Genomic DNA, 72,089 nt, shown 5'->3' with positions numbered 1-72,089 from the left:
TGAACAAGGAACATGACAACCCCAGACGATCGTTTCAGCCTCCTATGGGCCTCGTCAGTGAGGTGCAGCCACATTCCTCTAAGCACACTGGGCAAGGAGTCCACGTCTGGTTTCCCCCATCACCCATAGGGAGACTTCCCCAGGGTCATAATAATTTGCATACAAAGAGAGAAGCGCTCTACCAGGAACGAACAACAGCTCAGTGGCTTGTTCTATGGCGATTTACCACCTGGAGGCAGCCTCTTTTAGACCAGTGTGCTTTTCACAGAAGAAAACTTTCCTGAAGTATATCAGTCTGATCCCGCCAAGTTAGGTCAGTCCAGCACCGAAATACCAGGCAATTCTCCTCTGAACAAGGAACATGACAACCCCAGACGATCGTTTCAGCCTCCTATGGGCCTCGTCAGTGAGGTGCAGCCACATTCCTCTAAGCACACTGGGCAAGGAGTCCACGTCTGGTTTCCCCCATCACCCATAGGGAGACTTCCCCAGGGTCATAATAATTTGCATACAAAGAGAGAAGCGCTCTACCAGGAACGAACAACAGCTCAGTGGCTTGTTCTATGGCGATTTACCACCTGGAGGCAGCCTCTTTTAGACCAGTGTGCTTTTCACAGAAGAAAACTTTCCTGAAGTATATCAGTCTGATCCCGCCAAGTTAGGTCAGTCCAGCACCGAAATACCAGGCAATTCTCCTCTGAACAAGGAACATGACAACCCCAGACGATCGTTTCAGCCTCCTATGGGCCTCGTCAGTGAGGTGCAGCCACATTCCTCTAAGCACACTGGTCAAGTAGTCCACGTCTGGTTTCCCCCATCACCCATAGGGAGACTTCCCCAGGGTCATAATAATTTGCATACAAAGAGAGAAGCGCTCTACCAGGAACGAACAACAGCTCAGTGGCTTGTTCTATGGCGATTTACCACCTGGAGGCAGCCTCTTTTAGACCAGTGTGCTTTTCACAGAAGAAAACTTTCCTGAAGTATATCAGTCTGATCCCGCCAAGTTAGGTCAGTCCAGCACCGAAATACCAGGCAATTCTCCTCTGAACAAGGAACATGACAACCCCAGACGATCGTTTCAGCCTCCTATGGGCCTCGTCAGTGAGGTGCAGCCACATTCCTCTAAGCACACTGGGCAAGGAGTCCACGTCTGGTTTCCCCCATCACCCATAGGGAGACTTCCCCAGGGTCATAATAATTTGCATACAAAGAGAGAAGCGCTCTACCAGGAACGAACAACAGCTCAGTGGCTTGTTCTATGGCGATTTACCACCTGGAGGCAGCCTCTTTTAGACCAGTGTGCTTTTCACAGAAGAAAACTTTCCTGAAGTATATCAGTCTGATCCCGCCAAGTTAGGTCAGTCCAGCACCGAAATACCAGGCAATTCTCCTCTGAACAAGGAACATGACAACCCCAGACGATCGTTTCAGCCTCCTATGGGCCTCGTCAGTGAGGTGCAGCCACATTCCTCTAAGCACACTGGGCAAGGAGTCCACGTCTGGTTTCCCCCATCACCCATAGGGAGACTTCCCCAGGGTCATAATAATTTGCATACAAAGAGAGAAGCGCTCTACCAGGAACGAACAACAGCTCAGTGGCTTGTTCTATGGCGATTTACCACCTGGAGGCAGCCTCTTTTAGACCAGTGTGCTTTTCACAGAAGAAAACTTTCCTGAAGTATATCAGTCTGATCCCGCCAAGTTAGGTCAGTCCAGCACCGAAATACCAGGCAATTCTCCTCTGAACAAGGAACATGACAACCCCAGACGATCGTTTCAGCCTCCTATGGGCCTCGTCAGTGAGGTGCAGCCACATTCCTCTAAGCACACTGGGCAAGGAGTCCACGTCTGGTTTCCCCCATCAACCATAGGGAGACTTCCCCAGGGTCATAATAATTTGCATACAAAGAGAGAAGCGCTCTACCAGGAACGAACAACAGCTCAGTGGCTTGTTCTATGGCGATTTACCACCTGGAGGCAGCCTCTTTTAGACCAGTGTGCTTTTCACAGAAGAAAACTTTCCTGAAGTATATCAGTCTGATCCCGCCAAGTTAGGTCAGTCCAGCACCGAAATACCAGGCAATTCTCCTCTGAACAAGGAACATGACAACCCCAGACGATCGTTTCAGCCTCCTATGGGCCTCGTCAGTGAGGTGCAGCCACATTCCTCTAAGCACACTGGGCAAGGAGTCCACGTCTGGTTTCCCCCATCACCCATAGGGAGACTTCCCCAGGGTCATAATAATTTGCATACAAAGAGAGAAGCGCTCTACCAGGAACGAACAACAGCTCAGTGGCTTGTTCTATGGCGATTTACCACCTGGAGGCAGCCTCTTTTAGACCAGTGTGCTTTTCACAGAAGAAAACTTTCCTGAAGTATATCAGTCTGATCCCGCCAAGTTAGGTCAGTCCAGCACCGAAATACCAGGCAATTCTCCTCTGAACAAGGAACATGACAACCCCAGACGATCGTTTCAGCCTCCTATGGGCCTCGTCAGTGAGGTGCAGCCACATTCCTCTAAGCACACTGGGCAAGGAGTCCACGTCTGGTTTCCCCCATCACCCATAGGGAGACTTCCCCAGGGTCATAATAATTTGCATACAAAGAGAGAAGCGCTCTACCAGGAACGAACAACAGCTCAGTGGCTTGTTCTATGGCGATTTACCACCTGGAGGCAGCCTCTTTTAGACCAGTGTGTTTTTCACAGAAGAAAACTTTCCTGAAGTATATCAGTCTGATCCCGCCAAGTTAGGTCAGTCCAGCACCGAAATACCAGGCAATTCTCCTCTGAACAAGGAACATGACAACCCCAGACGATCGTTTCAGCCTCCTATGGGCCTCGTCAGTGAGGTGCAGCCACATTCCTCTAAGCACACTGGGCAAGGAGTCCACGTCTGGTTTCCCCCATCACCCATAGGGAGACTTCCCCAGGGTCATAATAATTTGCATACAAAGAGAGAAGCGCTCTACCAGGAACGAACAACAGCTCAGTGGCTTGTTCTATGGCGATTTACCACCTGGAGGCAGCCTCTTTTAGACCAGTGTGCTTTTCACAGAAGAAAACTTTCCTGAAGTATATCAGTCTGATCCCGCCAAGTTAGGTCAAGTTATATATATCAAACGAAAAAACTGATATCCAGGCTGCAGTTAAAAACCAAAGTCTTTATTAGATTCCACTTAGGATAAAAATGCAATAAGAAGAAATGGGGGATCCAGCATAACAGTGTTACCAAAGTTGTTCCGCTAACATGTTTCGGTAAAAACCGTAATCATAGCTAATTGGAAACAAGTGTGCTGGCTATTTAAAAGACAAAATCAACACTCATTGGACAAGATTAAGACCAATAAAAAAGGTACACTGTTGGTCATAAAACGTAAAAGAGTGAAAGAACTAATACACCCTGACATGTTAGTACATATGTATGTACACTCACATTGCACATTACAAGATATAAACACCAGAGTGTGTGCTGCAAACAATGAAGAGGAAATAAAAAGGAAATAAAAAGGAAATAAACAAATGAACAAATGAATGAATGATTGAAGGCAAACATTTTGGGCATGAAATACTTTCATAAATCAAATATACATGAATGTAGAAAGATATATGCAAACGTAGAAATAATAAGTAAAATATCTACCAAAAATGCACAGGCCATCTAGCATATAGCAACGTAGTTAAACTAGTATATAACCTTACATACAAAAGCATGCATGTATATATGGAGAAGAAGGTATATCTCTAAACATGCCTATAATATATGTGTATACATAGATAAAGACGTGTTATATCACTAGAACAATATGCAGCTAGCCAAATGTGGCCTGCTAAAGTGACTACAACTCTAACACAAGAAAAAAAGATGGGTAGCTGTGCTATACTATAGTCCTGTAGTATTTCACTGTTGTATAAAGCATAAAAACCCTATCTAATATGAGTTTAAGACCTCAAATGCGTATCAGTGTACACGGGTAACAGTGACCCATATAAGCAATGAAGTAATTGAAAATACAACTGCACTAATCTAATATACTCAGTAGATACCACTAGATGAGTGTAGTGTGGTGTAAGATGTAAAAAACAGTACAAATACACTGCACTAAGATATGTATAAAAGAAATGGAATAAAAAATGCCCCATCTTAAAGGGATGTAATTAAATAGAGAGGAAGCGTAAAGGGTATAAAACATAAGAAAAAATACTAGGAAAATGCTTGGCAAGCGTGTGAGGTAATATGGATTATTTCCAATAATTAATCAAATCATATTCAGAGTTTAAACCCTCTGGTACTCTAGTACGTCATTTAAAAATCCAAAACATCTCACGCTTGCCAAGCAGTTGATTCCTGTCACCTCCTCTAGGTGGTGCCTTGACATGTTCAATAGCCTGCCATCTAAATGTGGCATTACTTTTGTTATGAAAATTCCGAAAATGCTTAACCAAGGGGGTACTGGCTTCGCCCAATTTGATAGTGGAGAGGTGGTTCCTGATTCTAGTATTTACATCCGTGGTGGTGAGTCCTACATACTGTAGGTGGCACTCTATACAGTAAAGTAAATAGATAACATAGGAAGATGTACAGTTTAGGCAAGATGATATCTTAAAAATCTCTCCAGTGACCTCTGACCTAAACTCATCAGAAATAATGATAAACTCACAAGGTCTACATCTCGATTTGCCGCACCTGTACATCCCCCTATGTTGCAGCCAAGAGCTTTGTCTGTCTGGTTTCTTAGTTAAAACTTCTGGGGGGGCCAATATATTGCCCAAAGTTCTGTTCTTCCTATAGGAGCAACGCAAGCCTTCCTCTACACAACTAACAAGGCTGTCATCTGCAGAAAGTAGACTGAAGTGTCTTTTGACAATCTTACATATTTCTCTGTAGTCAGTACTGAAATCCGTCACAAATGTTACTTTGTGTGGGGTATTAATGTCCACACCAGTCTTGGTACAATTGGATCTATTTAAAAGGGACTGCCGATCCAAAAGGTCGACCTGTCTCTGAGCTCTATCTACCAGATGCCTAGGGTATCCTCTTTCTCTGTGTCTTTTCTGCATGTCTCTACTTTGGACTTTATAATGATCGCTATTGCTGCAGTTCCGTTTGACCCTTATGAGCTGTCCCTTGGCTACTGCCATAGGGACATGTGCGGGGTGGCAGCTCTTTGCATGTAGCAATGTGTTTTTCGATATAGGTTTCCTATACATATTGCTTATAATCTTTCCATCTTCCCCTGCAGTCAAAGTAAGGTCTAAGTAGTTAATGGTTCTAGAATTCGTCTCAAATGTAAAACTCAGGCCAACATCGTTGCAATTTAGAAGACCTACAAATTCAGACAAAGAATCCTCAGATCCCTGCCATATGAAGAGCAGATCGTCAATGTACCGCCTATAAAAGGCGATACTGTGTCTGTGTGTATTACTATCTCCATAGATGTGGGACAGCTCCCACCAACCCATAAAGATGTTGGCATATGAGGGCGCAAATTTGGCCCCCATAGCTGTCCCACATCTCTGGAGATAGTACTGCTCCCCAAAACGGAAATAGTTGTGTGTCAAGGCAAAACTAGTTGCCCTCACCACATACTTCACCAAATCACTGTCCAAGTCTGACAGGTTTTCCAACATATAAGACAGAGCTTTGAGGCCTTCCTCATGTGGAATTGTGGAGTAAAGTGATACCACATCTATTGTTAACCACTTGTGCCTGTCAAAATCCCAACAAAAAGTATCCACAAGATTCAATAGATCTTTAGTGTCCTTAAGATAGCTCTGAAGTGAGGCCACTATAGGAAACAATATGCTATCTAGCCACTGGGACAGGTGTTCCAAAAGGGAACCTATCCCACTGACTATAGGCCTGCCCTGTACCTCTATTAAGGATTTGTGCACCTTTGGAAGATGGTGGAAGATGGGCACCACCGGATGATCTACCAATAGATACTCATATGTATCACGGTCAAAAAACCCATCCTCCAAACCATCATCCAAAAGGCACCTAAGTTCTTTCTGGAAGCGCCCAGTGGGATCCCTATCCAGTCTCTGATAATTTACATCATTGTGTAGTTGTCTATGGGCCTCCTTAACATATTCAGATTTATCCAAGACCACAACAGATCCGCCTTTGTCGGCGGACCGAATGACCAGATTTTCATTTTGTTGTAGCTCTAATAGTGCCTGTCTTTCTCTAAAGGATAAATTAGGCCTCCAATTCTTGGTCTCAATTTTACTAGAGGCCAAGGAAGTGAGGTCTCTCTCAATTCTCTTGAAAAAAGTTTCCAAGGCCGGACCACGACATTGCAGGGGATAAAAGTCAGAGTTTTTCTTAAAACCACTATGGCATCTTACAGTCCCTGTAGCAGTCCCACTCATCCCCTGTCTATTAAGTTCATACAGTGACATCAAATCACAAGACTCAGAAAACGAAAGTTGTGTGGTATCAAAGGTAGGTTCTTGGGATTGTGCCAATAGTTCACCAGTACCTGAAACATTGTCAGAATTATGAAAAAAAAATTTCAAAGTTAAGTTCCTAATCAATCTATTAACATCCAGTAAAGTATTGAAGAGGTTAAATGAAGTAGTTGGAGAGAAATTCAGACCGTAACTAAGTACCTTTAATTGCATATTAGATAATGTGGCACTAGAGAGATTGATTACATTGGAGGTGTTGTCATTGTTAGGTGTCATTGGTATTTGGTACTCTTGTTTATCCTCTGTGGGTACCTCTTCTCTTGCCCTATCCCAGTTTTGGTCTGTACCTGTTGAAAAACCTGGTCAAAGGCCCTACGATCCTCTCCTAGAGTATTCATCTCATTAGCTGTACTCTGATTCATGTTACTTACATATTTCGTGCCCTTGGCATTATGTGCCTTATTTTGTGTGTTATTAGCAATATTTGTACCCTGTTTGTGTGAAGTCTTAGGTATTACAGCTATAATATTCGTGGCATCATTTATGCTCACTTGTTTGTGTGTACCTGGTGCGTTTTTCAAAATTCCCCTGGGTGGTTCTATAAATTCTTCACCCCCTGAGGCACCATAGTCATCACCTGAGTCCCCCTCACTACCTGAAGATTTATTAGTAGCTGAGTGGTTAAGGGAGGTATGCTGTTGTTGTGGTAGTTGTCCCCTACCTCTACCTCTACCTCTACTCCTGCTCCTGGATCTACCTCTCCTATTATTGGAGTTATTTCTGGGAATATTTCTGGAATGATGCCACACATACACTAACTTGTTATCGTAGTCTGACTGATCCCTAAGATATTTAGAGTGTTTAGTGTCTAAAATCTCTTTCTTGGATTCAGATAGGGTCAATCTCAAAATACCATCAAACTTAGGATAGTCAGGTTCTAATTTCCTATTAATCAATTCAATCTGCAATTTTTCAATTTCACCTCTAACAGTGGTAAGTAATTTAGTTTTATACATAATCAATAAATGCATTAATCTGATTGAACATTCAGTGAGTACTGTGTTCCAGGTCTCAACGAACTCCTGATCGGAGACCTCAAAAGTAGGATATTTATTGAGTCTGAGACCCCTAGGGACAATATTCAATTTAATATATTTTTCAAAGGTCCAGATTTCAAACTGTAATTTATGTTCCTTTATGAGAAGCTTTTCAGTATCATCAAAAAGGGTACTCAGAGTGTATGTAGAGATATCCGTAGAAAAAACTGTGTCCAGTTCATCATTATTATAACCTCTTTCTGTTAAAGGCAGCAGGGAGTAATAGTTCATAATGCTGGATCCCTCCATTTAGGAGCTGTAAGAAAGTCCCTTATTACTGAATATGCTACCAGCAAGCATAAAAATAAAGCAGTCAAAAAAGGATTTAGTAAAGGGACTCCTGTGTATAAATATATATTTGTAAAGCCCCCATGTGGATATCTATTCCACTCAACCCCTTATGCAGGTTTAAAGGACAAGTCACTGTAGAGGTAGAGGTAGGGGACAACTACCACAACAACAGCATACCTCCCTTAACCACTCAGCTACTAATAAATCTTCAGGTAATGAGGGGGACTCAGGTGATGACTATGGTGCCTCAGGGGGTGAAGAATTTATAGAACCACCCAGGGGAATTTTGAAAAACGCACCAGGTACACACAAACAAGTGAGCATAAATGATGCCACGAATATTATAGCTGTAATACCTAAGACTTCACACAAACAGGGTACAAATATTGCTAATAACACACAAAATAAGGCACATAATGCCAAGGGCACGAAATATGTAAGTAACATGAATCAGAGTACAGCTAATGAGATGAATACTCTAGGAGAGGATCGTAGGGCCTTTGACCAGGTTTTTCAACAGGTACAGACCAAAACTGGGATAGGGCAAGAGAAGAGGTACCCACAGAGGATAAACAAGAGTACCAAATACCAATGACACCTAACAATGACAACACCTCCAATGTAATCAATCTCTCTAGTGCCACATTATCTAATATGCAATTAAAGGTACTTAGTTACGGTCTGAATTTCTCTCCAACTACTTCATTTAACCTCTTCAATACTTTACTGGATGTTAATAGATTGATTAGGAACTTAACTTTGAATTTTTTTTTTCATAATTCTGACAATGTTTCAGGTACTGGTGAACTATTGGCACAATCCCAAGAACCTACCTTTGATACCACACAACTTTCGTTTTCTGAGTCTTGTGATTTGATGTCACTGTATGAACTTAATAGACAGGGGATGAGTGGGACTGCTACAGGGACTGTAAGATGCCATAGTGGTTTTAAGAAAAACTCTGACTTTTATCCCCTGCAATGTCGTGGTCCGGCCTTGGAAACTTTTTTCAAGAGAATTGAGAGAGACCTCACTTCCTTGGCCTCTAGTAAAATTGAGACCAAGAATTGGAGGCCTAATTTATCCTTTAGAGAAAGACAGGCACTATTAGAGCTACAACAAAATGAAAATCTGGTCATTCGGTCCGCCGACAAAGGCGGATCTGTTGTGGTCTTGGATAAATCTGAATATGTTAAGGAGGCCCATAGACAACTACACAATGATGTAAATTATCAGAGACTGGATAGGGATCCCACTGGGCGCTTCCAGAAAGAACTTAGGTGCCTTTTGGATGATGGTTTGGAGGATGGGTTTTTTGACCGTGATACATATGAGTATCTATTGGTAGATCATCCGGTGGTGCCCATCTTCCACCATCTTCCAAAGGTGCACAAATCCTTAATAGAGGTACAGGGCAGGCCTATAGTCAGTGGGATAGGTTCCCTTTTGGAACACCTGTCCCAGTGGCTAGATAGCATATTGTTTCCTATAGTGGCCTCACTTCAGAGCTATCTTAAGGACACTAAAGATCTATTGAATCTTGTGGATACTTTTTGTTGGGATTTTGACAGGCACAAGTGGTTAACAATAGATGTGGTATCACTTTACTCCACAATTCCACATGAGGAAGGCCTCAAAGCTCTGTCTTATATGTTGGAAAACCTGTCAGACTTGGACAGTGATTTGGTGAAGTATGTGGTGAGGGCAACTAGTTTTGCCTTGACACACAACTATTTCCGTTTTGGGGAGCAGTACTATCTCCAGAGATGTGGGACAGCTATGGGGGCCAAATTTGCGCCCTCATATGCCAACATCTTTATGGGTTGGTGGGAGCTGTCCCACATCTATGGAGATAGTAATACACACAGACACAGTATCGCCTTTTATAGGCGGTACATTGACGATCTGCTCTTCATATGGCAGGGATCTGAGGATTCTTTGTCTGAATTTGTAGGTCTTCTAAATTGCAACGATGTTGGCCTGAGTTTTACATTTGAGACGAATTCTAGAACCATTAACTACTTAGACCTTACTTTGACTGCAGGGGAAGATGGAAAGATTATAAGCAATATGTATAGGAAACCTATATCGAAAAACACATTGCTACATGCAAAGAGCTGCCACCCCGCACATGTCCCTATGGCAGTAGCCAAGGGACAGCTCATAAGGGTCAAACGGAACTGCAGCAATAGCGATCATTATAAAGTCCAAAGTAGAGACATGCAGAAAAGACTCAGAGAAAGAGGATACCCTGGGCATCTGGTAGATAGAGCTCAGAGACAGGTCGACCTTTTGGATCGGCAGTCCCTTTTAAATAGATCCAATTGTACCAAGACTGGTGTGGACATTAATACCCCACACAAAGTAACATTTGTGACGGATTTCAGTACTGACTACAGAGAAATATGTAAGATTGTCAAAAGACACTTCAGTCTACTTTCTGCAGATGACAGCCTTGTTAGTTGTGTAGAGGAAGGCTTGCGTTGCTCCTATAGGAAGAACAGAACTTTGGGCAATATATTGGCCCCCTCAGAAGTTTTAACTAAGAAACCAGACAGACAAAGCTCTTGGCTGCAACATAGGGGGATGTACAGGTGCGGCAAATCGAGATGTAGACCTTGTGAGTTTATCATTATTTCTGATGAGTTTAGGTCAGAGGTCACTGGAGAGATTTTTAAGATATCATCTTGCCTAAACTGTACATCTTCCTATGTTATCTATTTACTTTACTGTATAGAGTGCCACCTACAGTATGTAGGACTCACCACCACGGATGTAAATACTAGAATCAGGAACCACCTCTCCACTATCAAATTGGGCGAAGCCAGTACCCCCTTGGTTAAGCATTTTCGGAATTTTCATAACAAAAGTAATGCCACATTTAGATGGCAGGCTATTGAACATGTCAAGGCACCACCTAGAGGAGGTGACAGGAATCAACTGCTTGGCAAGCGTGAGATGTTTTGGATTTTTAAATGACGTACTAGAGTACCAGAGGGTTTAAACTCTGAATATGATTTGATTAATTATTGGAAATAATCCATATTACCTCACACGCTTGCCAAGCATTTTCCTAGTATTTTTTCTTATGTTTTATACCCTTTACGCTTCCTCTCTATTTAATTACATCCCTTTAAGATGGGGCATTTTTTATTCCATTTCTTTTATACATATCTTAGTGCAGTGTATTTGTACTGTTTTTTACATCTTACACCACACTACACTCATCTAGTGGTATCTACTGAGTATATTAGATTAGTGCAGTTGTATTTTCAATTACTTCATTGCTTATATGGGTCACTGTTACCCGTGTACACTGATACGCATTTGAGGTCTTAAACTCATATTAGATAGGGTTTTTATGCTTTATACAACAGCGAAATACTACAGGACTATAGTATAGCACAGCTACCCATCTTTTTTTCTTGTGTTAGAGTTGTAGTCACTTTAGCAGGCCACATTTGGCTAGCTGCATATTGTTCTAGTGATATAACACGTCTTTATCTATGTATACACATATATTATAGGCATGTTTAGAGATATACCTTCTTCTCCATATATACATGCATGCTTTTGTATGTAAGGTTATATACTAGTTTAACTACGTTGCTATATGCTAGATGGCCTGTGCATTTTTGGTAGATATTTTACTTATTATTTCTACGTTTGCATATATCTTTCTACATTCATGTATATTTGATTTATGAAAGTATTTCATGCCCAAAATGTTTGCCTTCAATCATTCATTCATTTGTTCATTTGTTTATTTCCTTTTTATTTCCTTTTTATTTCCTCTTCATTGTTTGCAGCACACACTCTGGTGTTTATATCTTGTAATGTGCAATGTGAGTGTACATACATATGTACTAACATGTCAGGGTGTATTAGTTCTTTCACTCTTTTACGTTTTATGACCAACAGTGTACCTTTTTTATTGGTCTTAATCTTGTCCAATGAGTGTTGATTTTGTCTTTTAAATAGCCAGCACACTTGTTTCCAATTAGCTATGATTACGGTTTTTACCGAAACATGTTAGCGGAACAACTTTGGTAACACTGTTATGCTGGATCCCCCATTTCTTCTTATTGCATTTTTATCCTAAGTGGAATCTAATAAAGACTTTGGTTTTTAACTGCAGCCTGGATATCAGTTTTTTCGTTTGATGTCTATTTTGCCAGCGCTCTGGGCTGCATCAGGAGCGTGCCTCTATTCCACTCCCCCTACTATTCTCAATATTGGGCATCCCTTCCTGACGCTGAACCCTGCAAGCCTCCTGGTAGTCTAAGCATCCCATTGGCTGTGACGACCGACGCCCATCACATGACCGGAACCAGCTGGATAGAGGCATCGAGGTTGTCTTAGACGCCGTGGGTCACGAAGCATTCAGCAGGACTTTCAAGGTGCGATTTTGAAACTACAAGCAAGAAGGGTGAGTCACACAGCTACTAGCTGTTTGGGTATTGCTATCGATATCCTGTGGCAACACTGTACTGCCTACTGGAGGGCGACGCATTCATTATCTACTGTTTGCCTTACATGAAACTCACCTGTTTACTACAATGATGCACTTTGTTCCTGCCTTCTTTGCTTGAGGGGATGTTTGTGCTTTTGAATCTTTGATATTGCGGTTGTCTACAGTGACTTGTCCTTTAAACCTGCATAAGGGGTTGAGTGGAATAGATATCCACATGGTGGCTTTACAAATATATATTTATACACAGGAGTCCCTTTACTAAATCCTTTTTTGACTGCTATATATATATATATATATATATATATATATATATATATATATACATATATGTATACATGTGTTTACATATGTATTTTTTTGTTTATATGTGTATAAATGTCTGTAAATACATGTATACACATATTAATACATAAATACATATGCACACACACACACATATATTTATGTATATACAGTACATACATATTAAGACATGGGTATGTACTGTTTGTATCTCTATGGGAAAACCCTTTGCAGTACTTTTTTTTCTAACACCCCATATACTCATATCTTTTAGGCCTTATAACCGTTTCATGCAATTTTTAAAATAATTTTTATTAGACAGTGTTATTATGAGTGTACCTGTACTTTTAAATGTATTTTTAATGTGTTTTGGGATACTTTTTTGACTCACGTAACAGTTAACCAGAACTCTGATGTCAAGGTAATCATTGTAGAGTAAATTGAGATTCACTTGCATTTACTTTCAGCTTGTAATACAAGTGGAATTTAACTTGCGCACAAATGGCCACAAAAACCCGATATCACTTGTGCGCAAACAATAGCACGCCACTTGTAATCTAGCTCTACATGTTCCTGAATACAAAAAGAAGAGACTACAAAAAGAATAGAATACTATATTTTGTTCACAGCACAGATATTCCACATTTGCGCCACCTGTCAGTTTTATAAAAACATAAAATTGTGTCAAGACAATCAGAAAAACTATTAAATGCATTTTAGTAATGGTGTGTATAACCCAGAGCCCTTTATAATCAAATAGTTGGAAAGATTCGGTTGTGTGGCACAATAAATTATGATTTTTTTTATTAATTGTGATAACTATTGTCTAGTCCTATCATTTTAACATTTAAAATTCTAAAATATTGCAATCATAAATTGAAAAAGATAAAAAAAAATTTTTTTTTGCTGTATAAAAATGTAATGCAACCAAAATATAAATGTGCCCATACTAAGCATTATAATCTCTAGTTTAACTTTATCTGTTAATTTATTTCAAGGCTGGCAGCAAAGATTTTACACCAGTTTTTAAATATTCACTGCTTACAGCAAGGTCTCAATTGCTGTAACACTGTTAAATTCTTAGATAGTAGAAATTCTGTCCATTGCAGTAAATTGCATCTTGACATTATAGGGGCGATTTATCAAGCTGAGGCGGACAGGGGTGCACATACGCTCCCCTGTCCGCTGCAGCTCGCCTCTGTGAAGCTGAATTCCATTAGCGGAATTCAGCATTGCACATGAGCGTTATTTTGCACTTGCTTGCAATCCCGCCCCTGCCCGCGCCAATCATGCATGGGCAGGAGCTGTCAATCTCCCCGGTCAGACTAGACTGCGGAGATTGCATGGGTAGGAAAGCAGCGGTCTGATGACTGTTGCTTGTTAAATACGGCGTGCAGGTTCTCTTGTGAGAACCTGCAGAACCCCTATGTGTCTGTGGGCTTTTTAGCATCAGGATTTTGACTGTTCATAATCCACAATTGATACAGGCATGGGTACCAATATTTAGTTAATCAGTTGCAAATAATTGTTACAGGACTTAAGCTCAGAGTTCCATGAGTTATTAATTATGTGTTACCATTATGGTTATATTTTCGAGAGGGGAAGACCACTGTAATGAGTTAATTAATACCACAAGCATAAAATCTTCATTCTCAAGGAAGGACAAATTACCAGCTTAGTAGCTAATAAGGGCAATTAGCGCAATAAAATAATATAATTAATTGAATACGCTAAAGAACATACTGAAGGACACATTTATGATTAAGAATGTAACACTAAGGCTCTCAAGTCTGAGCAGTCTTTCTACTTGAATTTACCCCCTTAATTATGGTAATTGAGTGAACACATTAATAAAACATAGATCCATTAGAAGCCAAAAAAGCGAATTTCTCACTGAAAGCTTTTCTGTTGCAATGAAAATAAGATCTTAAAACATTTCTTCCTTTGTGCTCAAAAAGAAACTTGAAATTGCTTTTCCACCTGTATGCCCTCAGACTGATACCCTAGTAAGTGGCAGACTCAATTAAGTATTCTTATTTTCTCTCTCCTGTTATGTTAGCCAAGCAAAAAGAATGGTTTCTGAATGAAAGATGGAGACCGAACAACTCAATATTAAGATCAGATCTAGATGGTAAGTCTGTGCTGTGCTTGCATGAAAGGACATAGCACAGTACTGCATAAAATGTGTGCATTACCATATTTACCATATTTATGGCGGTGCTGTGATGTTTTGTGTAGAGTATCAGGTTAGCCTGTTGGGGATGGTAAATTCACATACATTCATCACAAACCTCTTCACTTTTTAATTTCTTTACTTTAATTCACAGAAAAATAGCACAAGAATCAGAGCAATTTAGGAGTCAGATGACGAGGCTTTGGTCAATTTATGTTTCTGTGATATCAGGTCAGATGGAATAGAATAGACAGACTAAATGAGCCTTAGGTCCCTTTAGGCTTTGTGTATGTTTGTCATCCTAAATAATAAGGACAAACTTGATAAACCATGTACAAATAATGTTTGTGTATCTTGACTACTGTCAGTTGAAAAGGACAGTGTTTATAAAAGATGTTAATAGCTTTCAAACTACTCTTGTGCATATCAAAGTCTTATAAAATGAAACTAAGTTACAATGTTGATTGACTTCTTGTTATACAATTCTTACAATTGACCATTGCATCTCTTCTAATTTAAATTCTAAAGAAAAGTAATCTGACATTTTTGTATGATTCTTATTAGTATTTTGTCTTAAGGTCATTTTATTTTTAAATATTTCGAATATAACTTTTAAAATCTAATTAAATAAATATGGATAAGGAATGGATAAGGAATGATTACATGGATGACAAACTCAAATAGATTAAAATGAAGCTGAAATGGCAGACTATATTTTCAAAAGATAAAAAGTGTTGAATCAGAAAATTGCAACAACAAAAATGTATATAGAACTTGGGGGATTGCAATATTCAGTTTTTGTCTTTTGTTTGTGAAAAAATGACTGAAACAAATTAGGCTGTTCATTACAACAGTTAAAATTAAAAATCTAACCACTAGATTTAGAGTCTTGTCGGTTAAAACCCGCGTAGCTAATGCTGCTTTTTTTCCCAACGCACCCTTCCAACAACGCTGGTATTTAGAGTTGTCTGAGGGGCTGCGTTAGGCTCAAGAAAGGGTGCGTTGAGCCTAACTTAGCTCCACTTCAACCCTCAATACCAGCGTTGCTTACGGTAGCGGTAAGCTGGGAAAACGTGCTCGTGCACGATATCCCCATAGGAAACAATGGGGCAGTTTGGGCTGAAAAAAAGCAGTGTTCAGCTCCTAACGCAGCCCCATTGTTTCCTATGGGGAAACACTCTCTAAGTCTGCACCTAACACCCTAACATGTACCCCGAGTCTAAACACCCCTAATCTTACACTTATTAACCCCTACTCTGCCGCACCCGCTATCGCTGACACCTGCATTACACTATTAACCCCTAATCTGCCGCTCCGTACACCGCCGCAACCTACATTATCCCTATGAACCCCTAATTTGCTGCCCCTAACACTGCCGACCCCTATATTATATTTATTAACCCCTAATCTGCCCCCCAACGTTGCCGCTACGTTACCCACACTTATTAACCCCTAATCTCCCATCCGTAACGTCGCCGCTACTATAATAAAGTTATTAACTCCTAAACCTAACTCTAACCCTAACCCTAACACCCCCTAACATAAATATAATTTAAATTAAACGAAATCATATTCCTAAAATTAACTAAATTAATCCTATTTAAAACTAAATACTTACCTATAAAATAAACCCTAATATAGCTACAATATAAATAATAATTACATTGTAGCTATTTTAGGATTTATATTTATTTTACAGGCAACTTTGTATTTATTTTAACTAGGTACAATAGATAGTAAATAGTTAATAACTATTTAATAGCTACCTAGTTAAAATAAATACAAAATTACCTGTAAAATAAATCCTAACCTAAGTTACAAATACACCTAACACTACACTATCATTAAATTAATTAAATAAATTACCTACAATTACCTAAAATAAAATACAATAAAATAAACTATTCTATTATACAAAAAAAACAAACACTAAATTACAAAAAATAAAAAAGAATTACAAGCAGTTTAAACTAATTACACCTAATCTAAGCCCCCTAATAAAATAAAAAAGCCCCCCAAAATAAAAAATTCCCTACCCTATTCTAAAATACAAAAGTAATCAGCTCTTTTACCAGCCCTTAAAAGGGCTTTTTGCGGGGCATTGCCCCAAAGTAATCAGCTCTTTTACCTGAAATTAAAAATACAATACTCCCCCCAACATTACAACCCACCACCCACATACCCCTACTCTAACCCACCCAAACCCCCCTTAAATAAACCTATCGCTAACCCCCTGAAGATCTCCCTACCTTGAGTCGTCTTCACTCAGCCAAATTCTTCATCCAAGGTGCGCAGAGGAGGTCCTTCATCCGGTAGAAGTCTTCATCCAAGCGGGGCAAGAAGAGGTCCTCCATCCGGTAGAAGTGTTCATCCATGTGGCGTCTTCAATCTTCATCCATCCGGAGCGGAGCGGAGCCATCTTCAACAACGGAGCCGACGCGGAGCCAGGAGCCATCCTCTTCAACCGACGGACTAACGACGAATGAAGGTTCCTTTAAGTGACATCATCCAAGATGGCGTCCCTTCAATTCCAATTGGCTGATAGAATTCTATCAGCCAATCGGAATTAAGGTAGAAAAAATCTGATTGGCTGATGCAATCAGCTAATCAGATTGAAGTTCAATCCGACTGGCTGATCAAATCAGCCAATCGTATTGAACTAGCATTCTATTGGCTGATCGGAACAGCCAATGGAATGCGAGTTCAATCCGATTGGCTGAATGGATCAACTAATCGGATTGAACTTCAATCTGATTGGCTGATTGAATCAGCCAATCAGATTTTTCCTACCTTAATTCCGATTGGCTGATAGAATCACATTGAAAAGAATCCCATTTAAAATATAGGATACGCAATTGGCGTAAGGGGATCTGCGGTAGCCTGGCATCGCGGTAGGGAAGTGAGCGTTAGACCCTTTCCTGGCTGACTCTAAATACCAGCGGGCAGTAAAAAGCAGCGTTAGGACCCCTTAACGCTGCTTTTGACGGCTAACGCAGAACTCTAAATCTAGGTGTATATATTTTAATATAATAATAATTATAATTATGTTGTGTTTCTTGCAACTTTTATTTTTTCCCTAACCCTTTACTCAAGGTCTTCAGTTGCGCTCACCCAACATGCAATAAATTTGATTGCGCTCTTGCTTTCACATTCAGTGGCCGAATTATTAAGTACTGTATTGTGCCTAATACATCTGTTTCCATGCGAGCCTTCGGACTCGCTGGAAACAGCAGTTATGAAGCAACGGTCTTTAGCAATCATCTTCCGATCAGATACGATAGGGTTGATTGACACCCCCTGCCAGCAGCCGATTAGCCACAAATCTGCAGGGGGCTTTTGCAATGCTAAATGCCAACAGCATATACCAGAACTGCTTGTGCAATGTGTATGCTGTCGGCATTCAGCGATGACATGTCGGACTGACATATAATAAATCGGCCCCTTAATTTCAACTTGCAATATGAGCGCTCTTTCCAGCATGCCCAAAAAAACAAAAAACAAACAAAACAAATATTGCTTATAAGTTTGTATGCCACTTGTAATCTATTCCACAATGTATATATAATGGAAAATGTTTGCTATTTTTTGTCAGTTGGTTATTTAGTTCTTCCAGTAAAACAATTATCTTAATTTTTGGATTTTTTTTCTTTTAAACCAACATTAAATACATATGTTAAATGCAAATGCACTTCCTATAAATTCTAGGAATCGCATGTGCCACAACAATTTAGTTTGGGACTTCCTAAAACCAGTTAAAAGATATCCCTATAAGCCTTTTCTATGGTATTAAAAATAATTATTGATGATATGTCCTCTATAGTAATATCTTGCTATTTTTTTATATTTTATGTGTAGCTTTAAATTGTTTGAACAATCAGTGAATAAATAGTGGTAACATGGAAAAAGCCCTGACTCAGACAAATATATATCTATTCAATAGCATCTTTTTTCTCATATATCATCTGTTGTTTGAGTTTTACTAAACATATAATATTGCACCTGCAGGTAAGTATACAGATCATTATGAGATATTTGAAATCTTTTTTGTACTGTTTGCCTAAGGTGAATTGTTTTGGATTGTGTATCTAATGTATGCTTAATTGACTGTGAAAGGAAGAAAAGTAATTCCCACTATGAATTTTGGATTGCCCTCCAGGGGTAAATATTTAGAAATTGTATGACCTATTTGTAGATGTTTACACAGTTTCTATTGAGCAAGCAAAGATTCCCTAAATATTTCATTTTCTAATATTGCTTGAAGCAGTATATACACTTTTGCATAAGAAACATTTGCAAAGGATATTGGTTCTAAAATTGTACTTTCAGTGATAACCAACACAAAATGATAAGACATCTCATGGATTTTCATAGGGTTTTCACATTCAAATCCATTACAGAATATTTGAAATCACACTTATTGACCTATTTATTCAATGCTTGCATACTGCATTTAGGTTATACAAAAGTATATTTTGTATGGGAATAGCCATATTTTATGGAATGATAAAACAGTTTGAAGTTTGCAGATTCTACACCTTACAACACTTATTTTGAGTGCACAATTTGCTCTTTGCAACAAGTGCATATTTTAGTTTTTGGGAATGCTCAGTAGGAATGACTTAAAACAAGACCAAGGAGAATTGCATTTTTTTTTCTGGAAAATAATGGGAGTTAATAGTAGTATATGCATACACGTTTTAACTTGCTAGTGAAAAAATAAGAAACTTAGTTTATGCTTTGGGGCATATTTATCAAGGCCGCTGCTCCATAACCTTTCCGCCTGCTCTGAGGCGGCGGACAGAAATCGCCAGAAATCAACCCGATCGAATACGATTGGGTTGATTGACACCCCCTGCTAGCGGCCACAAATCTGCATGGGGCGGTATTGCACTAGCAGTTCACAAGAACTGCTGGTGCAATGATAAATGCAGAGAGCGTATACTGTCGGCATTTATCAATGTGCAGTGGACATCATCCAAGATGGCGTCCCTTCAATTCCGATTGGCTGATAGAATTCTATCAGCCAATCGGAATTAAGGTAGAAAAAATCTGATTGGCTGATGCAATCAGCTAATCAGATTGAAGTTCAATCCGACTGGCTGATCAAATCAGCCAATCGTATTGAACTAGCATTCTATTGGCTGATCGGAACAGCCAATGGAATGCGAGTTCAATCCGATTGGCTGAATGGATCAACTAATCGGATTGAACTTCAATCTGATTGGCTGATTGAATCAGCCAATCAGATTTTTCCTACCTTAATTCCGATTGGCTGATAGAATCACATTGAAAAGAATCCCATTTAAAATATAGGATACGCAATTGGCGTAAGGGGATCTGCGGTAGCCTGGCATCGCGGTAGGGAAGTGAGCGTTAGACCCTTTCCTGGCTGACTCTAAATACCAGCGGGCAGTAAAAAGCAGCGTTAGGACCCCTTAACGCTGCTTTTGACGGCTAACGCAGAACTCTAAATCTAGGTGTATATATTTTAATATAATAATAATTATAATTATGTTGTGTTTCTTGCAACTTTTATTTTTTCCCTAACCCTTTACTCAAGGTCTTCAGTTGCGCTCACCCAACATGCAATAAATTTGATTGCGCTCTTGCTTTCACATTCAGTGGCCGAATTATTAAGTACTGTATTGTGCCTAATACATCTGTTTCCATGCGAGCCTTCGGACTCGCTGGAAACAGCAGTTATGAAGCAACGGTCTTTAGCAATCATCTTCCGCTATATTGGATCATGTCCGCTCGCACAATCATAAATATGCCCCTTTGTATGCAGCGAAGATGGTGTTTTCACAGATGCTCATTACCAGTCTACAATAGCATTCCTAAGCCCATTTAATTGAATTACTCTAAACTTGGTGCTTAGTAGATTTTATGCTTTTTTCTAACTGTCATGTAATATCTTGAGGGCCATTTAACACTCATCTGAAAGAGAAGCCACTTCTTTTTCAAATGAGGTGTACAAATTTAGTTTTGACTGTTAAAAGATCAAGTGTAAGTCCAGAGGCATAACTAGAAACCACAGGGCCCAGGTGCAAGAATCTAAGAAGGGCCCTCCCCCAAAATAAGGTGAATTTGATACATATCTTTTTTTTTTTTACATTTAACACAGAAAAAAAATGTGAATCAGATTACATGTCTGCAAAATGAGGTACCCTGTGTTCACAGTCTGTGAGATGGCCTGACCCCCTATTACTGTATATAGTGACACTGTTTAACCCACCAGTACTGTATATAGTGAGTTAGTGACACAGTCTGTAATCTGCCGGTGAGATGGCTGGCCTGACCCTACCCACCCCAGTACTTTATAAAGTGACCACAGTAGTCTGTGACATGGTCCAGCCCCCCCGTATTCTTTATAGTGGTACTGTATAGTGACACTGTTTACCCCCCCACCCTGCCCCCTCATGCTGTAGTAACAAGGTCTGTAATTTGCTGGTACCACAAACATACACACACATACATGCATAAATACACACACAGTCACATACAAACATACACACATACACACACACACATAAACACCATTGGCAAAAACAGAAACACTAATCACTGTAGTCAGAGACACTAGTGAAGTGTCATGTCACACTCACATGATATCAGTGCAGGCAGTGGCAGGTCAACGTTTTTTGTTTTTGTTTAATCTGGGCCCCCACCCTCAGTTGCGACCTCTGCACCCCCTGTTGTTCCGCCCCTGCGTAAGTCTGGACCTGAAAGTGCCTTTAAATAGATTTTGGTGGACTAAAATACTAGTGGAACAGCAACAAAAGCACACATGAGACCAAAAGATGGCATGTATAGACATATATTGTATGTACAGATGCATGATGTATGTACAGATGCATGATGTATGTACATATGTTGTATGTACAGATGCATGATGCATGTACAACTGTATGATGTATGTACAGATCTTTCTATCTATTGGGTTCTTGTAAAGCGCGGCTATTCATCCGTAATGGTCTCAACGCGCTGAGGGTTGCAGTTCAGTCGAAGAGCCAGGTCTTGAGGTCCTTTCTGAACTTAGTTAGGGCGGTAGCTTGTCTGAGGTGCAGCAGGAGGGTGTTCCAAGTCTTGGCTGCCAGGTGAGAGAAGGATCTGCCTCCCGCTGTGGTTTTCCTGATGCGGGGGATGACAGCAAGGGCTTGGTCGGTTGATCAAAGTCTTCTGGCAGGGGTGTAGAAGGTAACGCGGTGGTTCAAGTATTCGGGACCGATGTTGTGGAGGGCCTTGAATGCGTGGGTGAGAAGCTTGAAGGTTATTCTTTTGTTGATGGGGAGCCAGTGCAGGTCCCGCAGGTGTTTGGTGATGTGGCATTGATGAGGGATTTCAAGGATTAGTCTGACCGAGGAGTTCTGGATGTGCTGTAGTCTCTTTTGGAGCTTGATGGTGGTGCCGGCGTAGAGTGTGGTGCAGTCCAGTCGGCTGCTGACGAGGGCGTGAGTGACAGTCTTCCTGGTCTTGGTTGGGATCCATTTGAAGATCTTTTGCAGCAGGTGAAGTGTGTGGAAGCATGCAGAAGAGACGGCGTTGATTTGCCGGTCCATGGAGAGCAATGAGTCCAGGATGACGCCTAGATTTTGTGCATGGTCAGTGGGGGTTGTAGGGTGTCCGAGGGCTGTGGGCCACCAGGAGTTATTCCAAGCGGATGTGGTGGGACCAAGGAGGAGGACTTCGGTCTGGTCTGCGTTCAGCTTTAGGCAGTTGTAGCTCATCCAGGTGGCGACTGCTGTCAGCCCTTCGTGGATGTTTCTCTTGGCAGTGGTGGGGTCACTGGTGAGTGAGATGATTAGCTGGGTGTCATCAGCGTAGGAGACGATGTTGAGGTTGTGTCGTCGGGCGATGGCAGAGAGAGGGGCCATGTAGATGTTGAATAGGGTGGGGCTCAGCGAAGAGCCTTGGGGTACACCGCAGCTGATTTCTGTGGGCTTGGAGGTGAAGGGTGGGAGTCTAACTTTCTGGGTTCTGCCAGTGAGGAAGGAGGTGATCCATTCCATGGCTTTGTTGCGTATGCCGGCATCGTGTAGTCGGTTGAGGAGGGTGAGGTGGAAGACAGTGTCGAATGCTGATGATTTATGTACATATGCATGATGTATGTACAGATGCATGATGCATGTACAGATGCTGTATGTACAGATGATGTATGTACAGATGCATGACGTATGCACAGATGCATGATGTATGTACAGATGATGTATGTACAGATTATGTATGTACAGCTGCATGATGTATGCACAGATGCATGATGTATGTACAGATGATGTATGTACAGATGCATGATGTATGTACAGATGCATGATGTATGTACAGATGATGTGTGTACAGATGTGTGATGTATGTACAGATGCATGATCTATGTACAGAGGCATGATGCATGTACAGATGCATAATGTATGTACAGATGCATGATGTATGTGCATATGTTGTATGTACAGACGCATGATGTATGTACATATGCATGATGCATGTACATATGTTGTATGTACAGGTGCATGATGTATGTACAGATGCATGATGTATGTACATTTGTTGTATGTACAGATGCATGATGTATGTACAGATGCATGATGCATGTACAGATGCATGATGTATGTACAGATGCATGATGCATGTACAACTGTATGATGTATGTACAGATGATTTATGTACAACTGTATGATGTATGTACAGATGATTTATGTACATATGCATGATGTATGTACAGATGCATGATGCATGTACAGATGCATGATGTATGTACAGATGCATGATGCATGTACAGATGTAGGATGTATGTACAGATGATTTATGTACAGATGCATGATGTATGTACAGATGCATTATGTATGTATAGATGATGTATGTACAGATGCATGATGTATGTACAGATGATGTATGTAGAGATGCATGATGTATGTACAGATGCATGATGTATGTATAGATGATGTATGTACAGATGATGTATGTACAGATGCATGATGTATGTACAGATGATGTATGTACAGATGCATGATGTATGTACAGATGCATGATGTATGTACAGATTAGACATGTGCGATTCGGTTCGATTCGGAAATTCGGCAAATTCGGCAAATTCGGCGATTCGGATCGAACCGAATTTCCGAATTAAAATGTTGCTGAATTTTCCGAATCGAACCGAATCATATCGATTCGTAAATTCGGATAGCCATTGGGATTACACTAGTATTACACAGTATGTTAGGTTAACACCTAATATACAGTATAATACTAGTCTAATCCCACCTAACACTTACCGAATTGCCGAATTTCTGAACCGAATCAAACCGAATCGAACCGAATCCAGACGAATTTATTCGAATCCGAATGAATCTGAAACGAATCCGAAACGAATCGATTCGAAATTTTCTGAATTCAAATCGATCCGAACTTCGAAAAATCCTGAATCGATCCGAACCGAACCGAATTTTTTCGCCATGCACATGTCTAGTACAGATTTATAATGTATGTACAGATGCATGATGTATGATGTATGTACAGATATATGATGTATGTACAGATGTATGATGTATGTACAGATGATGTATGTACAAATGCATAATGTATGTACAGATTTATAATGTATGTACAGATGTATGTACAGATGATGTATGTACAGATGATGTATGTACAGATGCATGATGTATGTACAGATGATGTATGTACAGATGTATGATGTATGATAATTGTACAGATACATGTTGTATGTACAGATGTATGCTGTATGTACAGATGCATGATGTATGTACAGGTGCATTATGTATGTACATATGTATGATGTATGTACAGATGCATGTTGTATGTACAGATTCATGATGCATGATGTATGTACAGATTTATAATGTATGTACAGATGCATGATGTATGTACAGATGATGTATGTACAGATATATGATGTATGATGTATGTACAGATACATGATGTATGTACAGATGTATGATGTATAATGTATGTACAGATATATCATGTATGTACATATGTATGATGTATGTACAGATTATGTATGTACAGATTATGTATGTACAGATGATGTATGCACAGATGCATGATGTATGTACAGATGATGTATGTACAGGTGATGTATGTACAGATGCATGATGTATGTACAGATGTATGATAATTGTACAGATACATGCTGTATGTACAGATGTATGCTGTATGTATAGATGCATGATGTATGTACAGATGCATTATGGATGTACAGATGTATGATGTATGTACAGATGCATGTTGTATGTACAGGTGCCTGATGGATGTACATATGTATTATGTATGTACAGATGCATTATGTATGTGCAGATGCATGATGTATGTACAGATATATGATGTATGTACAGATACATGATGTCTGTACAGATGCATGTTGTATATAAAGATGCATGTTGTATGTACAGATGCATGATATACGTACAGATTAATGATGTATGTACAGATGCATGATGTATGTACAGATATATGATGTATGTACAGATGTATGATGTATGTATAGTTGTATGATGTGTGTACAGATGTATGATGTATGTACGGATATATGATGTATGTACAGATGTATGATGTATGTACAGATGTATGATGTATGTACAGATGCATGATGCATGTACAGATGTGGCTTTTCCCAAAGGAAAATTCAAAAGAGGTTTCACTTGTTGCTTTTATTGGCAGTCTATTTTGCAAGAATGACACTCTCTTAACTGTATCACCCTAGTATTCATGTAGTAGTGAGGCTTATCTCACCATGTATCCATTTCCATGAGGGAAGGGTTCTTTAATTATTATTATTATTATTAATAAATATGTTGTATTGTGGATCGGTAGTCAATACAAAACAAACAGTATCATTTATCATTTTCTTTTTGGTAAAATTACAATTTTTGTTTTAGTACATTTACGTTCATGGTCGTATTAATTTTAAATGAATTTTGTTTGAAATTATTGTTTGCAAATTCTTGAAGTTGTAATCAGCTATAGTAGCTTTAATTGTGTCATTCTATGTAATTATTTAAGGGACAGGAAACCCAAAAATGTAATCCATGATTCGGATAGAACAATACCATTTTAAACAACTTTAAATTTTACTTTTATTATCAAATATGCCTCATTCTTTTGTTATCCTTTGCTGAAGGAACAGCATTGCACTACCGGCAGCAAGCTGAACACATCTAGTTAGCCAATAACAAGAGACAAATTTATGCAGGCACCAATCACCAGCTAGCTCTCACTTGTGTAAGATATGTGCATATTAATTTTCAACAATGGATACCAATAGAACAAAGCACATTTGTAAATAGAAGTGATTTTAAAAGTGTCTTAAAATTGCATGCTCTATCTGATTCCTCTAAGTTTAAATTTGACTTTCTTATCCCTTTAAGCTTATTCTTTTACTCATACATCTAATTTTTGTGCACTGCATTTTTGGTAAAACTAAAAGGTTTACTTAAAGGTACAGTAACTATACTACTAGTATACTTGCTATACTGAAAGTGTCTATAATTCAAGAGACATGAAACACAATTTGTTTTCATTCAAGATTCAGATAGAGCGTGCAAGTTTAAACAACTTTACAATTTACTTATTTGATCTAATTTGCTTCTTTTTCTTGGTGTCCTTTATTGAAAAGCATACCTACAAGTAGGCTGGGGCTCAGAAGCAAGAAGGGAGCTAGTGGATGATTGATGGCTGCACATATATGCCTCTTGTCATTGGCTCTTAACAATGTGCATTTGCTAGCTCATTACAAGTAGTGCATTGCTGCCCCTTAAAAATAGATACCAATAAAATGAAGTAAAAATGATAATAGAAATAAAATGAAAAATTGCTTACAAATGTATGGTCTGGTTGCATTTCTCATGGCCTTCTCTGCCAGGATGGTCACTAATTTTCCATACCACACATACTTGTTGGTTGAATTAGCACAATGTGCTGATACTCATGCAGTGCCAGTAACACCATTTTATTGCCTCAACCATTTTACTGTACCCACACAATCCCATATTACCACACATACTTGTCATCGGTTGAATTATCGCAAAGTGGTTTTACTCTTGCAGTGTCAGTTTCATTAACCAGCAACCATTTTTACTCACCGCACATACACTCTCACATGCCCACTTTAAAAATGAATGAACTGTTTTGTTGCATAGCTAAGTGGCTGCTGGCTCTACACTTACTATATAAGTTTTATTGTACTTTCCATTTTTTTACTGAGTCTGTTAGTTCGGAAGCTGCACTCAGTTTGTTTAATAGTTATACTATTTTTAAAAAAAGTTTCTGCCGGCAGCAACCATTTCTTTTTAATAATAAAATACTAATTCTGAGAAATAATCCCATCAAGAAGGGCCCTACCCTCTCAAAGCACAGCTCTTGCCTTCCCCAGCTACCACAGGAGCCACAAGAACATCCGTGGCACGATAGCACATGCAATGGTGCGACCCTCTGCCACTGCTACCACCAGAGAGAGGAGGATAACATGTTGCCTCACTGGCTGGGACCAGTAGTGGTTGCAGTGGCACCCCAACGCTCAAAAAGCGGCTTCCTTTGTTGAATCATTCTCAGCCACAGCCACCAGCTGAGAAATCTAGTTTTACAACTGGCAGTCTGTTTTAATTGTTTGGGTCACAACCTTAAGCCAGTGTTACATGAAAATTATTTGTGACTGACCCACTTAAAAAAAGTAGCAGCCCAAGTGCCACCAGCATTCTACTGTGACAAAACCACCGGATGTATTTTGGTTTCTCCAGTTCCTTTACAGATCTGAGCCCCTGAGCACTCTGCAATAAGTTAAAAATCCCCCTTTCTCTTCCCTACCTCCCCCTGAGAATACTGGTTGGCTAGAAAATGTCACAGGCTTCTACTGACAGACAGAGAGAAACTGTGAATCTATTCTGCTGCTCCTTCCTGGTTTGCAATCAGTGGATAATGCCTGCATTACTTTTTTTTTCCCCTGATCATTTTAGTTTTCTTTGATTTTTCTGAAAACGAATGCACATGGCTAATACATATATGCTCGAACTACTAAATATTCCAAAAAACAACCTTGTATAAACATAACCAGAGTACTGCTATATTGTAACAATAGCATAGTATCTATAGCACTCACTAGCTTATTCACACCAATATCTCATAGAGCTAGCATGATCTTATAACTCTGGTGATAAAACTGTAACTATATTTGGCTTATTTGGGCCTCTTCAAGCTCAGTATAAAACTTCAACCACCTCCAGCGGAGGCAAAGTAAAGACTGAGGTATGTGTGAGGGGTTTTATAAAGAATCTTTGCCTCCTCCTAATGGTAAAGAAGAGTAATTCCCATGAGTAATGGATCATGGACTCTCACCACCTGTATGGAATTAATATATCTAGTCTGCAACTTTATATAAATGTATCTGTTTACTATATAATCGAATATTAAGGGTAAACTGAGGTCGGTCGCCTATCTTAATCAGGAGAGAGACAACAAAATTAATATTGAGCTTATGGGGCCTATCTATCAAGCTCTGAATGGAGCTTGACGGCCCGTGTTTCTGGCGAGTCTTCAGACCCTGTCCGTCTGCTCTGATGAGGCGGACAGGAATCGCCGGAAATCAACCCGATCGAGTTCGATCGGGTTGATTGACACCCCCTGCTGGCGGCTGATTGGCCGCGAGTCTGCAGGGGGCAGCGTTGCACCAGCAGCTCACAAGAGCTGCTGGTGCAATGCTGAATATGGAGAGCGTATTGCTCTCCGCATTTAGCGATGTCTGTCGGACCTGATCCGCACTGTCGAAATTTTTTAGACCCTTTCCTGACTGACTCAGATTAGGGGTTAATACTTGACAAAAATAAATATTTTTTTATTTTTTGTAACTTTGTTCTTTTTTATTTTTTGTACTTTAGTTAGTTTATTTAATTGTATTTATTTGTAGGTATTGTATTTAATTAATTTATTGATAGTGTAGTGTTAGGTTTAATTGTAGATAATTGTAGGTATTTTATTTAATTAATTTATTGATAGTGTAGTGTTAGGTTTAATTGTAACTTAGGTTAGGATTTATTTTACAGGTAATTTTGTAATTATTTTAACTAGGTAGCTATTAAATAGTTATTAACTATTTAATAGCTATTGTACCTGGTTAAAATAATTACAAAGTTGCCTGTAAAATAAATATTAATCCTAAAATAGCTACAATATAATTATAATTTATATTGTAGCTATATTAGGGTTTATTTTACAGGTAAGTATTTAGCTTTAGATAGGAATAATTTATTTAATAAGAGTTAATTTATTTTGTTAGATTTAAATTATATTTAATTTAGGGGGTGTTAGTGTTAGGGTTAGACTTAGCTTTAGGGGTTAAAAAATTTATTAGAGTAGCCGTGAGGTCCGGTCGGCAGATTAGGGGTTAATACTTGAAGTTAGGTGTTGGCGATGTTAGGGAGGGCAGATTAGGGGTTAATACTATTTATTATAGGGTTATAGAGGCGGGAGTGAGGCGGATTAGGGGTTAATACATTTATTATAGTGGCGGTGAGGTCCGGTCGGCAGATTAGGGGTTAATAATTGTAGGTAGGTGGAGGCGACGTTGGGGGCGGCAGATTAGGGGTTAATAAATATAATATAGGGGTCAGCGGTGTTAGGGGCAGCAGATTAGGGGTACATAGGGATAACGTAGCTGGCAGCGGTGTGCGGTCGGCAGATTAGGGGTTAAAAATTTTTAATAGAGTGGCGGCGATGTGGGGGGGCCTCGGTTTAGGGGTACATAGGTAGTTTATGGGTGTTAGTGTACGTTAGAGCACAGTAGTTAAGAGCTTTATAAACCGGCTCTTAACTACTGACTTTTTTCTGCGGCTGGAGTTTTGTCGTTAGATTTCTAACGCTCACTTCAGCCAAGACTCTAAACACCGGCGTTAGAAAGATCCCATTGAAAAGATAGGATACGCAAATGGCGTAGGGGGATCTGCGGTATTGAAAAGTCGCGGCTGCAAAGTGAGCGTTAGACCCTTTCCTGACTGACTCTAAATACCAGCGGTAGCCCAAAACCAGCGTTAGGAGCCTCTAACGCTGGTTTTGACGGCTAACGCCAAACTCTAAATCTAGCCGCAAGGATTTATTTTTATTTTACAGGCAACTTTCAATTTATTTTAACTAGGTACAATAGCTATTAAATAGTTATTAACTATTTAATAGCTACCTAGTTAAAATAAAGAGAAATTAACCTGTAAAATAAAAACTAACCTAAGTTACAATTACACCTAACACTACACTATACTTTAATAAATTATTCCTATTTAAAACTAAATACTTACCTGTAAATTAAACCCTAACACCTAGATTTGGAGTTTGGCGTTAGCTGTGAAAACCAGCGTTAGAGGCTCCTAACGCTGGTTTTAGGCTACCGCCGGTATTTGGAGTCACTCAAAATAGGGTCTAACGCTCACTTTTCATCCGCGACTTTTCCATACCGCAGATCCCCTTACGTCAATTGCGTATCCTATCTTTTCAATGGGATCTTTCTAACTCCGGTATTTAGAGTCATTTCTGAAGTGAGCGTTAGACATCTAACGACAAAACTCCAGCCGCAGGAAAAAAGTCAGTAGTTAAGAGCTTTCTGGGCTAACGCCGGTTTCTAAAGCTCTTAACTACTGTACTCTAAAGTACACTAACACCCATAAACTACCTATGTACCCCTAAACCGAGGTCCCCCCACATCGCCGACACTCGAATAAATTTTTTTAACCCCTAATTTGCCGACCGCCACCTACGTTATCCTTATGTACCCCTAATCTGCTGCCCCTAACACCGCCGACCCCTGTATTATATTTATTAACCCCTAACCTGCCCCCCACAACGTCGCCTCCACCTGCCTACACTTATTAACCCCTAATCTGCCGACCGCAAAGCGCCGCCACCTACGTTATCCTTATGTACCCCTAATCTGCTGCCCCTAACACCGCCGACCCCTATATTATATTTATTAAACCCTAATCTGCCCCCCTCAACGTCGCCTCCACCTGCCTACACTTATTAACCCCTAATCTGCCGACCGGACCTGAGCACTACTATAATAAAGTTATTAACCCCTAATCCGCCTCACTAACCCTATAATAAATAGTATTAACCCCTAATCTGCCCTCCCTAACATCGCCGACACCTAACTTCAATTATTAACCCCTAATCTGCCGACCGGAGCTCACCGCTATTCTAATAAATGTATTAACCCCTAAAGCTAAGTCTAACCCTAACACTAACAACCCCCTAAATTAAATATAATTTAAATCTAACGAAATTAATTAACTCTTATTAAATAAATTATTCCTATTTAAAGCTAAATACTTACCTGTAAAATAAATCCTAATATAGCTACAATATAAATTATAATTATATTATAGCTATTTTAGGATTAATATTTATTTTACAGGTAACTTTGTATTTATTTTAACCAGGTACAATAGCTATTAAATAGTTAAGAACTATTTAATAGCTAAAATAGTTAAAATAATTACAAATTTACCTGTAAAAGAAATCCTAACCTAAGTTACAATTAAACCTAACACTACACTATCAATAAATTAATTAAATACAATTGCTACAAATAAATACAATTAAATAAACTAGCTAAAGTACAAAAAATAAAAAAGAACTAAGTTACAAAAAATAAAAAAATATTTACAAACATAAGAAAAATATTACAACAATTTTAAACTAATTACACCTACTCTAAGCCCCCTAATAAAATAACAAAGCCCCCCAAAATAAAAAAATGCCCTACCCTATTCTAAATTACTAAAGTTCAAAGCTCTTTTACCTTACCAGCCCTGAACAGGGCCCTTTGCGGGGCATGCCCCAAGAAATACAGCTCTTTTGCCTGTAAAAAAAAACATACAATACCCAAGCCCCCCAACATTACAAACCAACACGCACATACCCCTAATCTAACCCAAACCCCCCTTAAATAAACCTAACACTAAGCCCCTGAAGATCATCCTACCTTGTCTTCACCTCACCGGGTATCACACCGATCCGTCCAGAAGAGCTCCTCCGATGTCCTGATCCAAGCCCAAGCGGGGGGCTGAAGAGGTCCATGATCCGGCTGAAGTCTTCATCCAAACGGGGCAGAAGAGGTCTTCCATCCGATTGAAGTCTTCATCCAAGCGGCATCCATCTGGAGCGAAGCGGCAGCATCCTGAAGACCTCCACCGCGGAACATCCATCCTGGCCGACGACTGAACGACGAATGACGGTTCCTTTAAATGACATCATCCAAGATGGCGTCCCTCGAATTCCGATTGGCTGATAGGATTCTATCAGCCAATCGGAATTAAGGTAGGAATTTTCTGATTGGCTGATGGAATCAGCCAATCAGAATCAAGTTCAATCCGATTGGCTGATCCAATCAGCCAATCAGATTGAGCTCGCATTCTATTGGCTGTTCCGATCAGCCAATAGAATGCAAGCTCAATCTGATTGGCTGATTGGATCAGCTAATCGGATTGAACTTGATTCTGATTGGCTGATTCCATCAGCCAATCAGAATATTCCTACCTTAATTCTGATTGGCTGATAGAATCCTATCAGCCAATCGGAATTCGAGGGACGCCATCTTGGATGACGTCATTTAAAGGAACCGTCATTCGTCGTTCAGTCGTCGGCCAGGATGGATGTTCCGCGGTGGAGGTCTTCAGGATGCTGCCGCTTCGCTCCGGATGGATGCCGCTTGGATGAAGACTTCAATCGGATGGAAGACCTCTTCTGCCCCGCTTGGATGAAGACTTCAGCCGGATCATGGACCTCTTCAGCCCCCCGCTTGGGCTTGGATCAGGACATCGGAGGAGCTCTTCTGGACGGATCGGTGTGATACCCGGTGAGGTGAAGACAAGGTAGGATGATCTTCAGGGGCTTAGTGTTAGGTTTATTTAAGGGGGGTTTGGGTTAGATTAGGGGTATGTGGGTGGTGGGTTGTAATGTTGGGGGGCTTGGGTATTGTATGTTTTTTTTTACAGGCAAAAGAGCTGTATTTCTTGGGGCATGCCCCGCAAAGGGCCCTGTTCAGGGCTGGTAAGGTAAAAGAGCTTTGAACTTTAGTAATTTAGAATAGGGCAGGGCTTTTTTTTATTTTGGGGGGCTTTGTTATTTTATTAGGGGGCTTAGAGTAGGTGTAATTAGTTTAAAATTGTTGTAATATTTTTCTTATGTTTGCAAATATTTTTTTATTTTTTGTAACTTAGTTCTTTTTTATTTTTTGTACTTTAGCTAGTTTATTTAATTGTATTTATTTGTAGCAATTGTATTTAATTAATTTATTGATAGTGTAGTGTTAGGTTAATTGTAGGTAATTGTAGGTAGTTTATTTAATTAATTTAGATAGTCTAGTGTTAGGTTTAATTGTAACTTAGGTTAGGATTTCTTTTACAGGTAAATTTGTAATTATTTTAACTATTTTAGCTATTAAATAGTTCTTAACTATTTAATAGCTATTGTACCTGGTTAAAATAAATACAAAGTTACCTGTAAAATAAATATTAATCCTAAAATAGCTATAATATAATTATAATTTATATTGTAGCTATATTAGGATTTATTTTACAGGTAAGTATTTAGCTTTAAATAGGAATAATTTATTTAATAAGAGTTAATTAATTTCGGTAGATTTAAATTATATTTAACTTAGGGGGGTGTTAGTGTTAGGGTTAGACTTAGCTTTAGGGGTTAATACATTTATTAGAGTAGCGGTGAGCTCCAGTCGGCAGATTAGGGGTTAATAATTGAAGTTAGGTGTCAGCGATGTTAGGGAAGGCAGATTAGGGGTTAATACTATTTCTTATAGGGTTAGTGAGGCGGATTAGGGGTTAATAACTTTATTTTAGTAGCGCTCAGGTCCGCTCGGCAGATTAGGGGTTAATAAGTGTAGGCAGGTGGAGGCGACGTTGAGGGGGGAAGATTAGGGGTTAATAAATATAATATAGGGGTCGGCGGTGTTAGGGACAGCAGATTAGGGGTACATAAGGATAACGTAGGTGGCGGAGCTTTGCGGTCGGCAGATTAGGGGTTAATAAGTGTAGGCAGATGGAGGCGACGTTGAGGGGGGCAGATTAGGGGTTAAAAATAAAATGCAGGTGTCAGCGATAGCGGGGGCGGCAGATTAGGGGTTAATAAGTGTAAGGTTAGGGGTGTTTAGACTCGGGGTACATGTTAGAGTGTTAGGTGCAGACGTAGGAAGTGTTTCCCCATAGCAAACAATGGGGCTGCGTTAACAGCTGAACGCGGCTTTTTTGCAGGTGTTAGCAGGGCCGGCGCTTGCATATAGGCAAGTTAGGCAACGGCCTTAGGGCGCCACAGTATGTGGGCGCAAACTGCCGGTGAAACAATCAGCAGCAACATTTTTTATTTTTTTTCAGCAGCATTTATTTTTACATTATTTTTTTTTTACACATTTGCGGTAACTGCCGCCCGTGCTAATACATATTGGTTTGTATGAAATTTAAATGTTTCCCGCGCGCACTGAACAGATGCAGCCTGTGCGCGCGGGAAACATTTGAATTTCAGACAAACCAATATGTATTAGCACGGGCGGCAGTAGTATTAGCACGGCACTTCGCTTCTCGCCTATCTCCTAACTGACTGAGAGTCATAGACTGTCATTCACGTGCACAGTCTCTCAGTCAGTGATGTGAGAGGCTGGAGCCTGCCTGGAGGTGGCGGCGCCGCCGCGGCTCAGGCAGTGGACTGGAGCTGTGAGGGGGAAGTGGAAACTCAGCCTGGCTGGGAAACACGTGGATCATGCTGCTGGCGCCTCTTGACCAGACTACTGTGTGTCACACACTCCACAGATTTTTGCTGAGTGAGTAGTGACTCTCGTCTCGAGGGAGCCCAATGAGGTGCAGGCGGACCGGACGCCCCCCCCCCCCCAGATTGCCAGATAGACCGGTACTGAAAACACAGTGACTGAGAGAGGTAGGTTTTTGGCGACCTTCCGTTGGCGCATCATATATATTTTATTATTTATTGATTTACCAATGCAATATCAAAGCTAATGCTACACACTCACAGACAGATATTTTATTATTTATATAACTTTTATAAATAATAAAATATCTGTATGTGAGTGTGTAGCATTGCTTTGATATTATTGGTAAATGGCAGGAGCTTATATAAATAATAGAATATATGTCAGTCTGTGAGGAGTGTGTAGTATTAGCTTTGATATTATTGGTAAATGGCAGGAGCTTATATATTTTATTATTTATATAAGCTCCTACCTTTTTACCAATAATATTAAAGCAATGCTACACACTTACAGATTGTCAGATATTTTATTATTTATATAAGCTCCTGCCATTTACCAATAATATTATATCAAAATAGTAGGTGGGTGCACAGACACATGAATCTCATCACATCTTCACTTGACTTAAGTGAAGAACCCAGGTTACCCCAGGGGCCAGGTGTAATTTCTGGGTGGGGGGGGAGGCCAAGGGGGCTGCTATGGCTATGGTTGGTTGCTGCTTGCTAAGTTGCTTGCTGCTGGCATGATCATAGGTTATGGATAATACATTAAATAACAAATATATATATATATGCAGTGTGTGTGTGTATATATATATATATATAATATACATATATATATAATATACATATATATATATATATATACATATATATATATATATATATAATATACATATATATATATATACATACATACTATACATATATATATATATATATATACATACATACATATATATATATATACATACATACATATATATATATATATATATATATATATATATATATATATATATATATATAATTTAATTATTTATATTAATATATAAATATGTGTGTGTGTGTATTAATATATATAAAAAATTAAATTCCATATGTATCTCAAAAATAACTTCCTTAATATAATACTTGAGAGAGAAAAAAAAATTAGCATGTATTTTCACAATTTAAGCGTTTTTGTTTGTTTTTTTCAATTATAGCTTAATACCTATATAAGGTAATTGCTATTTTGTTCAAGTACTATAAGAATGGGATTGTGAAATAAAAATATGAATTTTCTGTAAATAGATGGATGTAAGGGGCGGGGGGGGGGGCGTCAAAATGCACCTTCGCCTGTGTAGACAAAAATCCTTGCACCGGCCCTGGGTGTTAGGTTTTTTTTCAGCTCAAACAGCCCAATTGTTTCCTATGGGGGAATCGTGCACGAGCACGTTTTTGAGGCTGGCCGCTTGCGTAAGCAACTCTGGTATTGAGAGTTGAAGCTGCGTTAAAAATGCTCTACGCTCCTTTTTTGGAGCCTAACGCAGCCTTTATGTGGACTCTCAATACCAGAGTTATTTTTATGGTGCGGCCAGAAAAAAGCCGGCGTTAGTTTTTCTGGTTGTTACCGACAAAACTCCAAATCTAGCCGTAAGATAGCTACAATATAATTAATAATTACATTGGAGCTATTTTAGGATTTATATTTATTTTACAGGTAACTTTGTATTTATTTTAGCTAGTTAGAATAGTTATTAAATAGTTATTAACTATTTAATAACTACCTAGCTAAAAGAAATACAAAATTACCTGTAAAATAAATCCTAACCTAAGTTACAATTAAACCTAACACTACACTATCATTAAATTAATTAAATAAATTACCTACAAATAACTAAAAATTAAATACAATTAAATAAACTAACTAAAGTACAAAAAATAAAAAAGCTAAGTTACAAAAAATAAAAAAAATAAGTTACAAACATTAAAAAATATTACAACAATTTTAAGCTACTTACACCTAATCTAAGCCCCCTAATAAAATAACAAAGCCCCCCAAAATAAAAAAATGCCCTACCCTATTCTAAATTAAAAAGTTACCAGCTCTTTTACCTTACCAGCCCTTAAAAGGGCCTTTTGCGGGGCATGCCCCAAAGAATTCTGCTCTTTTGCCTGTAAAAGAAAAATACAACCCCCCCAACATTAAAACCCACCACCCACATACCCCTAATCTAACCCAAACCCCCCTTAAATAAACCTAACACTACCCCCCTGAAGATCATCCTACCTTGAGTCGTCTTCAGCCAGCCGACCACTGATGGAACTGAAGAGGAGATGCGGAGCGGCAGAAGTCATCATCCAGGCGGCGCTGAAGAAGTCTTCCATCCAATGAAGTCATCATCCAGGCGGCGCTGAAGAAGTCTTCCATCCGGGCGATGTCATCTTGCAAGCGGCGTCTTCAATCTTCTTTCTTGCAGATCCATCCTCATCCCGCCGACGCGGAACATCCTTCTTCCCCAACGGCCGACGACTGAATGAAGGTTCCTTTAAGGGACGTCATCCAAGATGGCGTCCCTTCAATTCCGATTGGCTGATAGGATTTTATCAGCCAATCGGAATTTAGGTAGGAAAAATCTGATTGGCTGATTGAATCAGCCAATCAGATTGAAGTTCAATCCGATTGGCTGATCCAATCAGCCAATCAGATTGAGCTCACATTCTATTGGCTGATCGGACCACAACCCAACCAACTAACCCCCCAAAAAACAGCCTGCATCCTCCTCAAACCCGCTCCATCCACAAGCACGCCCTCAAAATCTGGAACCTCCCCAGACTTCGCCTTCCTCACTGAGACCTGGCAAAACCCCACATCAGAGCCGGACATCACCACTGCAATACCTGGAGGCTACAAGATCTGCCACAAAGACCGCAGCAACCGACCCGGAGGAGGCATCGCCATCATCCACAAACACACCATCCAAGTCGCAACCTGCTCCGACGACCACTCATCAGGCCTAAAACGCCTAAACTTCAAGATCCAGGTCAACCCCAACACCACCCTCCATGGCACCCTCATCTACATACCTCCCAGACCTCATCCCACCTTCTGCGACTCCATCACTGACCACATCGCACCCCATGCCCTCTCCTCAATGGACTACATCCACCTCGGTGACCTCAACTTCCATCTTGATAACCCCAATGATCACAACACCTCCACCCTCCTGGAACATCTCAGAACCATTGGACTGAAGCAACTCGTAAACTACCCAACCCATGCAGCCGGTCACACCTTCGACCCGATCTTCTCATCAGGCAACCACATCTCTGTCAATAACATCACTGAACTCCTCTGGACTGACTACCACTGCATATACTTCTCCTTCAACAAACCCACCACCCACCTCCGACAGTACCACCCGCCCCACAGAAACTGGAACAACATCACCCAAGACCAACTACACTGCACCCTAAACAAATCCTTCTCACCTACCTCCACAGATGCCAACTCCTCTGCCCGCAACCTAAACCTCTGTATTACAGGCTGCTCCAACACCCTGACCCCCTCAAAAAAACGTCCAGCCGCCAAACCACCAACAAGGCCAGCTGGTTCACCCCGGCCCTTCAGGACTCCAAACGCCAATGCAGATGATTGGAAGGAACCTGGAGATCCAGCAAGACCCTTCTGGAAAAAGCTGCCTTTATGGAAGCAATCACCACCCACCACCACCTCATAAAAACTGCCAAAAAAACAGCTATCCAAGACAGAATCAACTCTAAAGCACACAACAGCAAGGAGTTGTTCTCAGTTATCAAGGAATTCTCTAAACCCAACAGCGACACCACCAACATCCCACCCTCCCAGGGCCTCTGCAATACCCTCGCTGCACATTTCCACCGCAAGATCCTCGACATCTATGACAGTTTCACACCTCATAGCTCAATCTCCACCACCCACTCCGCTACACCGAACGACACCCCTCCCAAATTCGCCCCCCCCACATGCCCCCCCCCCACACCACACACAGACTATCTGGAGCCCCCTCACCACAGAGGACACCCTCAGAATCATGAAATCCATCACTCCAGTGCACCCTCAGACCCATGCCCCTATCACATGTTCAACAAAGCAAGCGACACCATTGCCCCTATACTACCCATGCTATCAACTGCTCCATCAAAACCGGCACCTTCCTGGATGTCTGGAAGCACGCGGAACTGATACCCCTGCTGAAGAAAACCTCAGCAGACCCCATGAACCCGAATAACTACCGCCCCATCTCTCTACTCCCCTTCCCGTTCAAAGTCATAGAGAAGTCCATCAACTCGCAACTTATTGACCACATTGAGGCCAACCACACCCTGGACCACTCCCGATCTGGTTTCAGAAGCAACCACAGCACCGAGACCGCCCTCCTCGCCGCCACAGATGACATCCGCGCCATGCTCGACTGAGGAGAAACCGCTGCCCTCATCCTCCTAGACCTCTCAGCAGCCTTTGGCACTGTTGACCACAACACCCTCCACACCCACCTACACAATGCCGGCATCCGCAGCAAAGCCCTGGAATGGATCACCTCCTTCCTCATGGGCAGGACCCAGAAAGTTAGACTCCCGCCCTTCTCCTCGAAACCCACACCAGTCAACTGTGGTGTACCGCAAGGCTCTTCGCTGAGCCCCACCCTCTTCAACATCTACATGGCCCCTCTCGCAGCCATCGTCCGACACCACAACCTCAACATAGTCTCCTACTCCGACGAGACCCATTTAATCATCTCACTCACCAGAGATCCCACCACCACCAAAAAGAACATCCATGAAGGCCTGACAGCAGTCGTTGCCTGGAAGAATGACAACTAGCTCAAACTGAACACAGACAAAACCGAACTCCTCCTCCTCGGACCCAATAAATCCGCATGGGATGACTCCTGGTGGCCCACAGCCCTCGGTCACCCTCCAACCCCAGCCGACCATGCACGAAATCTAGGCTTCATCCTGGACTCTCCATGAACCGACAAATCAATGCCATCACCTCAACATGCTTCCACATTCTCCATCTGCTATGAAAAATCTTCAAGTGGATACCTACCAAAACCAGGAAAACAGTCACCCACGCCCTTGTCAGCAGCTAGTTGGACTATGGCAATGAACTCTACCCCGGCTCCACCATCAAACTCCAAAAGAGACTCCACGTATCAAGAACGCCTCAGCCAGACTCATCCTCGACATCCCTTTCCAATGCCACATCACCGAACACCTAAGGAACCTTCACTGGCTCCCCATCAACAAGAGAATCACCTTCAAGCTCCTTACCCACGCATTCAAGGCCCTACACAACATTGGACCCGAATACATCAACCACCGTGTAAATTTCTACACCCCCCACCAGACAACTCCGATCGGCGGACCAAGCACTCGCAGTCATCCCCCGCATCAGCAAATCCACCGCGGGCAGAAGATCCTTCTCCCACATAGCAGCAAAGACATGGAACACCCTCCTGCTGCACCTCAGAAAATCCACCTCCCTTACAAAGTTCAGAAAGGACTTCAAAACCTGACTCTTCGACTGAACGTTCATCCCCTCCTCCTATCTGCTTTCCCTTAAGCCTTGAGACCCTCACGGGTGATTAGTTTGTGCTCTATAAGTACCAGATAGATAGATAGATAGATAGATAGATAGATAGATAGATAGATGGATAAATACATTTAGCAGTTCTTTTCTGATTTGTTTTATCTTTCTTTGTGGAGTATAAACATTGAGCATCCAGTTTAAAGCCATATCCACCTTTTGTTACTCTTCATTTATTGCAGTTACATTTTACATTATGCCCATGCTTGATTAAAGTTGACAAACTGTAAATTGTTTGTGAGCTCAGACATGTAAGTTACGTCTTGCACCATGTAATTCAGAACTTTTGCATCTGTTACAGATTTCAGAAATCTACTCATCCTATTTGTGTAATGTTAGACCATTACACAAATAGGATAATATATAATATTTAAATAGTGATGTTGCAATTCAATCTGTAACTCAGACATTATTATTATTATTATTATTATTATTATTATTCAGATATTCAGATGTTTTGCAAGTTTTCCAGCTCCTTGGCTGTATTAAAGTATCTTATATGGCATAAATCGCTAATACTCACAAAAATAAAGATTTCAAATCTGGGGTGTGCTAGGATAAGGTTAGGGAGCCTGGCAGTCTGGGTGAGGTCAGGATATCCATAGGTTTGGCTGGTGTCAAATTGCCCTTATCACATTAATTATGTTATATCTTAAAGGTCATGCGGTCCCTCTTGGCATCTGGAGGTGGAAGAAGAGGGGCAACCTCTCTTGATGCACATGTTGTCATTAATATAATTTGTTAATAGCATTTTATTTTTTGCACCAGAAACATATGCCCATGCTTATTGGCAAATGGATTTATCTATGGCACTATTTTACAACTCTCTTTTATGTCTAACTTTAAATCTCATTTGGTAGAGAAGGAATTTTTTCTATCAAATGAGGGGTCCTATGCCCCAGTAAATGTCAATGAAGGAGCCAGACTACATATTTAAAAAAATTGGAGGAGTTGAACCATTTGCCTCTTTCTTACAGATTTAAACTATTCGACTGCTAAGAAGGACAACAGTTGCTTGTTATACAATGTGTTGCAGTATTCTCTGTAAACCAAAAAATTAAAGACCTCCAAATTGTTGGGAATAGAAGCAACTCTGCTTGCTTTCTGAAATTAGGGGGTGATAAAGATAATGGGGCCGATTTATCATGCTCTGTACTGCCCCTAATGCCTCTGTTTCCGTGGGAGCCTTCAGGTTTGTCAGAAACAGGAGTTAAGAAGCAGCGGTCATAAGACACCCCCTACTAGCAGCAGATTGGCCGCAAATCTGCAAAGGGTGACATTGCACAAGCAGTTTATCGATGCGCAGCATTTATCGATGCTCGGCAGACATGACCCGCTAAAGCGGATCATGTCCGTCCGCAGGATAATAAATCGGCCCCAATGTATCTTGCTGTTATTATTTTATTCCTACTGTTCCGATGTGTCGGTGCTCTGCTGACCTCTTCTTAACTCACTTCTTTCTTTTTCCTGTATTACATACTAGAACATTCTCTCAATGTCCTGACTGAAGATGTCTGCTGTGTTGTTTCTTTAAAACAAAATAACCTTTGCTTACATAATGCAGTTTAACAGATGACTTGTTTGAAAGGAAGAATAAAGTAAACCTTTTATCTTGAATAAATATACTAAGCTACGTGACTCTCATTCCTGTGTGCGGTAAGCTTTCCAAAGCATAAAACATTGCTCTGCTTTATTTGGTTTTAACAGATCAAGGGCCAGATTACAAGTGGAGTGCTTAGGGTTGCCACCTCAGCCATGTTTTCCTGGACACTTATGAGTTACTCATGCTGCAGGGTGTGCAGGAAGGAACATGTATTGTGTTTATGGACAGCACTATTCATAGGCACTATACATATTCCTCCCTGCACACCCTGCAGCATGTGTAACTTATAAGTGTTCTGTATTTTAAGGGACGGGTGGCAACCCTAGGAGTGCTACATATAATTTAAGCGATATTTGCGCTTCACTGGGTAATACCAGCGCACGCTATTGTGCACTGGTATTACAAATTAACAGCAATTCGAACGCGAGCGTACGTGCGCATTGCTGGGAATGCAGTAAAAACTTCACAACACGAGATTTCCCCAGAACCCCAGGTCTCTTTGCCTGAGAATTTCTCAGGGAATAGGAAACATTACAGACACTTCAAGAATTCCTGTCAACTATTATTTAACCTCAGGCCCAGAACATACCCCACTGAAAGAGTAAAAGTTTTAAGTACTATCTCTTTCCTCAGAGGGGAACCCAGGACCTGGGCGGATAACCTGTGTGAGAATGACGACCCCTTATTGGGATCGTTGGAAGATTTTTTTTCCTCAATGGATGAACTCTACCAAGACTCTGATGTGCAGATAACAGCAGAAGCCTCCATGAGAAATTTGAAACAAGGCAAAAGGCCCGTGGAGGACTATATCACGGAGTTCAAGTTGTACGCCGCCGACTCACAATGGAACCAAGTCTCTCTCCAGAACTAGTTCCGTCTCGGACTAGCTGACAATCTTAAAGATGAATTAGCAAGGGTTGAACTACCCAAGATGCTCGATGCCCTGATGAGATCCTCAGTTCAACTAGATCGCAGACTTCGAGAACGCAGAGCAGAACGTTACTCCTCTGATGTTTGACCCAAGAGTACAAGTTATCCTCACACTTCACAAAGCTCTCCATCATCCAAACCATCACCCGAACCAATGGAGATTGGTATACTTAGAGGACCTCTAACTCCCGAAGAAAGATTACGCAGGAGAGTTAAAAGTTTATGCATGTATTGTGCAAATCCACTGCACACAGTTCAAGATTGTCCATTACTGCAAAAATCTAAGAGAAGTAAGTCAACATATCTAAATACATCTATACATACTACTAATCGATCTTCCTATAACATTTTATCTGTTTCTCTACAGTGGGACCAAAAACTACTGAAGGTTGATGGCATCATCGTTTCCGGGGCATATGGAAACTTCATTGATTACCCCATTGTAGTTTCTAATAAAATTCCTTTGATTTGCAAAAAGAATCCTATTTGTGTGTGTGTTATTGATGGGTCCACAATTCCAACAGGTCCTATTACACATCACAAAGAACCAATTCTTGTCTCTCTCTCAGGTCACACAGAACTGTTATCGTTCGATGTATTACCATCACCACATTTTCCCATCATACTGGGTATTACTTGGCTTAAACTTTATAACCCACTCATTAATTGGTTTCCTTTCAACCTCACCTTTCCTTCCACATACTGTAGAAAACAGTGTAACCCAGAACCCTATATACTACAGATACACCCTCAAGAAGAAACTTTACCAAAGGAATACAGTGATTACCAAGATGTATTTAGCAAGACTGAAGCGGAAAACCTACCTCCACACCGACCATACGATTGTCCCATTGAGTTACAACCCGGGGCTAGCATCCCATATGGTCATCTCTACCCTCTGAGCCAACCAGAACTAGACTATTTAAAACAATATCTCGATGACAATCTATGGAAAGCTTTTATCCGAGCATCAACTACCCCTGCTGGGGCAGGGATATTTTTCGTCCGTAACAAGGATTCAACAATAAGACCAATAATAGATTATCGTGAGCTCAACAAAAGAACAATAAAAAACAGGTACCCGTTACCGTTAATACCTACCTGAATTAATAGAACGTCTATCACAAGCCACCATCTACTCCAAGTTAGATCTAAGAGGAGCTTACAATTTAGTGCGCATAAAGGAGGGCCATGAATGGTTAACAGCATTCAGAACCAGATATGGACTCTATGAATATTTAGTCATGCCGTTTGGATTGTGCAATGCACCCGCCACATTCCAACACTTTATCAATGACGTATTCCGTGACCTCTTAGACATATGCCTGGTAGTATACTTGGATGACATTCTAATCTATTCAAAGAACAAATCAGAACACATACAACATGTACGCAAAGTCCTCACAAGATTAAGAGAACATAAACTGTATGCCAAATTAGAGAAATGTCTGTTTCATACCAACCAAGTTTCATTCCTTGGCTATAACATATCACCTCAAGGAATAGAAATGCAGAAAGAAAAAGTTGAAGCTGTAGAAAACTGGCCTATACCGAAAAACAAAAAGGATCTGCAAAGATTCTTGGGATTCTCCAACTACTACAGAAAATTTATAAAGGATTTTTCTAAAATCGCAAAACCATTTACGTGATTAACCAGTACCTCAATCCCATTCCATTGGAATACAAATGCCATGTCATCATTTGAAACATTAAAGAACAGTTTCACCACTGCTCCCATATTGAAGTTCCCTGACGCCAACTTACCTTACATCTTGGAAGTAGACTCCTCAGATTTCGCACTAGGAGCTGTACTCTCACAACAAGTAACACTCAACAGCCCCATTCATCCTGTCTCATTCCTATCCAAAATGATGACACCAGCAGAAAGAAATTACCCAATAGGTGAAAAAGAACTTTTGGCCATAAAACAATCATTTGAACACTGGAGACATCTTCTGGAGGGCACCAAATACCCAATCAAAGTATATACCGACCACAAAAACCTTCAATATTTACAATGTAATAAAACTCTTCCAGCAAGACAAGTCCGTTGGAGCCTCTACTTTTCTAGGTTTAATTTTAATATCATCTACAGACCAGTAAATAAAAACGGCAAAGCAGACGCTCTCTCACGGTTACCAGATAAACCACATGACCTTAACAACAACTCCCCTATCATACCAACCGAACGGTTTGTTGGGTTTTCTAACCAATTTCTTACTGACATAAGGAAGTTTACAAACCAAGAACCAGATCCCCCTCATCATTCACTCGTCAAGAAATCAGAAGATTATTATCATGGAGAAAAACTCTATGTACAAAATGCAATGAGATTACACATACTAAAGTTTTTCCATGACACACCCCTAGCAGGACATCCAGGAATCTTACGTACAACTTAATTGATTAAAAGGAACTTCTGGTGGCCAAACATGCGTAAAACAATACAGGAGTATATCCAAACTTGTCTAATCTGTACCACTTCAAAATCTGATAAAAGACCTCCATACGGATTGCTCATGCCTCTACCTACCCCTACCAGACCTTGGCACAACCTGTCAATGGACTTTATAGTCGATTTACCCACCTCAAACAATCAAAATACCATATTCGTTGTAGTTGATATCTTCTCCAAAATGGCCCATTTCATCCCATATCATAAACTTCCAACCTCCTCAGAAACTGCTCATCTTTTTATCAATAATATCATCAAGCTACATGGGATACCTCCAATCCTAACAACTGACAGAGGTTCCCAATTCACCTCACATTTTTGGAATAACCTCTGCAAAATAACCGGAATTGATCATAGATACACCACAGCATTCCACCCACAGACAAACAGACAAGCAGAACGTCTTAATCAATGGTTGGAGCAATACCTAAGATGTTTCTGCTCTTACCACCAAAACGATTGGATGAAATTCATTGCAATGGCAGCGTTCGCATACTCTGGGGCCTAGTTATCAAGCCGTCAACCTCAAATACGCTGGAATTCCGCAGCGTATTTGTGGCGAGGCTGAGTCGCCTTAGTTATCAAAGGCTCGAGACTGGCAAAAGTAGAATTTTGTGACGTAAGCTTCGATCCGCCGGACTCAGTCCGACACAGATCGATTCTTACGTCACTCCAGATGTTCCGCACACAAGTGCGGCACAATCTCATTACTTTTGCTAGTTATCAAAAAACTAGCAGGTACGCTCGGCACTTTTACGGCCCAGCGTACCTGGTTTTCAAACCGCCACCCTGGAGGCGGCGGATCCCATAGGAATCAATGGGAGTCTGACCATAGCGAAAGTACAAGTTCGCTGCTGACAGACATCCCATTGATTCCTATGGGAGATGTCTGCACCTAACACCCTAACATGTACCCCGAGTCTAAACACCCCTAATCTGTCCCCCCTACACCGCCGCAACTAAATAAAGTTATTACCCCCTAAACCGCCGCTCCCAGAGCCCACCGCCACCTACATTATACCTATTAACCCCTATCCTGCCCCCCTATACCGCCGCCCTCTATAATAATGTTATTAACCCCTAAACCTAAGTCTAACACTAACCCTAACGCCCCCCTAACTTAAATATTAATTAAATAAATCTAAATAATATTTATATTATTAACTAAATTAATCCTATTTAAAACTAAATGCTTACCTGTAAAATAAACCCTAATATAGCTACAATATAAATATTAATTATATTGTAGCTATCTTAGGATTTATTTTTATTTTACAGGCAACTTTCAATTTATTTTAACTAGGTACAATAGCTATTAAATAGTTATTAACTATTTAATAGCTTACCTAGCTAAAATAAACTGAAATTTACCTGTAAAATAAATCCTAACCTAAGTTACAATTACACCTAACACTACACTATACTTTAATAAATTATTCCTATTTAAAACTAAATACTTACCTGTAAAATAAACCCTAATATAGCTACAATATAAATAATAATTATATTGTAGCTATCTTAGGATTTATATTTATTTTACAGGTAACTTTGTATTTATTTTAGCTAGTTAGAATAGTTATTAAATAGTTATTAACTATTTAATAACTACCTAGCTAAAAGAAATACAAAATTACCTGTAAAATAAATGCTAACCTAAGTTACAATTAAACCTAATACTGCACTATCATTAAATTAATTAAATAAACTACCTACAAATAACTACAATTAAATACAATTACATAAACTAACTAAAGTACAAAAAATAAAAAAAGCTAAGTTACAGAAAATAAAAAAATAAGTTACAAACATTTTACAAATATTACAACAATTTTAAGCTACTTACACCTAATCTAAGCCCCCTAATAAAATAACAAACCCCCCAAAATAAAAAAATGCCCTACCCTATTCTAAATTAAATAAAGTTCAACGCTCTTTTACCTTACCAGCCCTTAAAAGGGCCATTTGTGGGTGCATGCCCCCAAAAGTTCAGCTCTTTTGCCTGTAAATGAAAAATACAAACCCCCCAACATTAAAACCCACCACCCACATACCCCTAATCTAACCCAAACCCCCCTTACAAAAACCTAACACTAATCCCCTGAAGATCATCCTACCTTGAGTCGTCTTCACTCAGCCGAGCAGCGATGGAACCCAAGTGGACATCCGGACCGGCAGAAGTGATCATCCAAGGGGCGCTGAAGAAATCTTCCATCCGATGAAGTCATCATCCAGGCGGCGCTGAAGAAGTCTTCGATCCGGGCGATGTCATCGTCCAAGCCGGGTCTTGAATCTTCCTTCCGCCGCCGCGGAACATCCTTCTTCACCGACGGACTACGACGAATGAAGGCTCCTTTAAGGGACGTCATCCAAGATGGCGTCCCCTCAATTCTGATTGGCTGATAGGATTCTATCAGCCAATCGGAATTAAGGTAGGAAAAATCTGATTGGCTGATGGAATCAGCCAATCAGATTCAAGTTCAATCCGATTGGCTGATCCAATCAGCCAATCAGATTGAGCTCGCATTCTATTGGCTGTTCCGATCATATAAAATTCTCCATATAAAATTGGAGACAAAGTTTGGTTATCTACCAAAAATCTAAAATTGCAGATACCCAGTAAAAAATTGGCAACACTTTTTCTTGGTCCTTTTCCTATTACAAGGGTTGTGAATGACAATGCTGTAACTCTCAAATTACCAGACAGTATTAAGGTCCATCCTACATTTCACCCTATAGGAATACAAGGGAGACGAATACCGTTCTACCACCAGTTCCACATACGTTGGATCCCAATGAGTATGAAGTCTATTCCACCGATGATGATACCTGGGAACCAGCTTCCAACCTCAGATCCCCAAGATTACTCTCTGCTTTTCACCGCAGATATCCTGATCGTCCTAGGCCTACAGCTGTGGAACAGCTTCCTTGAGGCGGGGGTCATGTCATATATTCCACACTGCTCCTTTAAGTTGCAACAACAACCTGATTGGTAGCTACACCTTTAAATACCTACATCTTCCCTTAACTCACTGCTTAGTAATTTTCCAATTGCGGCATAGCCACTCCTGGTTTCCTGAGCCAAGCTAAGAAACTACTGAAACCTACTACTTCAAGTTACGTCTTTCAAGAGAGACTAACTTCCTCTCACCATCCAGCTACAAATTTACAAACTACTTGTTTCCAGCATACCGGAGACTTTGTTTCAACTCACAGGGTGAAATTTCAGCTGTGTTACAACCTATCAGCTGTTCGATCTCTCCCCTCTCTCACAGCTAAATACAACTGCTGAGACACAGTCCAATAAGCTTCCTTCCTAAGGGTAAAAGCTACCGGTAATCAGACCTGACCGGATCGACGGGTTCCTCTGGCTCCACCCTTCTCTAACGTCAGACTCTAACGGATCGCGGGTAAGCATAACATTGCTTCCTCCTTCTCTCACAGCTCCCGCAACTCACTCTGACCAACACCGGAAAGGAAGCACAACACATAGTGACTCACTCACTGTAAAGGAGTCAATCTTTGATACAGCTGTCTTCAGCATAAACAACGCTAAACGAGCTCTGCAGCATACACTTCAGACCTCAATCCGGAAGCAAGATAATTTCATTATACTATAACGCATAGCAGGACTGTATCCTCTCTAATTGTATCACCTCTTAAGGTCACAATACAGGACTGTTTTCCTTCTAAATGTTTAACCTCTCAAGGTTTATGCTGTGTTACTTAAAGTGAGAGATCAAAGACTTTTCCAATATTATAATAAGCAGTTCCATATCAGAGGAAGCTCTTACTATACCTCTAGGAATTGCGATGTACTATAAAAATAGAATTCAGTAGATTCAAGTTAATACTGAATTCATACATTATTAATCTCACTATATTTACAGAATCATTTCTCCCAATAAAGGATTGTCATAAAAATACAGTGATACAAACATACTTTTTAAAGGTACAGCAATTGAGTTCCTTAAAGGGATTCATTCCTTATAGGAACACAAAGGACATGGAACACAAAGATTGGGGTATCCAATGACAAGGATTTGTGATAAAATACAAAACATAACAAACTAAACAAATCTAGTACAGGAGGAAGAAGGTCCTGCTCCGGAGAGCTCACAGTCTACGGGTTGAGGGTGCAGAGACATTAGGTTTGGGGTAACTAGTCACATGGATTGTAGTTGCAGCAGTGAGTCAGGCAGTTCAAGAATAATTTTGGTTAGGAAGAGAGATGGAGGAGAGATGGTAAGCCTCTCTTAATAGGTATGTTTTCAAGGAGCGTCTGAAGCTATACAGAGAGTTCCAGAGGACAGGAGCAGCATGTTAGAAGTCTTGGAAATGGGAGTTAGACATAGAGATAACAGGAGTGGAGAGATTAGGTCAGAGGTTGATCGAAGAGGATGGGATGGGGAATATTTGGAGATGAGAAAGAAATATAGTTGGGACTAAGACTGTTGAGTGTTTTGTAAGTTATTGTTAATACTTAAAATTGTATTCTGGAGTGTATGGGGAGCCAGTGTAGAGACCGGCAGAGTGGAGCAGCTAGTGTAGATCAGCGACTTAGGTGGATGGGTCTAGCTGAAGCATTCATAATAGATTGGAGGAAGGAGAGGCAGTGTTTTGGAAGTCCATTTAGAAGTAGATTGTAATAATCGATGCGTGAAATAATGGGGGAATGAATTAGTATTTTTGTAGTTTTTTTGCGTAAGGAAGGGACAAATTCTGGAAATGTTGTGTAGCACGGCAGGATTTTGTAAGCGCTTATATATGTGGGTTGAATGTGAGTTCTGAGTCAAGTGTGAGCCCAAGACAGTGAACCTGGGGTTAGGTGTTAAGAATAGAGTCTAAGACCATCAGAGAAATGTCAGGTGTCTGATGTCTCGAAGAGGGGGGAATAAGAAGCTGCTCAGGTTTGGACAGATTGAGTTAGAGGTAATGTGAAGATATCCAACTGCAGAGAGGCAGTTGGAAATGTGGTTAAGTAAAGAGGGAGAGATATCAGGAGAGGAAAGATAGATTTGTGTATCATCAGCAAATAAGTGATACTGGAAGACAAAGTAGGCTATACGTTTTCCAAGGGAGGATGTATATATAGAGAGAAAAGCAAGGGACCCAAGACAGAGCCTTGTGGTACTCCAACTGAGAGAGGCAAAGAATCATAAAATATTTTGTTAAAGGAATCTGAAAACGAGCGGTTTGAGAGATATGAGGCAAACCAGGTGAGGGCTGTGCCTCGGATGCCAAGTGAATGTATGATTTTTAGAAGGAGAGGATGGTCAACTGTGTCAAAAGCAGCGGACAGGCCAAGAAGAATTAGTAAGGAGTAGTGACCCTTTGCTTTAGCTGATAACAGGTCATTTGTTACTTTAGTAAGAGCGGTTTCTGTTGAGTGTTTAGGGTGGAAACCAGATTGTAGTGGATCAAGTAAGGAGTTAGTTGTGAGAAATTGAGTTAGCTAATTATAGACCAGTTGTTCCAATAATTTTGAAGCAAAGGAAACCTGTAGATAGTTAGAAGGGGTAGGATTGCTATGATTGACGCATGCTTGAATATATCAGGAAATGTGCCAGCGGTGAGAGATTGGTTAAAGAGATGAGTTAGGGTAGGGGGTTAGTGAAGCAGGGAGATAGGGAAGAAGTTGCGAAGGAATAGGGTCAAGTGGGAAGGTTGTGAAATGAGCCAAATATAGGAGTAAAGAGACTTCTTCCTCTGTTACAGGAGGGAAGTAGCAAAGAGTTTTGTTAATAGAAGGGGTGGGTAGGAGTGCTGGGTTTGAGGGGTGTCAGGTGTAGATATCTTTTCTATTGGTTTCAATTTTATTTTTGTAGTGATCAGCAAGAATCTGAGCAGTGAGTTTGGTAGTGGGCAGGGATGCAGGAGGAAGTAGAAGGGAATTAATGGTTGAGCACAGCTTTCTGGTGTTGGATGTGTGAGATGACACAAGGGAGGAGAAATAGACTTGTTTGGCCAGGCTGAGGGCAGAGTTTTCAGACTTAAGGATGAATTTATAATGCCGGAAATCAGCAAAGGTGCGTGATTTCCTCCACTGCCATTCAGCCCGTCTGTTTGTATGCCACGGTAGTTGTCGAGTGATTGATTTACGGTAAACAGTGGAGGGTGCAGTGTTGATTTTAGTCCCAAATTATACTACAAGGCTACAAGTTTTGGGCAAGAGAGGTATATTAAGAAATTTTATTATTCAAAGTTTACCTGATGATAAAATAGTGCATATAAGAAATTAAAAAAAAAATGCTGCAGATATGCTTAAAGCCTTGCAGAGATTATATGGGGAAGATGAGACACAAAAACAAGTATTGCTTTTCAAAGAGCTTTTACTACAAGGCTAAGTGAAGGTGGAGATGCAGATAAGCATTACAAATGTATTAAATATGATGGACAAACTAGTTATAGCGGAACAAGTACTAAATGATCTGTTAAAAATTAGCGTATTACTTCGTTCACTTCCCTCCTCCTACTCAGCATTTGTGTCTGGAGGATTTAATGAGCTCCATAAGAGCTGAAGCCCTCAGACAAAGAAATCAAGATGAGAGATGGCTTCTGCATCAAATTACATGTTCAGCAAAAGCAAGCCCAGATTCAACTATTTTAAGGGCCAAATAGAGCAAAGGAGATTACCTCGGAAAAAGAATCTAGTAAAATCCTTCAAATGTAATAAAATTGTCCACCTCTAGAGGGAGTCCTGAAGCAATTATATTCCACTTAATGCAGAACATAAAAGAAAATGTCTTTGCATCACAGATTCTAAAATTCCCATTACTCACTGGATTATTGATAGTGGGGCATCAACTCACATGCCATCTAACATTAAATTGTATGATGAATGTGATGCAAATGCAAAGGGAACAATGCATCTAGCTGATGGAAAATTAGCTACAATCGAGGGCAAAGGAAAGTTATCTCTACAGTATAAGACAGGAGATAATTATGAAGATATAACTGTAAAGTGAATTTGTTTTTCATCTTAAGTGTATCTACATTAACAAGAAAAGGCTTTGATGTACTTTTCAACAATAAAGGATTTTCAGTCTCTTATTCAAAGGTGATATTGCAAAGGTTTTGAAAATGATGAAGTATTTTTTTTTTAGATTTGGGGAAGAGAAAGCCAATGTTAAGAAACACACAGAGATCAAGTGCTCAGCAACAGGTGCTTTGTACTCTGATTTAAATGTCATGGAAGATCTGATAAAGAAAAATTAAGAAAGACACATTAATATAAAGGAGTATGCTACTCATTGACAAAAGTACATAAAATGCATAAAAGGGAAGGCAACTAGGCCCCCAATCCCCAAAGTAGGAGGCTTTCAAGGAAGCCTCTTGAGCTAATCCATACTGACTTATGTGACCCAATCCAACCAGCATCAACTGGGGGAAATCTTTATGTTCTCACTCTTATAGACAATTTCTCTAGAAACTGTGTTACCTACTTGCTGAAGGTGGAATCCCAAACACTGCAAATTCTGGGAGATTATATTGCAAAGGGGGGAAACAAGTGACAATGGTGGTGAGTACCTATCACAGCACACAGTGGCATACCTGAGAGAACAGGGAATAGAACACAGGCTCACAATTGCATATACACCAGTACAAAATGGAGTTGCAGAGAGAAATAAAAGATCACTGATGGACATGGTGAGATGTATGCTTCTAGATCAAGGGCTCCCTGATGAACACTGGTGAGAAGCTGTGCTGCCAGCTACATGCTGTACCTTCAAAACAGGCTGCCAACCAAAACTACAAAGAGAACACCTTATGAACTGTGACATGGAATAACACCAAGTATTTGGATATAAGGCCTATGCACATGTTCCAAGACAGACAACTAACTAACCTAAACCCCAGAGCTAAAAAGGGGAAAATGGTCGGCTATGCTCCAAGAAGTAAAGGGTACAGAATCCTAAACCCAAAGACAAAGAGAGTCACTGTATGAAGTATTGTACACTTTGATGAAAGAGAAAGAAGCAACCAAAGGTATCCTGATAATTACTCAGAGTTTCCACAAACAGAAAATGCTTGTAAGCACTCTATGCCCAGACTAATGTTAGAGACGAGAAGGTGTATAATAAAATCTAACTTTTATTTAAATTATTAAAAGACGGGTAAACAAAAACACTTAAAATCCCTATCATGAGCAAATAGTTGTATCAATATTACTGTGCCCCTGGATAGTGGGCTATCTGGCCTTCTATTGTGATTATTGTCTCAGAAGACACTTGTATTATTACCTTGCTTATATTGTTGAACACTATATAGTTTCTATATAGGAACTAGTTAAGTTGCTGAGCCAGTACTACCTCTGGAAGTCAGTTGTCTGGTTAGATAATGTGGCTTCTAACTAGAACTTAGGAAGGGACGATATTACATATGTATTTCTCAGTGATGTGCAGTCACTAGAGACAGGTGAGACAGGGCTTCAACTCTCATATGGGCAAATAAATATATATATTTTTTATTGACTTTAAAAAAAAAAAATTAAAAAAAATATTGCAATTTTTTTTTCACAGCATTTTTTTTTCACAGCTACATGTTGTGCAATGGAGAGGCACAAGCAGGTCTGCTGGCTGCTGCCCTCCATTATACAACATGCTGCGCCACATACTGGATGAAAGTGGTTAAGATCAGTGCATGGCCCATAAGTGCTTATTTGAGGCAGGCCTCTTTTGGGCTGATCCAATCCAGTGAGAGGCATCAGTCAGGGGAACTTAGGGTTGGGGCTGGATGTTAAATCATATTAAACAAAACAAAAACGGAAAAAAACTACTTTAATTATTTTTTTTGCTGCCCTGTGCAGCTGCCTGCTTTGCTTCAGTAAAAAAGAGAGTTCTGTACTCCCCCTCCAAGTGCAGTGGAATGTGCCGCTGTCACTTTCTTACAGAGCAGGAAGAGATGCAGTGTTTTAGCCACATTTTATTGAAGTAAGTGCTGCAACCATACGCCTAGATTTAGAGTTTTGCGGCCAAAGCGGTGCATTAGCTACACTGGCTTTTTTCTGGCCGCACCTTTTAAATACCGCTGGTATTTAGAGTTCACAGAATGGCTGCGTTAGGCTCCAAAAAAGGAGCGTAGAGCATATTTACAGCAACTTCAACTCTCGATACCAGCGGTGCTTACGGATGCTGCATATTTTTTTAACCCCTAATCTGCCGCTCCGTAAACCGCTGCTACTTACATTATCCCTATGTACCCCTAATCTGCTGCCCCTAACACCGCTGACCCCTATATTATATTTATTAACCCCTAATCTGCCCCCCACAACGTCGCCTCCACCTGCCTACACTTATTAACCCCTAATCTGCCGAGCGGACCGCACCGCTATTATAATAAAGTTATTAACCCCTAATCCGCCTCACTCCCGCCTCAATAACCCTATAATAAATAGTATTAACCCCTAATCTGCCCTCCCTAACATTGCCGACACCAAACTTCAAACATTAACCCCTAATCTGCCGACTGGAGCTCACCACTATTCTAATAAATGTATTAACCCCTAAAGCTAAGTCTAACCCTAACACTAACACCCCCCTAAGTTAAATATAATTTAAATCTAACGAAATAAATTAACTCTTATTAAATAAATTATTCCTATTTAAAGCTAAATACTTACCTGTAAAATAAATCCTAATATAGCTACAATATAAATTATAATTATATTATAGCTATTTTAGGATTTATATTTATTTTACAGGTAACTTTGTATTTATTTTAACCAGGTACAATAGCTATTAAATAGTTAAGAACTATTTAATAGCTAAAATAGTTAAAATAATTACAAAATTACCTGTAAAATAAATCCTAACCTAAGTTACAATTAACTTACACTACACTATCAATAAATTAATTAAATAAAATACCTACAATTACCTACAATTAAACCTAACACTACACTATCAATACATTAATTAAATACAATACCTACAAATAACTACAATTAAATAAACTAACTAAAGAACAAAAAATAAAAAAGAACTAAGTTACAAAAAATAAAAAAATATTTACAAACATTAGAAAAATATTACAACAATTTTAAACTAATTACACCTACTCTAAGCCCCCTAATGAAATTACAAAGCCCCCCAAAATAAAAAAATACCCTACCCTATTCTAAATTACAAAAGTTCAAAGCTTTTTTACCTTACCAGCCCTGAACAGGGCCCTTTGCGGGGCATGCCCCAAGAAATTCAGCTCTTTTGCCTGTAAAAAAAACACATACAATACCCCCCCCCAACATTACAACCCACCACCCACATACCCCTAATTTAACCCAAACCCCCCTTAAATAAACCTAACACTAAGCCCCTGAAGATCTTCCTACCTTATCTTCACCTCACCGGGTATCACCGATCGGTCCTGGCTCCAAAATCTTCATCCAACCCAAGCGGGGGCTGGCGATCCATAATAAATTAATTAAATAAAATACCTACAATTACCTACAATTAAACCTAACACTACACTATCAATACATTAATTAAATACAATACCTACAAATAACTACAATTAAATAAACTAACTAAAGTACAAAAAATAAAAAAGAACTAAGTTACAAAAAATAAAAACATATTTACAAACATTAGAAAAATATTACAACAATTTTAAACTAATTACACCTACTCTAAGCCCCCTAATGAAATTACAAAGCCCCCCAAAATAAAAAAATACCCTACCCTATTCTAAATTACAAAAGTTCAAAGCTTTTTTACCTTACCAGCCCTGAACAGGGCCCTTTGCGGGGCATGCCCCAAGAAATTCAGCTCTTTTGCCTGTAAAAAAACACATACAATACCCCCCCCAACAATACAACCCACCACCCACATACCCCTAATCTAACCCAAACCCCCCTTAAATAAACCTAACACTAAGCCCCTGAAGATCTTCCTACCTTATCTTCACCTCACCGGGTATCACCGATCGGTCCTGGCTCCAAAATCTTCATCCAACCCAAGCGGGGGCTGGCGATCCATAATCCTGCGGCTGAAGAGGTCCAGAAGAGGCTCCAAAGTCTTCATCCTATCCGGGAAGAAGAGGCGATCCAGACCGGCAACCATCTTGATCCAAGCGGCATCTTCTATCTTCATCCGATGAGGAACGGCTCCATTGTGAAGACCTCCAGCGCGGATCAATCTTCTTCCGAAGATGTCCAACTGAAGAATGACGGTTCCTTTAAGGGACGTCATCCAAGAATTTTAAATAACTTTCCAATTTACATCTAATTTCTAAATTTCTTCATTCTTTTGATATCCTTTGTTGAAAATTATATCTAAATATGCTCAGTAGCTGCTGATTGGTGGCTGCACATAGATACCTCATGTGATTGGCTCACCCATGTGCATTGCTATTTCTTCAACAAAGGATATCTAAAGAATGAAGGTGTATCCTAGCCACTGCCTCACCAGTCTCTGACATCACCGCACATCACTGGTATTTCTATAGTGCAAATACCTTAATATTCCTACAACATACAAATCAGTTGATGGTCAGGTATTTGTAATACGGGTATTTTATTTCAAATACCGCCAATTTTCTTAACCTTTTGGTTTATAACAATAGTTATACTGATTGTGCCAAAGATATTGAAAATATTGTTGGGTTGTGGTTGTTTGCCACGTGTTACTTATGGTGATGGTGTCACTTATAAAATTAGATATTATATACTAGGTAATGGCACCAAATTAAACTTACAATACGATATCAGTGACTGAGCGTTTGTGTTGTGATTTATATTATGGTTGCAATATCAGGTAATAGCACCAAATTCAACATTTACTCTGATGTACGTAATTTAACGTTTAATTTTTTTCCTTATGATATCAGTGATTGAGCGTTTGTGTTGTATTTTGTATTGTATTTATTGATATCTGGTGAACTGCAAACCCAAACACAAGTAATTCAAGGTTTGCGTTTTTTATTTGGTATATTAATAATATCCATGGTGGTTAAATGTTATATAGTGAGTCTAGGCAACAATGTTGCCATCCACAATTGGGAAAGTTTGCGACCTTTCTTATTATGTATCTTAGGCAGTCGTATTAGTAGTTGCCAGTGAATCTGTGACAATTACACCTAAGGTATACTGTTTATACACTGTTTGCTAAATATCCCCCTTGCAGATAAAGTAAGGTACCATCGGTTTGCGTTGTATAGTTATATGAACGCCTATCTTAAATACCCCTTGAATGGTGGCGAGTTTTGCAGGTGGGCTGAGGAGAATTGTGGACTTTTAATTAACGCCTAAAGGCTGCTACCTGGAGGAGCACCCGGATTCCGCCCAGACACCTGCAGGTGGAGATCGTGACCTGTAAGTCAATCCCTCAGGGGTCACGCACACTCCAACTACACATACCTAATTTTGCTATAGCTGCCAGCACATCCCTTGCTCCCCCTCCTGACAGGCCTACTACCTCCAACCTAAATAACCAGAGACGTCATATTCCCATAACCCCAACAATCACTACCAGACATCATTCCCACTCATCTCCTCTCTCTCAACATCATGACACATCTGCTTAAAATAGTATCATGGAATGTGGGAGGTATTACTTCCCCGGGCAAACGCAGCATCGTACTGCAGCACCTGAAGCATTTACAAACAGATATTGCCCTCCTACAGGAGACGCATCTCACAGAAGTGGAACACGAGAAATTAAAGTGCCGCTGGGTAGGTGAGATCCTCTACACCCCTACAGAAGGATGAAAGAGAGGAGTGGCTATATTAGTTAAAAAGGGTCTCTCCGCCCAAATTAAGCCGATCACAATAGACCAGAGGAGCAGATATATCATAGCCACCCTACACTTAGATAACCGAATGTACACCATAGCAAATATATATGGCCTCAATCAACTACTCCCACAATTCTGGTACACCCTTCAGACTACTCTGTCCCTACATACGGAAAACCCATTGCTGTTTAATTTATATTATGGTTGCAATATCAGGTAATGGCACCAAATTCAACATTCACTCTGATGTGTGTGATTGAACATTTTTAGTATATTTTATTCACATTATGGTTGCAATACTAAATAAATATGTTACTATTTTGCCCATGGGCTTATTTTGTATTGTATTTATTGATATCTGGTGAACTGCAAACCCAAACACAAATAATTCAAGGTTTGCGTTTTTTATTTGGTATATTAATAATATCCATGGTGGTTAAATGTTATATAGTGAGTCTAGGCAACAATGTTGCCATCCACAATTGGGAAAGTTTGCGACCTTTCTTATTATGTATCTTAGGCAGTCGTATTAGTAGTTGCCAGTGAATCTGTGACAATTACACCTAAGGTATACTGTTTATACACTGTTTGCTAAATATCCCCCTTGCAGATAAAGTAAGGTACCATCGGTTTGCGTTGTATAGTTATATGATTATTACAGTGCTCCTTATTTATGCAAACCATGTATCTACTTATATACTTTAAATCACAATCTCTCAGAAATTGTAGTTATACGCTGTTATAGATAGCTATTAACCTCTATTTTGCTCTTGCTATTACGGTTTTAGTAAATAATGTTAAAATTACACAAATTGGACTTCCGGTGGGCGGAGCAACGGACTGGTAGCAGGCATTAAGAGCTCCGTACACTAAGCTCCTAAAAATGCTAAATTCTGCTACTAGCCTATCCTCCACGCACACCAACCTTGTTGGGCAGCCTTGCGGACAGCAATCCCAACTGGAGAAACAGTGTGAAGGGCTGAACACCGCCCTTGTCCCCAGAAGACAAAAGTGCGCAACGGAGCGCAGATCGTGGGCGCCATCTTGGATCCCGGCCTCCCCACTCTAGCACTGGAAACGGAGCGATCAGAGACATTGTGAGGACGCAGTTACATCTGGCGAAGGAGCAAGAGGGGGTGAGATGACTACGGTTACAGCCAGGTTTATTTAGCTGCATAAAGGCAGCGGTATAACAGAAGTGAGGGGAAACACAGCAGACTTGCATAGCTCAAGAGACACAGATACAGAGCAATAATCTATTGTGTGGGCCTATCTTAAATACCCCTTGAATGGTGGTGAGTTTTGCAGGTGGGCTGAGGAGAATTGTGGACTTTTAATTAACGCCTAAAGGCTGCTACCTGGAGGAGCACCCGGATTCCGCCCAGACACCTGCAGGTGGAGATCGTGACCTGTAAGTCAATCCCTCAGGGGTCACGCACACTCCAACTACACATACCTAATTTTGCTATAGCTGCCAGCACATCCCTTGCTCCCCCTCCTGACAGGCCTACTACCTCCAACCTAAATAACCAGAGACGTCATATTCCCATAACCCCAACAATCACTACCAGACATCATTCCCACTCATCTCCTCTCTCTCAACATCATGACACATCTGCTTAAAATAGTATCATGGAATATGGGAGGTATTACTTCCCTGGGCAAACGCAGCATCGTACTGCAGCACCTGAAGCATTTACAAACAGATATTGCCCTCCTACAGGAGACGCATCTCACAGAAGTGGAACACGAGAAATTAAAGTGCCGCTGGGTAGGTGAGATCCTCTACACCCCTACAGAAAGATGAAAGAGAGGAGTGGCTATATTAGTTAAAAAGGGCCTCTCCGCCCAAATTAAGCCGATCACAAGAGACCAGAGGAGCAGATATATCATAGCCACCCTACACTTAGATAACCGAATGTACACCATAGCAAATATATATGGCCCCAATCAACTACTCCCACAATTCTGGTACACCCTTCAGACTACTCTGTCCCTACTTACGGAAAACCCATTGCTGTTTAATTTATATTATGGTTGCAATATCAGGTAATGGCACCAAATTCAACATTCACTCTGATGTGTGTGATTGAACATTTTTCGTATATTTTATTCACATTATGGTTGCAATACTAAATAAATATGTTACTATTTTGCCCATGGGCTTATTTTGTATTGTATTTATTGATATCTGGTGAACTGCAAACCCAAACACAAATAATTCAAGGTTTGCGTTTTTTATTTGGTATATTAATAATATCCATGGTGGTTAAATGTTATATAGTGAGTCTAGGCAACAATGTTGCCATCCACAATTGGGAAAGTTTGCGACCTTTCTTATTATGTATCTTAGGCAGTCGTATTAGTAGTTGCCAGTGAATCTGTGACAATTACACCTAAGGTATACTGTTTATACACTGTTTGCTAAATATCCCCCTTGCACATAAAGTAAGGTACCATCGGTTTGCGTTGTATAGTTATATGATTATAACAGTGCTCCTTATTTATGCAAACCATGTATCTACTTATATACTTTAAATCACAATCTCTCAGAAGTTGTAGTTATACGCTGTTATAGATAGCTATTAACCTCTATTTTGCTCTTGCTATTACGGTTTTAGTAAATAATGTTAAAATTACACAAATTGGACTTCCGGTGGGCGGAGCAACGGACTGGTAGCAGGCATTAAGAGCTCCGTACACTAAGCTCCTAAAAATGCTAAATTCTGCTACTAGCCTATCCTCCACGCACACCAACCTTGTTGGGCAGCCTTGCGGACAGCAATCCCAACTGGAGAAACAGTGTGAAGGGCTGAACACCGCCCTTGTCCCCAGAAGACAAAAGTGCGCAACGGAGCGCAGATCGTGGGCGCCATCTTGGATCCCGGCCTCCCCACTCTAGCACTGGAAACGGAGCGATCAGAGACATTGTGAGGACGCAGTTACATCTGGCGAAGGAGCAAGAGGGGGTGAGCTGACTACGGTTACAGCCAGGTTTATTTAGCTGCATAAAGGCAGCGGTATAACAGAAGTGAGGGGAAACACAGCAGACTTGCATAGCTCAAGAGACACAGATACAGAGCAATAATCTATTGTGTGGGCCTATCTTAAATACCCCTTGAATGGTGGTGAGTTTTGCAGGTGGGCTGAGGAGAATTGTGGACTTTTAATTAACGCCTAAAGGCTGCTACCTGGAGGAGCACCCGGATTCCGCCCAGACACCTGCAGGTGGAGATCGTGACCTGTAAGTCAATCCCTCAGGGGTCACGCACACTCCAACTACACATACCTAATTTTGCTATAGCTTCCAGCACATCCCTTGCTCCCCCTCCTGACAGGCCTACTACCTCCAACCTAAATAACCAGAGACGTCATATTCCCATAACCCCAACAATTACTACCAGACATCATTCCCACTCATCTCCTCTCTCTCAACATCATGACACATCTGCTTAAAATAGTATCATGGAATGTGGGAGGTAATACTTCCCCGGGCAAACGCAGCATCGTACTGCAGCACCTGAAGCATTTACAAACAGATATTGCCCTCCTACAGGAGACGCATCTCACAGAAGTGGAACACGAGAAATTAAAGTGCCGCTGGGTAGGTGAGATCCTCTACACCCTACAGAAGGATGAAAGAGAGGAGTGGCTATAGTAGTTAAAAAGGGCCTCTCCGCCCAAATTAAGCCGATCACAATAGACCAGAGGAGCAGATATATCAGAGTCACCCTACACTTAGATAACCGAATGTACACCATAGCAAATATATATGGCCCCAATCAACTACTCCCACAATTCTGGTACACCCTTCAGACTACTGTCCCTACATACGGAAAACCCATTGCTGTTAGGAGGTGACTTCAATTTAGCACAAGACTTGCCACAGGACCGCAGGGCTGACAAACACACAAAAAAGCAAGAAAAACTCCACGCTAAAAAAAGAAAAAAAGAAATGGCAACTATTGCTGCTTTCAAGTCCTCACTAGGCCTCTTAGATCCATGGCGGTCACGCCACCCAACCAGGAGAGACTTCACATGTATGTCAAAAACACACAACACACTCTCACGCATTGATTATTTTCTATGCTCTAAACAACTACACACGCAAATCATACAAACAGACATATCGGACATTATCATTTCGGACCATGCCCCCATTTGGCTGCAACTCGGCCCAAGACTCAACACTCACACTTCGGAGAATTGGAGATTCCCCACTTATTTATATCACAATATTGAGTTCAGACAGCATTTAAAAACTCACTGGGAGGAATATTGTAACTTTAATACCCAACATTTTAACAACCCAGGGGTGTTCTGGGGGGCATACAAGGTGGTTATGCGAGGTCAAATTACTAGCTTCATGGCGCACTATAATGCCAAAAAGAAAAAGATAGAAACTGTCACCACCGCAGAACTTACTACTGCATATAATCAATATCTAGCCCACCCGTCCCCCCAGCATAGAAATAATTATTATGAGAAAAAGAAACTAAAGGAAGATTCCCTGCTTCAGCAGGATCACCTCTTTCAAACACACAGAAAAGGCAAGTTTTATAGATTCGGGGACAGGACGGGGAGACTATTGGCCAACATGGTTAAACTGACTAATCCTAAATCAATCATTCCAACTATCCAAGTGCAAGGGGCATTCTGTTCAGACAATGACTCAATCACAACCGAATTTTTTAAATTCTACTCCCCACTTTACACAGCCCAACCATGCATGCAACGTGACAAGGAACAGTTTTGGGACAGTATCACCCCCCCCACCCTCAGCACAGAAAACTTGGGGAAGCTTAATGCCCCAATTGAGACGTCAGAGGTCTTAAGGGCAATTAAATCAGCCAAACTGGGAAAAACCCCAGGCCCGGACAAATTGTCAATTGAGTACTATAAACTGCTGCAGGCGGAAATTAGCCCCCTGTTGGCACAAACATTTACGTCTTACTTACAGGGCTCACTAACACCCCCAGCTGATTTTTCAGACACATTAATGTGTCTAATTCCAAAGCCAGGTAGAGACCCAACGATCCCAGCCTCCTACAGACCAATAGCACTCTTGAACAATGAGTACAAATTATTTACTGCCATTCTAGTGGACAGACTGGCGTGTGTACTAGATACGGTCATCCATAAAGACCAGACAGGTTTTATGAGACACCGTTCCTCGGTCGCCAACATTCGCAAGACCTTCGCGGTTATAAATCACTTTTGGCGGGAGGGAGGCGGTGGTAGTAGTAGGGGGAATCAAGTTGGCACTGGGACACCCCAAGGAGCATGCCTCCTCTCTGTCGACACAGAAAAGGCGTTCGACAGAGTGGAGTGGGACCACCTCTTGACCACCTTGGGAAAATTCGGCATAACTGGAAACTTTCACAATCTTATACAAAAATTATACCACAACCCTCGCCCCTCAATCATAGTAAACGGCTCGGTGTCCCACCCCTTCACTCTTGGTCCGGGAACTAGACAGGGATGCCCCCTCTCCCCCCTATTGTTCAACCTAGCAATAGAACCCCTAGCTATCTACATAAGAAACACGACACCGGCATTGAGGATAGGGTCACATGCAATGCACTTGTCATTGTACGCTGATGACCTGCTTCTATACGTAACCAATCCAAACACCACTATCCCTGCACTAGTCTCCATATTTCACCAGTTCGGAATTATTTCGGCTATAAAGTAAACCTGGAAAAGTTGGACCTGACATATCTTACTAAAACATACCCCTCCACACCAACTCTAAATAAACTTAGGGTCTGTTACAAACTGCTATTTGTAACTGGCCCTTTAAATGAAAAATTGCCCTGCTTCCATGGATCGTGGAGAAGCCTATTTGCCAGCCTCCTTCCTCATGACTATGGCCCCTGGAAGATTGTGCCCCTGAGAACATATTAACTTTTATTGGGTGTGTATGGCCCTTTAAGAACCGTCTGGGGACATATTGTGACTTTGGTGAACAATGCCCCTTTAAGACTATGTCCCCAGACCTGTAAAATAGCTTGTCCCTGGCTTTCTCCCACTTGGTTCAGTGAATGGGACTTGCTGAGCCAGGTGCCACACAGGCAGAGTGTTCCACAGAGGGGGAGCACTGTTACAGAGGCATTGGTTTTCATTGTGTGCCATTAAGTGCTATGTGACAGACCCTTCGGTCAGAACTAAAGAGATAACTTTGTTCAGCTTCAAGAAGCATTCTAAATACAAGTTTGCTGGGATCAGCTCTAATTAAGTTTAGTGAAAAATATTCCCATTGTCTAATCAGACTGCTAGTAGTGATAAGGTGGACTGCATTGTTTTCTTGTGTGTAATGTTATCTGCTGTTATGGCCTGTCAAAGGGCATTGCCTCTCTATCTAAATGCATCAAATGTGTGATTGGGGATTTTATGCCTCCCCCTGAGAGTGTCTTTTTTGCATGTAACCTCAATAAAAACCAGGCTGTGTGTTCCAGCACATCAGACCTATTCTGACCCTCTAACTTGCAGCTTTGACTCATGTTTGTAGGGGACAGCTTCAGCTATAATCACTACAGGGATTGCTATGCTCTATATACTCCCTTAGCTACTGAGCTCCTGTAAGAGCTCTTGTTACTGATCCTGCTTCACTCTAAAGAAGGAAGAGGTTCACCTACTGGAGCCTGGTCGTAGGTCCAGGGCGCAGAGCAGACGGTAAGATACCAGCCCAGCAGCGGTGGTTCATAGAGTCTGCATTACTGATGGTGGCTACGCAGTAGTTATAGTGTCTACAGTGCTGCTGATCCTTTGGAGAGCGCTAGGAGCATCCTTTTCTACGGTCCAACTTCCAGCCAGCCTGGAGGCAACCGTAACATTTGGCGGCAGCGGTGGGATAGCGTCCTAGCGCAAGGAGCAGCACCCCAACAGCACTGGTATCGTAGGAGAGTTATTGAGGGCAACGCTAGCCTCTGCCCAGCGTCCCTACCTACAGCAGCATGGAGCTGACAAGATACTGGTCAGAACCCTGTGAAGAGCACCTCAACCGGATCCGTCGCTATGAGGGCACAGATTTCGTTCCAGAGGTAAAGAGGCGGCTAGTCCGATATGGTCCAAACCCTGCGCAGGAGGTAGTCAGTCGCATCATCCGGGAATTGGATACGGAGAACAAAGCAGCACGAGCCTTTGAGCGCCAACTGTGGAGTTTGAGGGTATGGACACCTGGTCTCCAGCGAGAAAGTGAGTTACAGGGAGCGGAGAGCAACGACCTCCCTCCCCAGCGGCAGCCGGAGTTACAGGGAGAGGAGAGCAGCGACCTCCCTCCCCAGCGGCAGTATACCGTGCAGAGGGAAGAGACAACCAGTCTCCTTCCCCAACCAGAGATACCAGAGGCAGCAGGCCTCATAGACCGGTCCTGGGAGGACCCCCAGCAGGCAGGTGGAGATGGGACCGCAGTCTCTCTACCGGCCCTACAGGGATGCTGGGCAGGCGGCCCAGATCCCCAGCAACAGACCCAGCTACAGGGAGGGGAGAGCATCGACCTCCCTCCCCAGCCGGAGTGTGCCTTCCAGGGAGAGGAGACAACCGGTCTCTCTCCCCAGCCGCAGCATGTTCCACAGGAAGCGGAGAGCATCGACCTCCCTTCCCAACGGCCACCGGAGTATCAGGAGGAGGAGGTAAGCCAATCCCCCCCTCCCCAGCTAACTCCTAACTTGGGCCCAGGGTTAACAGTGGAGATGTTAACCCCCACTGACCCCCACGTTCCCTTTGCCACCGGGCAGGACTATGCCCCAATTCCCCCGGCAGAAGAGCTGGCATCAGGACAGAGCGCTGCTGGCCTCTGCCCTACAGACCCCCTTGTTACAGGACTGGCCTGCAAACCCCTCACCCCAGTAGAAGTGCTGGCACCAGAGCAGAGTGCCGCTGGCCTCTGCCCCCCAAGTACCATCAGCTATTTGCCCAGCTGCGCCAGGAAGGCAGAGGATGCTACACTTTCATCCTACAACCTGGAACCTACAGGCCAGTACTACGTATTGTGGGGGGGCTACTTTGCTGCTAACGTTTATTTGTGGGTGGGTTGCGAGACTAACTTAGGCACTGACCGGCAGAAGGTCAGGTGCCTGGTTAGTCTCCCTCCAAAAGGGGAGATATGTTACAAACTGCTATTTGTAACTGGCCCTTTAAATGAAAAATTGCCCCGCTTCCATGGATCGTGGAGAAGCCTATTTGCCAGCCTCCTTCCTCATTCCTGGAAGATTGTGCCCCTGAGAACATATTAACTTTTATTGGGTGTGTATGGACCTTTAAGAACCGTCTGGGGACATATTGTGACTTTGGAGAACAATGCCCCTTTAAGACTATGTCCCCAGACCTGTAAAATAGCTTGTCCCTGGCTTTCTCCCACTTGGTTCAGTGAATGGGACTTGCTGAGCCAGGTGCCACACAGGCAGAGTGTTCCACAGAGGGGGAGCACTGTTACAGAGGCATTGGTTTTCATTGTGTGCCATTAAGTGCTATGTGACAGACCCTTCGGTCAGAACTAAAGAGATAACTTTGTTCAGCTTCAAGAAGCATTCTAAATACAAGTTTACTGGGATCAGCTCTAATTAAGTTTAGTGAAAAATATTCCCATTGTCTAATCAGACTGCTAGTAGTGATAAGGTGGACTGCATTGTTTTCTTGTGTGTAATGTTATCTGCTGTTATGGCCTGTCAAAGTGCGTTGCCTCTCTATCTAAATGCATCAAATGTGTGATTGGGGATTTTATGCCTCCCCCTGAGAGTGTCTTTTTTGCATGTAACCTCAATAAAAAGCAGGCTGTGTGTTCCAGCACATCAGACCTATTCTGACCCTCTAACTTGCAGCTTTGACTCATGTTTGTAGGGGACAGCTTCAGCTATAATCACTACAGGGATTGCTATGCTCTATATACTCCCTTAGCTACTGAGCTCCTGTAAGAGCTCTTGTTCCTGATCCTGCTTCACTCTAAAGAAGGAAGAGGTTCACCTACTGGAGCCTGGTCGTAGGTCCAGGGCGCAGAGCAGATGGTGAGATACCAGCCCAGCAGCGGTGGTTCATAGAGTCTGCATTACTGATGGTGGCTACGCAGTAGTTATAGTGTCTACGGTGCTGCTGATCCTTTGGGGAGTGCTAGGAGCATCCTTTTCTATGGTCCAACTTCCAGCCAGCCTGGAGGCAACCGTAACAGGGTCACGGACGGCTCTTTCAAGTACCTAGGACTCCGCTTGAACATCAACCCACACCTAATCTATAAACTGAATATCCCACCAGTGATTACACAGATCAGCTCATTGTTAAAAGGTTGGGCCAAATTACCAATCTCCCCGTCGGGCAGAGTGAGCTTAATTAAAATGATAGCGATGCCTAAATTGTTATACCCACTACAGCTGCTCCCCTTTTTGTTGACACGAAACGAATGAGAGAGCATTTTATGCTGATGACCTGCTTCTATACGTAACCAATCCAAACACAACTATCCCTGCACTAGTCTCCATATTTCACCAGTTCGGAATTATTTTGGGCTATAAAGTAAACCTGGAAAAGTCGGAGCTGACATATCTTACTAAAACATACCCCTCCACACCAACTCTAAATAAACTTAGGGTCACGGGCGGCTCTTTCAAGTACCTAGGACTCTGCTTGAACGTCAACCCACACCTAATCTATAAACTGAATATCCCACCAGTGATTACACAGATCCGCTCATTGTTAAAAGGTTGGGCCAAATTACCAATCTCCCTGTCGGGCCGAGTGAGCTTAATTAAAATGATAGCGATGCCTAACTTGTTATACCCACTACAGCTGCTCCCCTTTTTGTTGACACGGAAGGATTTAGAGAGCATTACTAATGCTTTGGGAACATTCGTGTGGAACTCTAAGAAACACAGAATCAGCAGAACGAAACTGGCTCTGCCGCTTGATAAGGGGGGACTGAAACTCCCGAATGTTGAGTGGTACAATTGGGCCACGCTGGCAAAGCTGGATTTTGACTGGCTTGCGCGCACGTCAGTTTTCAATGATGAACACCTTGAGAAATCCTTAGCGTATCCACTTCACCTAGCATTCCTACCACACGCCCCTCTGCACACCATCCCCGATCATATTAGAGATAGCATTTTATTCAAGGATCCGCTTAGAGCCTGGAAGAAACTATGTAGGTGGTGGAAGCTTCCTGCTGAAAATACTAGATACCTTCCACTGCAAGGCAACCCTACTTTTCTGCCAGGTATGACCACCCGAATCTTTGCTTTATGGGAGGAGAGGGGCTTAACGGCAATCTCACAGCTGATAGATCCCCTTACGAACAAAACATTCCCGTTGGCTCATCTACAGGACAGATTTGCCCTTCCCAGACATAGCACATTTGCATACCTCCAAGCCCATCACTACGTGCACAAGTTGCAATCAGAAGGGCTCAATGGTAGAAACACCACTCCAATAGATACCATTTGCTCACTGACTAAACAGGGGTTACATTCTATCGCACACATCTATGGCTTAATCTTAGAGAGCACATCCACTGAAACTCTACAACACTTAAGTGCTAAATGGAAGCGAAATGCTGACATTGACGTCAGCGAAAGTGTGATCTCAGACAGTTTTAAACTAGCAGCTAGAAGTACCCTTGCGATGTCACATAGGGAGATGCACCTAAGATTCATACACCTCAGTTACATAACTCCTCACTTGTGAGCTAAATGGGTTCCGGGAGCATCAGGTACCTGCCTCAAATGTTCCTCACCTAGGCCAGATATTAAGCATCTGTTCTGGAGCTGTCCCAAAATAGCCCAATACTGGGGTAAGATCCAGCACTGGCTCTCAAAGACTTATGGCACAATGATAGTTCTTACGATTGAGGATGCCTTTTTTCTTAGGGGACACACACAGAGCACCCCCACGAATGTTTCTTTAACACTGCAATATTGATAGCCAGGAAACTGATCCTAAAACATTGGATTATGAGGAAACCACCACACGTGACCCAATTTGTTAGCTCCATACATGCACAACTATTGATATATTGAACTATTGACTATTGAACAGACAGACGTCAGGGGAGAAAGCTTTCTGCACAAAGTGGCAGTCTTATCTACTCTCCCTGTCCAGTAATATATACACACAGATATTGACACCCTTTGTCAACAGTACATACCTTATGACGGAGAGACTGAGGGGAAATTGGCCTGTCAGGAACTTAACTGACACTTGATCCCAGTGCCTGCTCCTTCCTGCCCTGCCTTTTTCTTTCTCTTACTTCTACTCTTCCACACTAAGGCCTAGATTTGGAGTTTGGCGTTAGCCGTGAAAACCAGCGTTAGAGGCTCCTAACGCTGGTTTTAGGCTACCTCCGGTATTTGGAGTCACTCAAAAAAGGGTCTAATGCTCACTTTTCAGCCGCAACTTTTCCATACCGCAGATCCCCTTACGTCAATTGCGTATCCTATCTTTTCAATGGGATCTTTCTAACTCCGGTATTTAGAGTCGTGTCTGAAGTGAGCGTTAGAATTCTAACGACAAAACTCCAGCCGCAGAAAAAAGTCAGTAGATAAGAGCTTTCTGAACTAACGCCGGTTCATAAAGCTCTTAACTACTGTGCTCTAAAGTACACTAACACCCATAAACTACCTATGTACCCCTAAACCGAGGTCCCCCCACATCGCCGCCACTCGATTAATTTTTTTTAACTCCTAATCTGCCGACCGCCACCTACGTTATACTTATGTACCCCTAATCTGCTGCCCCTAACAACGCCGACCCCTGTATTATATTTATTAACCCCTAATCTGCCCCCCACAACGTCGCCGCCAACTACCTACAATAATTAACCCCTAATCTGCCGACCGCAAAGCGCCGCCACCTACATTATAGCTATGTACCCCTAATCTGCTGCCCCTAACACCGCCGACCCCTATATTATATTTATTAACCCCTAATCTGCCCCCCACAACGTCGCCTCCACCTGCCTCCACTTATTAACCCCTAATCTGCCGAGCGGACCGCACCGCTATTATAATAAAGTTATTAACCCCTAATCCGCCTCACTAACCCTATAATAAATAGTATTAACCCCTAATCTGCCCTCCCTAACATCGCCGACACCTAACTTCAAACATTAACCCCTAATCTGCCGACCAGAGCTCACCGCTATTCTAATAAATGTATTAACCCCTAAAGCTAAGTCTAACCCTAACACTAACACCCCCCTAAATTAAATATAATTTTAATCTAACAAAATTAATTAACTCTTATTAAATAAATTATTCCTATTTAAAGCTAAATACTTACCTGTAAAATAAATCCTAATATAGCTACAATATAAATTATAATTATATTGTAGCTATTTTAGGATTAATATTTATTTTACAGGCAACTTTGTAATTATTTTAACCATGTACAATAGCTATTAAATAGTTAAGAACTATTTAATAGTTACCTAGTTAAAATAATTACAAAATTACCTGTAAAATAAATCCTAACCTAAGTTACAATTAAACCTAACACTATACTATCATTAAATTAATTAAATAAAATACCTACAATTACCTACAATTAAACCTAACACTACACTATCAATAAATTAATTAAATACAATATGTACAAATAACTACAATGAAATAAACTAACTAAAGTACAAAAAATAAAAAAGAACTAAGTTACAAAAAATAAAAAAATATTTACAAACATAAGAAAAATATTACAACAATTTTAAACTAATTACACCTACTCTAAGCCCCCTAATAAAATAACAAAGACCCCCAAAATAAAAAATGCGCTACCCTATTCTAAATTACTAAAGTTCAAAGCTCTTTTACCTTACCAGCCCTGAACAGGGCCCTTTGCGGGGCATGCCCCAAGAAGTTCAGATCTTTTTACTGTAAAAAAAAACATACAATACCCCCCCCCAACATTACAACCCACCACCCACATACCCCTAATCTAACCCAAACCCCCCTTAAATAAACCTAACACTAAGCCCCTGAAGATCATCCTACCTTGTCTTCACCTCACCAGGTATCACCGATCCGTCCTGGCTCCAAAATCTTCATCCAACCCAAGCGGGGGCTGGCGATCCATCATCCGGTGACTGAAGAGGTCCAGAAGAGGCTCCAAAGTCTTCATCCTATCCGGGAAGAAGAGTAGATCTGGACCGGCAACCATCATCTTCCAAGCGGCATCTTCTATCTTCATCCGATGAGGACCGGCTCCATCCTGAAGACCTCCGACGCGGACCCATCTTCATCCGGCGACGTCCAACTGAAGAATGACGGTTCCTTTAAGGGACGTCATCCAAGATGGCGTCCCTCAAATTCCGATTGGCTGATAGGATTCTATCAGCCAATCGGAATTAAGGTAGGAATATTCTGATTGGCTGATGGAATCAGCCAATCAGAATCAAGTTCAATCCGATTGGCTGATCCGATCAGCCAATCAGATTGAGCTCGCATTCTATTGGCTGATCGGAACAGCCAATAGAATGCGAGCTCAATCTGATTGGCTGATCGGATCAGCCAATCGGATTGAACTTGATTCTGATTGGCTGATTCCATCAGCCAATCAGAATTTTCCTACCTTAATTCCGATTGGCTGATAGAATCCTATCAGCCAATCGGAATTCGAGGGACGCCATCTTGGATGACGTCCCTTAAAGCAACCTTCATTCGGCTAGTAGGCGTCGGGAGAAGAGGATGTTCCGCGTCGGATGGAAGATGATGGCTCCCGAAGAAAGAAGATTGAAGATGCCGTTGATAGAAGACTTCATCCGGATCATGGACCTCTTCAGCTCCCGCTAGGATGAAGAGTTCATCCGGATCATGGACCTCTTCAGCTCCCGCTTGGATGAAGACTTCATCTGGATCATGGACCTCTTCAGCCCCCCGCTTGGGCTTGGATCAGGACATCGGAGGAGCTCTTCAGGACGGATCGGTGAACCTGGTATGGTGAAGATAAGGTAGGAAGATCTTCAGGGGCTTAGTGTTAGGTTTATTTAAGGGGGTTTTTGGTTAGATTAGGGGTATGTGGGTGGTGGGTTGTAATGTTGGGGGGGGGTATTGTATGTTTTTTTTACAGGCAAAAGAGCTGAACTTCTTGGGGCATGCCCCGCAAAGGGCCCTGTTCAGGGCTGGTAAGGTAAAAGAGCTTTGAACTTTAGTAATTTAGAATAGGGTAAGGCATTTTGTTATTTTGGGGGTCTTTGTTATTTTATTAGGGGGCTTAGAGTAGGTGTAATTAGTTTAAAATTGTTGTAATATTTTTCTTATGTTTGTAGATATTTTTTTATT

The sequence above is a fragment of the Bombina bombina genome, chromosome 1, assembly GCF_027579735.1.
Source record: "Bombina bombina isolate aBomBom1 chromosome 1, aBomBom1.pri, whole genome shotgun sequence".
In the NCBI taxonomy this organism is placed as follows: Eukaryota; Metazoa; Chordata; class Amphibia; order Anura; family Bombinatoridae; genus Bombina; species Bombina bombina.
The sequence above is the reverse complement of the archived record's forward strand: the minus strand, read 5'-3'. Positions refer to the sequence as shown.